The sequence below is a fragment of the Tetrao urogallus genome, assembly GCF_951394365.1.
Source record: "Tetrao urogallus genome assembly, chromosome: 12".
NCBI classification, from domain to species: domain Eukaryota; kingdom Metazoa; phylum Chordata; class Aves; order Galliformes; family Phasianidae; genus Tetrao; species Tetrao urogallus.
This window is the reverse complement of record NC_136825.1, coordinates 10,292,731-10,364,819: the sequence shown is the minus strand read 5'-3', so window position 1 is coordinate 10,364,819 and position 72,089 is coordinate 10,292,731.

Sequence of the window (72,089 nt, the reverse complement as noted above, 5' to 3'; positions counted from 1 at the left end):
GGAGAAATATTCCACACAACGAAGCAGACCTTGTGAAATAACATTTCACTTATCTGTTATGTCTTTTTGAACCTTTCTTAGGAACTACATGTCTCTAAGGCCAGCCTAGAGCAACATAAACTCTTGCTCCAACAACTTCCTAATTCTAAAGACCAGCAAACAAATAGAAATGTATGAACGAGGAAGGTTTCAACAGTCGCATGAACATTCTTTTACTACTTTTTACTTCCTTTTTCTGTAACACCCAAAAGAGATATTTAGTAATAGTCAATTTACAAGCATACACAGGAATTGAAGAGGTCTTCAAAATACTCTGGAGAAATATATCATTGCAGCTAAGCCAAAAATACAAGTCATCTTCACTTATGAGGTTTTGTGGGTTTTCTTGCTGTTTTGTTGTTGTTGTTTGTTTGTTTGTTTGGTCTGTTTGTTTGTTGTTGTTTTACATTTTCACTGGTCTTCAGTGATTCACTACTACAAAAGCATGGACAAGAACAAAGCCAATATGACGATAGAGGGAGCACAAAAATTTGAAACCATAGCTCATGAAGGAGAAAAGATCTGAGGCAACGCAGTGTGACAACAATGAACTTATTTATAAGTACCTACTTTCAAATGTCCCCAGATGCTTGCAGTACATACAGAACCAAAGTAAACAAAAAACCTGTTGGATGTACACACCTCTATCTGTACTCAATTGCTTTTCAACACCAAGTATTTCAAAAAATTGGTTATAACTTCTGCTAACAGAAAAGGAGAACCTATTTTGGTGAAATAAAGTTGACATTTAATTTACTCGTGTAAATTTAAGTTGTTCATTCACTGTTGTTATACGTTGACAGATAAGATTTCTTCAACATTCTTGTGCAAAACAATAAATACACTGTAGTTAAATTCTAGATAGGAAAACATTATGCTTTGTCTTGACAGCACCACAGTTAGGCATAAAGTTATAATGTTCGAGTAATCTCTTCTGAGACTGTCATAAGATGCAGTCTTTCAAAGCACATATGTAACTGTCATTTGATTTTTCCTGAAATCAGAAATAAATGCATATCCTCATTCTTCATGTATAGATCTGGATTTCTCTCTCCTTCAGTCTCTTTTCCCTTGCTATAAACAGATACATCTGATGAAACAGAAAGTTATTATTTCAGCCTAGGTGAAAACAGCTTCTAACCATAGATTTTTTTTTTTTTTTTCAAATAAAAGCATCAATCCAGTAAAATGGTATCAAGAAAACAAAATGTACAGCTCATAGTTTAACTACTTCTTTTGTCTTACTAGCACTGATGTTATTTTAAGTAGTGAACTGGGAGTTATTTCTCCAATAATGAAGAAACAGATGCATCCATCACATTTCATGAAAATGAAGTAAATCAAACCCACTTTCACAACCTCATATACATATACATCTTTTTATTTTGGGCAAAAAGAGGCAAAGTATCTGTGACACTTCAGCTCAAAAGATTAAGACCTCCCCATTCTACAGTCAATGCAGTTAATTTCTCCCATTTCCTATATTTTTGAACATTAACTAATATTTCTACATTTGCTAGGTTTGTCTCAAAAAAAAAAAAAAAAAAAATTGCATATTAAATAAAGAACTTGGAGAATGAGAATGCATTCAGTGATGTGGAAGCCACAAACAAAACTGCAGCTGGTTTATATATAATATAATAATGAAATGCAATATCAGGTTTCAGCCTTTCATCAAACATACTCATGACTTGTACTAAGGTCTCTTCAGTTTGGTACTCCACTCTTCCTTTGTTTTCAATGGACTGTCACAATTCTGTCACAACCCAGAATATCAGGGTTTTTTAATCACAGAAAATGAAGCACAGAAGTTCCAGTACAGACAAATCACAGAATATCAAACTGATCTGCAAAGAAGCATCCACTCTCAGCAACTACTGCACAAGTACAGATTAATTTTACAGTGCATTATTAGGATAGATACCTCAGCATGCTCATGATGGCACCTATTACTGCTTCCTCTTATGTTTTAAAAGCTATTGTGCTTACACTACATGTTGTTGAAACCTCCACATGCTTTCAAGCAAACGGAGCAAGTGGTAACTCTCAATCATCATTGTACACCAAGGTGCTCAAAACCATGGTCACTCACAATGCGGTAGGTCACAAAACACTACTGGTTGTTACATAATAGACAGAATTTCTTAGTTTAAGAGTTCTCCACTGCTTTTTTCCTCTATAACCAGTAGTCTTAAATGGTACCATTGCAAAAGGAAAGTTTTCTCAAAACAACAAACAGTGCATCTCTGTTTTCAGTACTGATGTTTAAACAGAGCTCTGACCTCAGTGAGGCACTTTAAGAAAGTCACAAGAACAGGAACACAAGATACCTCAAAGGAACCTGTTCCATCCAAAAACTTTGTGAAAAATGTCCTAAAGTACCCTAAAGGAAAGCACACTAAATAACCTAAACTTTTGTAGCAGAAGTCACGTGGGGGATTACTGTTATGGTCTGATGTTTTGAGTTATTAAAGACCCTTGGGTTTATAGTGTCATTATGCAGCAGGCACAGTTTCTACATGCGTCCAGAAACCAGTATACAGATCATGCATATGAAGAGGAAATGTGGCTGATACGTTGTCTGATAACGTGCACTGTTGAACAAGACTTTTAGAGTTAAGGACAGCCACAGCAATGCTAAGCAGGTCTATCTTCTGCCTGCAGCCTTTGAACTCCAGCACTTCTAACCGAAACCCATATCCCACTACTGTGTTGGCCCAGCATTGGCAAATGAAAGCAATAAGACTGCCTCCAGAATCTTGTGCCTCAAGACCAAATCAAAATCTTAATGATCCATACAGTCTGGAAGAGGAAGAGCACATGCAACCATTTTATGCATAGAAGTCAATGGGTTAGTTGGTTAACAGAGACAGTAGCCATGTAATTTGACCTCAAGGCTTCTATAAATACACTTCCAACATCAAGAGCATGCTGCAGTGATTTTCTCCTTTTTTTTTTTTTTTTTTTTTCTAAACTAACACCCCCTGAGAAGATATTACTTCAAGTTAGTTCAAGATTGCTTAAATATTTTTTTGCCGCCATTAAAACATTGCAGAGCAGAAGTTCTGAAAATAAAATTCCATATTTAAAATTAGTGCCAGAGAAGTCTGAAAAATAATTTTTTATGGGTTTGGATAAATTTAAAGAAATATGACAGTATTTTTAATTGTACAAAGATTCTACTTCATCATACACATTCAAGATGCTAGTGAGAGAAAGTCTGTCTCTCCCTGAAAGGAAATCTTTCCCAGTCTGCTAGAAGAACATTAGGACAACGGGGATTTTTAACTTTTAACCAATTGTTAAACCTGCTAGTTTCAAGAAACAACTAACAGGAGAGTCCTCCTTACTCAGTATTTACAGTCCAGGCCAGGAAGAAGAAACGAAAAGAAGACAGCTGAAGGGATGAGAAGATGGCAGTCCTGCATCTCTACTCAACTCCATTTTCTAATACTCAATGCCATCTGAAAAGGCTAAGTCTATACAGAAAATGTATTCTGGGTCTTCAGAGTCAGTGCTCAACAACATTTTAATTTCAGCCATCATCATTTCCAGGCCAGAATACAGGCTCAAAATATAAACCTTTTCATTTTAAAAAACATAGTGTAAATCATACATATTAACCCTTATATTGCAAAATATGACTGCTAGAATTGCACAGAAGTCATTACGCAATTCAGACATATTGCTTGGGCAATATCTTTTCCTCCTTTTAGCTTCTAAATCTTCCATTTGAAAATACAGTGATTTCAATTAAAGCAGAATATAAAGCATATAAAACATAGGCTAATGTCTGAATTTGAAACATAATGAGTGCCTTGAGGCACCATATCATAATTCAGTCTTGTTTTCTGTCTAAATGTGTACTTACAATAAAGGCAGGCTCTACTTTGTTACACAGGTAGAATTCTCATCTAGTTTCTTCTGTTCCTCCTTGACATTACCTTAAAGTTAGCATACTGCAAAACTTGTTTTGCAAAAGTTTATGCAGACTTTCAGACTTCATGCAGACATTTCAAAGTGATTTCTAGTCCTTAAAATTACAACAGCTCTGAGAAACTTGAGACAATGATCGTGTCTACATCCATGTTTTTAAGATACCTACTCTAACACAGCATTGTCTAAGCCTGGGGACTTTGGACAATACTGTAACATAGGTATTAAATAATAAAGTTCTGTCAAGTCAGTGATCTGTGAACTACAGAAGATTCACGTGATAGTGTATTATGGCTCAAACACAGCCCTTAGCAGCCATCATATAAAATCTCTGTAGTCTAAAAAAGTACTTGAATACTGATTTACACAAAAGCCATAAAATTAATAGGAATTACATATATTCAGAATTAGTAAGTATTCAAAAATTTACATTTGGGAAGTTTTTGGTTTTTCTGTTTTTTGTTTTTTTGGTTTTTCTTCTTCTTGTTTTGTTGTTGTTGCTGTTGTCGTTTTTGATTTTTTTTTTTTTTTTTTTTTTTACAGAGAGAGCAGTGAGGTGCTGGAACAGGCTGCCCAGAGAGGCTGTGGATGCCCCTCCATGGAGGTGTTCAAGGACAGGTTGGATGGGGCCCTGGGCCATCTGTTCTAGTACTTGCTCTAGCACTGTTGAAACCCTGTGTGTGGCAGAGGGACTGGAACTTGATGATCCTTGGGGTCCCTTCCAATCCAAGTCATTCTATTCTAAGAGATTTCAATGGCTTGCGTCTTCTTTGTGCTTTATGTAATTTCATTGCCAAAAATGTTCATAAATAAATATACAAGTAAAATCCTAAACGACCAAGTGTTACTGAAACATAGAAATACGTTTTGATACATTTAAAAATATATTTCAGGTTGACAGACAAGCATTAACAACTAGCTAGAAATAGTAAAAGAAATTCAAAAAGTTTCTCAAGATAAGAATTGACTTGAATTGATTTTCAATTTCATCCATTCCTAGCCAATAATTTCACCTTTTTCACCCTGGCCATAAGCACCACTCAGCACACTGACATTAATGTTCATCTCAGGGGAAAATGCAAGTTGAACTGACTTACCTGGAAAATTGGACTTGCACAGAGGGGGAACAAAAGATACAAGGAATGGAAAAAGGAAATTGTGAAGTCAAATAAAGAAAAATATTTGAGTATCTTATTAAGAAAGAAAAAAAGAAATAACAAAAACCACATGCATATTGCAAAGTACCAAAAAGTAAAACAAAACCATAATACATTAGTCCTTTATTTTACAACAGAAAGTGAAAACAAATATGCTGAACACTCTATTTGAGAAAGAGAAAGAAGTCTGAACGCTTCAGATGTTCCAACTAGAGGAGAAGGGAAACAATGTGCTCTCTAAAATGATCTGAAGCGTGCTCTAAAAAAGCAGTGGATGCTAACAGTTGTATTTCATAAGAAACAGCTTCATTATTTCATGTATTTCTCTGCATCATCATTAGGCATCCTTTATTTTTACCTCATTGCTGAAAATAATACTTCTGCTGGCATTAAAAGCTTGATTTTACAACTATTTAATGCACTCGAAGGATACTATTAAAAGACATTGGCATGCTCATGTGAGCCATACAAAGGTCAGTGATTTGGAGGCTCTTTCAGACAATTTGCCAGGATTTTGGCATTTTGTAAGCACACATAGGACAGCTCTCCAGCAAGCTGACCTTGACAGTGAATCGGATAAATAAACCTTCAATTTACCCCCTCCAGCTCGATGCTAGCCCAGCTGATCCCTCTGGAGCCTTCACCTGTCCATATCGTTCAACTGACTGCAACTTTCAACTGACGAACATCCACAGCCTTACAGGTTCTGTGACAAACACCATCTAACAGATAAGGCTTCTGAAAAGTCAAAGTCAATAGTGTTTCCATTGAAAATTTAATGCTGCTTCCATCTTTACCCATCATTCTTCCTACTGTTGCATGTATCCCAAGAGGCACTTCAAGCAAAAGCACTACTCCATAACAGGTAATGACGTGGCATTTAATGATACTGTCCAAAGTGATCCAAGCCCATGGAAAGTAATGTGCACTCATGTACCAGATAAGCACGGCTGAATGTACTAGAACAGCAGTATCTTTCACTGCACTGTCACTAGATACAATGTGACATATGCTCTGCCATTGTACCTGGCTTTTCCTTTTACTTCACCATCAGAGGAAAAGAGCATTTTCAGATACAGAGCACCAAAGTGTTAAGGGAATTCAGTAAAAGGTAGGATGGCAACATATCCGTAATTAAGTATTCACAGCCTCTTTAATACTTCAGTGCTCTTGGATTCGCTACTAAAATCTGTGAATTATACCTCATTGAAGAATGTCCTTAATCGACTCTGACATGTTTTATTGGAGGCAGAAAAAATGTTTCAGTATGATAGATAAGGTTAAAAATGTTACTACTCTGATCATTTACTCTGGTGCCTTGCAAAAAACTCCAAAGCCAAAAACCATTTACATCATTCATCTGATGCAATGGAGAAAAGAAAGCATTATCTGACAGCCCATTTTAGCTGATGGGACAAAGTGCACATTTTCAATTTTCTGACAAAGTTACATTGTTTATGTAGATAAGAAAAAAACAACTGCAACATTTCTACTGCATGCCATAAGGATCTAAAATTTGAGTTAAACAGCAAAGTACCTTGAGACCATGTGGAGCGTAGCATGACAAACAAAAATCATTTTTATGGTTTCAAACCAAATAATACATTACATGTTTTCTGTTTTAATAGCAGTGCAGTGTTTTCAGGCAGCCCCAGAACACTGCAGCGAAGCTCAGCGTGACATCTCTATGGATGTGTGAGAACAGTTCTCCCACTGCAGCATTACCTACGAAATAGTGAAATAAAAACTGCTGAAATATTTTAACTGAACATTTTAACCGAGTTTTTCCAGTATTATTTTTTATATTCTCCAGATCAACTGGCTTCTGCTTACACCCTTCACTGCAAAACAGGGGAACAGGAATTTCATACATGTTCAACTTCTATTTTTAATATTCCTAGAGAGAGATCGACAACTGTGGTGAGGTCGGCAAGGGAAGGAACTGTCTGAACTCATCTGCAGTATCTTCTCTATGCAAAGTTGTGACACCGGCAGGAAAAAATTTGTTTTATTCTATTTCTCTGCATGTACTACATTCAGGTTTCAAATAAATATCTGTTCATTATTACCTATTTGGATGGACTACATATATGAGAGACGGAGAAAGAGAAGTATGTTTTACAATTCCCTGTTTTGATTTTTTATCATAAAGGATTCCTATTCCATTCAGCTATGCCAACAAACTGAAATAATTATGACACGTAATTTATTTACTATGTTAATTCACAAAATCTCCAACTCAATGCTAATCAGGAAGCAACAGTATTTACTCTAAATATAAAGTAGCCCCATTTTACACCACTCTACCATTCACACACCTAAAAGTGAGTATACATTGCAGGAAGTGGCTGAGTTATCTCAGGCTTTATAGTAAGTTTGTACAGCACACCTAAATTACTAAGACATCTATGAACCACACTGTTATCCATTAGAAAGTGAACCAGGAACTTACAAATAATTGGCTAGAACCCTAATTCTACAACATGAATGAAGTTCTAAATTAGGACCAGATGTTGGATTTCACTATTTAAATAACAGTTTTAAGGATAGAGAAAGATTCATCTTCCAAGCCTACTTCTTCCTGCAGACAATATGAACCATCTAATGAGACCGCTGAATGCTTTATGAGCAATTCCATCCACTAGTTACTACACTCTGGCACCAAAATTGAAATATTCATTCTAAATCTTGTCATTAAGACTGTATTGCACGTCTGCCAAATTTCCAGTGCCAATTCTTATATTCCATTGTGATCAAGTGTTTCTTTAGAACCAAACTGATAACTGAAAGGCCTCCTACACATCCTGTAGGATCAACCAGCTCATTAACCTCCTGTTCCCAAAGACACTGGGAAAGAAACACTGAAAAAACAGTTTTCCGTAACATTATCTGCTCCTATCATTAGCTACTTGTTTCTCTGTTTACACGGTTAATCACAATCATAACAATGCTATGAACTGAACACTCCATCTTCCAAGGAACAGGAAAGGGGAATAAAAGAAAAGAAGAACAGAGAGCACGCAGTGTTCATCAAAATTCTGAACAAAACTTATGGCCATATACTCAATAAATAAATAAATACATACATACATATATATATATACACATGTATGTATGCACACACAATGTAAGAAATCTGCTTGTATGTCACACTAGGGACTGTCAGCCACAAAACCGTGCCTCCACAACACTATAACGTATTGCCATATACTTAACTGCAACCCAGGAAAAGGTAATCCTTCTGAAAACTCTTCATCTAAGAGTGTAAATGAAATTGAGGAATAAAAGAAAAGGATTTTCTCCCTTAACTTTACTTCAGAGAGCTGTAATTAGAAGTCTTTCTTTATTTGTTTCACAGACATTTTCAATTCTGATTTCTGACCATGGGAAGACATCAGGGACTACAATCAATCCATGCATTGTCCAAAGTAATGGACAATGGAGAACAGAAACAGAAAAAGGATCACATCTTCACCTCTTATTTGAGAGAATAACAATGTTTAACATGAAAATTAACTTTAATCCCACAGTACAAAAATAAAAAGAAAACGGGTTGAAGAATTCAAAAAGTCAAAACTCATGTTCTGGCGCTAAGTATCAAATCTTATTCAAACATTGCATAAGTTCACAATTAACTCCATAAGATTTCACTTAAATCTAGAATATTCTTGATTGATTCTTTACATATGCAATTTTTCACCACAGAAATTAATATAACATCTCTGTCCATACATCATAGCCAGAAGTTCCCTCTTATATGTCTCAGTTTTGTGAATCCTGTTTTCATTTCATTACCTTTGAAATTATTTATTACCATTGTTTTTCCAGCTTCATAATTGCTTTTGTTCTCTACACGTACAGCTCAGGAGGAGGAAAAAGAGAAAAAGGAGAGAAAGAAAATGTATTTTCCTTGTTATTAACTTTCAGACTAATTTTTTTCATATTTAAAGTAAGATGTTTTATCTCCCAGGCAGTACATACGCCTTGCTCTATGAAGTGAGAGGTACAGTTGCTGCCCTGGCTCTGTGTGTGGTTGTGGCCTTAGAAGTCAAGCATAAAAGAAACAAAACTTTTTTTTTTTTTTTTTTTTTTTTTTAGTTCTGAAGCGAAAAATCTATTTGATTTCTTTTTGTTTATTGCTACATTACTTAGGTAATTGCTTTAGTTGAGTCAGACTGACAGCAGGATTCTGGACCCTCTGACTCCATTCCTTTTGCTATATTTATTAGTCTTACATATGAAAAGAATGCCTTGGCTTGTATGATGAGTACTATTCAAGCAAAAGTTAAATCACTTGTATTTGCAATCTAAGTCAGCAACTGACAAGAAGTGTTAAGAATTCACAGATATGCTTTAAAACCATATGAAAATGACAAGCTCAACCCTATCCCCCCCCCCCCAAAAAAAAAATATTATATATATATACAATATATATATACCAGTTCATCCAAAAAATGAAGATCTGCAAAGACCTGCAAAGTATGTAAGTGGAAATGCCAGGGTAACTTAAAGGTAACATCCAAACAGAAAATGTTACATCAGCACACACAAAAATTGGCCATACTGGAACAGATCACGTGCAAACTCATATGACTTAATCCATTATGACATTCAGATTAAGCTAAATCTAGAACATTCTTTGCCTTCCAAAATGACAAAGTCTTGTTATTTCAAATAATACTATCTTCTCAGAAATTTTCAAAATTTATAATATATAATAACCTCCTGAAATCTGATACCATGTGGCTATTTCTTGTGAAAGCAGAGAGATACTGAGGTATTCATTATCTCAGCACATGCTGGCCTCTCCTCAAAACTCCCAGGCTAAGAACAGAATTTTTCATGAAAATATTAGGTTAATAAGAGAAGATCCAGAGGAAGTAATAAGCTCCCAGATTTCAATCTTTGTGAAAGGTTGAAGTGAAACTGAAGGTTTGAGTTTTCATTGAAATTCTAACCTGATGCCCCAGAATGCTCAGACTATTTGAGAAATATGTATATGCAAACCTGTAAACTTTTCATGTGTTTTCCCATTCTCTTCATCATCAAAATGCAACATATTTGTTTTAATAAGCTATTCACTATCCACCAAATCTTCTCAGGCACAAAGGAGTTGTGGTTAGACATGTACTGAAATACAGGACTTCCATTTGACATTCTCGGGTCTGTACATCCTTCTTACCCACATCTGATTTCTCAGACAAATTCTTTACTCAGAGTTTTGCCACACGTTAATTTCCTATTCAATCCTTAGTCCTGTAGCTGAGTTGTAGTTGGTACAAAGAGAGGTGCATCCTTGTAAGCCATCCTTAGAAATATTCTTAGTTATTTCCAGCCTATTAGTTTTTGTTCTACTTCTGTTACGGTTGCCTTTAGCAATGTACTCTTTTGGTGTACAATTTTTGTATTTGCTTGAGGCCACAACAGTATCAGTGTTCTATGTCATATTCCATTTTGTCTCAGTCTTCAAACTCACTTGAAAAATTGTGGTCTATCACCACCAACAATGGAGAATGTTAATCCATACATTGTGAAAAACATGGCTCATCCTGACATTTTAAGCCACTAAACCAAATGCTTAAAGTGGGAAGTTTAAGAGGAAATGCAAGCCTATGTTAAAGGTACTGTCAGACGTAACATTAAGCAGTGGCATGGTTTATTATATACTTTATATATATACTTCCCCGTTGCTCTTTGAGGGCTTCCTAGTCCAACTGCCATGAGATCACGTAGAATTGCTTCCATTGCTTCCATTTCTTCTATTTCAATTTTCACTTCTAAATTTCACGGTATCAATCTTGTTATCTCTCATAATTAAGCTGTTTTTAAATGAGCAATTTCTACTTGCACTAAGCCAAACAACATTTTTCTCGTTTGCTCAAGGATTTGAAACAAGACTCATTTCCTCAGTTCTACTAAATCTTCATGAGCTGTCTGTTTTTTTGCTTCTCATGCTGTCATTTCATACTTGGCTACCTTCTGCGTAATAAATTATATACTATATATTCTTTTGCTGTATTCATTTCGCTTTCTCTGCATTTTAGGAGACAAAGGAGATCCAACACAATTTCAGAAGAATCAACTGCTCACTGTCCACTAAGTCTGTTTTGTACCCTGATGTTACATGTAAAAAAACTACTTTGAAAGTAATGCTTCCTATTTATATCTGTTGCATTTTCCATGGCAATAAATAGGAGGCATTACTTTCAGAGCAACCTATGTCCACTGTTGATAATCCTTACATACGTGTGAAATCCCTATGAGCGATGAACAACAGTACGTTGTCACCTGTCAACTCAAAGTCAGTGTCGTGAAAAACATGCACAAAACTGTTTCTATCACCATACCAAAGGATTTCTCTGCCTTCATTGAAATATCTTCATCATGCATCACAATGTCCTTACCAGTATATTGCAAATTTCATCTTACAATGTAAAGTGAAAAAGGTAATAGTTGTGCTTTTGGATTACATTATTAGTATAATAAAACTGGGTATTTTTCAATCAAAATGCTACAATTGGAATTTGAAATGTGGTAACAAATTTAAAGACCTCAATTCGTAATTAGATGCACAATTCAAGATGCTGGATTTTAAAGACATGAAATACCATCAGAGCATGTGCAACATTTATCTGAATGACAAAACAATGAAAATACTCAAGATACTACTGGAGACTAAACAAGATGCTTCCCTCCCAGAGTGCGACCCTTTCCATCTGAAATACAAATACAAAGCATCAAAGTGTCCCATAGCCCCTTTCCAGAAAATATGTCATTAAGGAGGGGCTTTCAAAGGCTTTTCTTGCCAATCGTGAATGGTGCTCATACTTTTCAGGCTTTTATGGCTTATATTTTATACAGAATATGAAAAAAAAAAAAAAGTGTAGAAGGAGACAAAACTTTAAATTTTACATTTTAAGTGAAATATTTAAAAATCATACAGAAAGAACTGGTAAAACACAGTGCTCGTCACTTCTGCAAATTCAGTTTGATACAATCACCACTCAGAATTCATCTCATTTATAAAGCATACCTATACTGTCTAGCCTAGAGTCTCACTTCAACCCAGCCGCTTTCCTGACTAAAAAGGAAAAAACAAACACATATCAACTAATTCTGACCATCTGATCCCTAGAAAGTCCTCCAGGACAGAAAGGCCTGAACAAACATCCATTTTACAGAAAAAAAAATTAAGAATCTTTAACATTGCTGAAAATTTGGCAACTAAGGGTTATGGATGAAGATTAATTTGTAATCCTTCCTTTGACTATATGCAGCTATGAACAGTTATATCCTGCTTTTTAGAAGTGACTACCACATTGCTACCAAAGAGGCTGGGAATACTGCTTGCATATTGCAGAATTTTTCTTGGAGTTTATATCATGATTTTAACAGATGACTCAGGGGAAAAAAAAAGTACATTTTTGCAAAAATTACACTTGGTGAAATCAATAGCAATTATTACATCCAAAATATATTATGTTTATATTAAAGGCAGTTTTAATTTGAGTCACTTACTGCTAATATTCTCCTCGGTGACAGCACCCAAGTTTCTATTCAAAATTACATGGACTCTTTGAGTTACCATAGAATGCTTTTTATTTTAATGCTACAATAACACAGATAATAGTTATCTTAGCAGAAAGATAAAGAGATTACTGAATTCTAGACCTTACATGGAAACAAATTTCTTATTTTAAACTATGTCACACTTGCTCGCCAGAAAGAGTGATTATAATCTGCAAGGGAAAAAAAAAAGCAAAGCCCTCAAGAAGCAGGCCTTTCATAACTTCACCATTTTTCACAGGCAAGTATAATTATAGTTTTGCATAACCATCTAATGAGAGGAAGTCCTTTCTTGCAGTGTTAATAAAGGACCTCGCATAACATGTTAACAAAGCAATGGCGCTCAGTGTAGGTAATGTCACTGTGTAATTAGCATGCTCATAAGATGACTTAAGATTACGGTTTATCTGAATCTAATAACTGCCTATCAGCAGCTTTACCACTCTGTCTTTTTCAATACATCTTTCCTCGTGAATGGTTTGATATCCACCTTCTCAGAACAGAGTTGCAGAGGGAATAGCATGTCACTAACAGAAGTGAAATAAAAACAGAGTTCGAAAGCAATTAAATGAATAAACATTTAACTTAAAAACAGCTTTTTCTTATACCTGGGCATTTATGTTGGGATACAGTATTATAAATATCAGTATTTGCAACTAATTTCCACATTCCACCTTGCACAATACTAAAAGAAAAGAAAACAAACACAAGAAATGCCACTGGAAATTATTCTGGCTCCTTAATAAACAGTGCTTCTCTAAGCCACCAAAGGAGTTTTTTCAACAAAAATCTACCTGCACTTGGAACCCTCACATTCAATATTTACCAGTAGCCAATACTAAGTGCCTCACCCCTGTTTCTGGAGACAGGCTTGCAGAAGCAGAAAGTGATCTGATGGCACAGCTGGACCAGAGGCACTTTTCCAGCTCCCAGTTCTGCAGAGCAGGCCTCAAAGCCAGAATCAATAAATAGCCAGAAGCAGTGCAAGAAGTTGATTCAGAACAACGTAATGTTATCCATGCATCCCCATACATAGATTCCTTCCCTATTGCTTTTTTCTTCAGCACATTCAAGAAAGCAAGCAAATAAAATGACAAGGTTGGGGATGAAAGACAGTGGTTAAGTTGGGCTTGGCACATGGCTTACAACATACACAATGCCAATCTGGCAGGGTGATAAGTCAGAGTTTTAGGGATCAGGAATGTTAGCAGAACAGTGAGAACATTTATTAACACAAAGTGAGCACGACGCATTTCCCTGCTTAGAAGCATTACAAAAGAATAAGAAATAGAAGCCTTTTCCTTTCTTTAAAAAAAAAAAAAAAAAAAAAAAAAAAATCATCTCCCTGAAGTAGTAACTGTAAAACAAATTAAGACATTTCCAAGTATTTGCTAACCTACTTACAGGCATCATTGCTCCCTTGGGCCTTTGTAGCCTTACACCTTCCTTAACGGACTAGCTGAATAGGTAAATGGGTTATATCAGGCCAGGAAATCAATGTGTATACTGTGTTCTCAGCCACAGATGAGCTTGTCGAAGCCATTTTATTATAGCTCTAGGAGCTGTATTGATCTGACTGTTAACTACTCTGAGGTGGCTAGCAATCCAATGAAGATGCGTTCTGCCGTCCATCCAAATGCTTTCTCCCCTCAATAGTTCTAACAGAGTTAAGTGTTTGCAGATTGAATTAATTTAATGTTTGCTTAATCAGAACTGACTATGCTAGAGCCTAAATTCTATTAATTACTAAAGGAATCACACTTATGTCGTAACATGACGTTAGGCTGGAAAGGGCCTTATTTTACTATTATAAGAGGGAATAAGGGTTGTGGGCAGAGTGAACAGATAAGTCAGCTTTTATTTCACAAACATATGTAGTTTTTTATTTTACATTCTCCAAACAAAAAGAGTTCCAATCTTTTTTTTTTTCCTCCTTAAAGTGGCTCATGATGGTTATGGTTGATCAGTAGAATTTCCATTCACTGAATTGATAAGCAAAGAAATTTAACAATATACTTGATAATGAGGAAGAAAAAAGTTGAAATCTCACTCAAGTTTATTTCTGCTAGTACCTAAAGGCCTTCTGTTGAATAGAACCAGATGCTTCTTTTTAATTTCTATCTTATTTCTGTTTAGTCCTACGGTTTACATAGTTCATTTCTAGAATAAAGTTAGAGATGCTTTTTCACTTTATCATATGAAAAAAAGATCCCCACATTTTCCATATAGAAAAGCAATGATCTACAAGTGAAGCAAGCACTGCTTTATGTTGATGTAACTAAAATATGAAGATTTCCACCAATGTTGTTTAAGCAGTGGCTTCATTGAAAATAGAGAACAGGTAAAGTTTCCAGGCAGCTTTTCCCTGTGTTAAGCAAAACACATACAGGCAAAAGGGCAAGCATACAGTGCTTTTTGTGTGTGCATTCCAAGATCTATCACAACCTGGGTCCTACAGAGAGCAGGTCTCCAAATGCAGCTTTTTTTTTTCCCCTCCCTAAGTAGAATGGCTCTTAATTTACCATTTTTGGATGACGCACACTTAAATTATTTTTGTCTTTGTTTGCAAAACCAAGTGAATTTGCCTTTTTCTTTTTTAAACAGCCTATAGATGAAAGGAGAACGTTTTGTCTGGAAACAAAATACCGTTGATTTGATTAATATAGCCGTATGCTTACAAAGCACACACTGAGCGTTAAATAACAAACGGTAGCCAACTGCACAGATTAGCTACATACAAAACACATGTCCTGGAACAATGATTTTATTTCAAACAGAGGAACAGTCTGTGCTCTTTTCTTACACCCCAATTAACCATTTCAGTTGCACTCTAAAATATATTTCTGATATCTACCTTTACTATATGCGTAAAAAAGGTGTTTCCCTCATGTGCCTATAGATTACATGAAAATAATTGTGACAAAAATCTCTCCTGCCTACCCCTCATGGTCCTCACTATATTGTACTGTATTTATTACAAAATGAATGGCAGACTTCAAGTGTTTCAAAGCCACATTTTAATCTGAGCAGAGAAGTTACTTGCAATGGTCTTTTTCCAACAAGTTCTATCAAAAGCTAGAAATATGACATCAGGAGACACTGTTCAGTAGGTAATAAGAGTGAATCAAGCCCTCTTAGTTATGTATCAGGAGCCTACAGTGAGTCTTCAGAACTGAGTTTTAAAAAAAAAAAAAAGGGTAAGAATTAAGCAATTAATACATTTCAGCCAAAGCAACCAACCTTGGGAAAAAAAAAAAAAAAAAATTAGATTTAGATCTGTTACTTTATAGCAATGATCTTGAGCGGAAAGCATCAAAAGTCCTCTCGTGTGTTTAAATTATGATTGTCTTTGCAAAACCAAGTGAGTTTCCCTTAAAAAAAAAAACAAAAAAAAAAAACACCACCTACATAGCTACTAGTGTAGTGTATTAATCCAAAGAAAAAAACCTGCAGACAAAAAGCAAGAGCAGATCCCAGACAAATACTAGCATTCCATGACCTAACAGAACATAAAGGGACAAGGGATGCAAAAAGCAAAGTTCGACAGTCAACATCCATTTTTGAAGTTAAGGAGAGTCAAAGTATTTCCTGTAAATTCTTAAATGAATTTTTTTTTATTATTATTTTTTTTATTTTTTTTACTCCTATTGAAAGTCTTAGATATGTCACTGGAAAAAAGTTTTGCTGAAAATATTTTCCTACAGTTATTATTTTTCCCACTGTATTTTAGAAGAAATGAACCACGAATCCAGAACTGCACAGATTCTACACTTCTGGATAAGACACTCTACAAGCTAACTGCATTAACACACAGTATAAAGAGAATCAACTTTAAGTCTTATTATAGAAGGATATCCTTGGAGTTGAAGAATATTTTTCAGCATCTAATCTATATTACAATTTGCAAACTAGAAAAATTCAACACACAGTCACAGACTGTACCAAAAAGAGAATGTAAAAAAAAAAAAAGGCTGCACTATCCAAGAACTATGAAAAATAATTTCCTGAATGCGTCTCTTCCATCCTCTATAAAGGTCCATTGCATTTTTAAAACATAGCTTCTCGCCTCTGTACTGTGCCAGTTACTAAGAGCGCTGATAGGGGCAGCAGAATGGTCCTTCAAGAACCAATGCAATCCTTTTCATCTTAAAATTACCTTGCCAGATGGCATATCTGTAGAGGAGAGGTGAGCAAAGCCTGAGGATGTTGCAGGAATAATGACTGATGATTTAAAGTGCTAAAAATACTAGAATACATTTAGTGGTTACTGTAAGCCTTTTTATTGCAGTTAACTTCCAGCTCACACATTTGTTTAACGCAAACCAAAATTTTCATTTTACTTCTCAGATAAGGATATTCTTTTTGCTAAATGATCATTCTCCAGTGAAGTGTAATGCTTGAAATCTGCATTTCATGTCAGAGGTGGCTGATCTACACAGGGAGCAGTTATATCCAGTATAATGAAATATTGTTTTTGCAAGCCATACCTTTGAAGAGCACCAAGATCATCCTGGGTTAAAACACCAATAAAATGAAAAATCCTCATTACAATTGATTCAAACATGTCAAAATGCGTTTTACTTTAATCAGGCTACCCTGCCCTCCACTTTTCAAACATTTCTAAAACATAAATTATATCTTACATTACAGAAAGAAACAAAACTGGCTGCTTTAAACCATAATCATTGCAAATTGCAGCATTGACATCTCCAAATTAAAATTGCACGAGAAATCACATTTAGGTTGTTTCAACCACTATCTACAGTCATTTGACATATTATAGGATCAGAATAATTTTAAGATGAATATAATATTCTTCTCCATGTATTTCATTAGTGAGGATCATTTGGATAAAAACAGAGCTCTATTTTTGAAGTCCACTGACTTGCCAGAGATAACTGTTAAGAGTTCAGTGTTTGCAGTATAACAACCCATGAATGACAGTGCTCTCTCCTATTTCTCAAGAGTACAGCTTTGTCATCTACCACTGTGATCCCAACAAAGAAAAATCCAGATGTCTGCAAATTAAAGGAGAGCAAGATGACATTCTGCTGTTAATGCTCAGCATACATAAATCATTGTAATAAGAGAAGATTGTTATATTAACCTTTGTCATGCAATTTTCTTTTTCTCTGTAAGAAATAAGAAAAACAACAAATTAGGTAGCAAATTCATCCTATTTTAAAGCAGAATGGCATAGGGAACTTTTATTCCTTTGCCAGCCACATGATTTCCACTTATTTGGAATTTTATGTGCATCCTGTAAGAAGTTAATAAGATACACACATACTACACTTCAGTTGGTATATTGCCAGATAGAAAGACAGAAAGCATATTTCTAAAGAAATCATAATTTTAGCAAAATAGATACGGGAAAACAGGAAAACATGGAATTTAACCTTTACCCTATCAAAAATCCATCTTACAGTCATGTTCTTTCCCTGTTATCATGTGGAAAATGGAACATTAAAGTTTCCGTATCTTAAGAATGGATATGCAAGTTCTTTGACTATGCACAATGGACAAGAATACTGTCTCACAAAACAGCTATTAGAATTGAGATCTCCAGCCTCAGCAGACCCACAGCAGAGCTAATGCACCACAGAACACACCTGCTAACACTTCACTACTGCATATGTCACTGGTGTATACAGTGACTATGCACAGTGCTACAAGATCAGTGCTGAACATTTACTTTAATGACAAAGACCCACCATACTTCCAAAATAATTTATTTTGATTATTGAAGTTTAAACTTCAATTTAAAAATTGAGCACATTGTTTCAAATGTGTCTTTCAATACATCTCCTGTTTTTGCTCTACATGGAAGTAGGTCTCACCACAGGTTCTACATAATGTCTTCCCAATTTTTCACCAGATAGATAGATTGATAGATCAACACATAGATAGACATGGGGAGACAGGGAAATAGAAGACAGGAAAACCGTTTTTGTTGCAAGTTGCTTTTTTTTTTTTTTTTTTTTTTTTTTTTTTTTTTTTTTTACAAAGAACTATTCATATTTTTGACCATTTCTGCAGTAGGCAAGGAGATAATTACTTACATGCAGCACAAAGTGTAATCATTTGAAATAATTTTCCATCATTTCAGTACATCCATATTTCATGTTTCAAAACATTTTAGCCAAAAATATGAAAAAATCCACATAGTCTAATCCTCACAGCACAGTAATAAGTAAAACCAATACATTCCCAACAACCAATCATTAAGGCAAAGAATTACTCTAATTTAGTCTGTGTTCCCTTTGGTTTGCCTTAATCCCACATTTTTATTTTTATTTATTTTACCATTTCCACTGTATATCTAACTTTCCTTCCATCCCTGATGAAACCATCTCAGATGCACCCCTGTACACAGCAAACATGAATGTAAGTGAACTTACTACAATATACATTCTCACTTATTTACGTTCAATTTCAAATTACTTGCTTTGATTTCTGGCAGTAAGTGAACAATGAGCAAAAAAAAAACACTGACTCTTTTGAACTAGCCAGTAATAAGATTTAAGAAGTTTGCTCACAACATTTTCAGAAGACAATGGCAGCTGGCATTTCTTTCATTTAACTAAATTTTGTGATCAATGTAGAATACAATTCGGTCAAAATCAAGGTTATAATTACAAGACTTTGAAATTAATAAAAGGTAAGATTATTTTAAACATGCTTAATTCTCAAGAATATGACAACATTTAAAATACAGTCATGTGGAAAAATAACCAATCATTACTAGCAGATGTGCACAATCCTGCATGAGCTACAATAAGAAATAAAAATGGATTAAAACTTGGCACCTGATCAGTTGATAGCTAAAGGCATGGAAAACACACTGCCTGGAACTCTCTTCACCTAATTTTTGCCTCTCTGAGAAAGTGAGGTGTATTAATGTAATTTCAGAAAACTAGACATAGTTGTTGCTTTCGGTATGTTTGGAACAAGTTGCATATTCCCAAGAGAACAGGGCCATTAGTTACCAGGCTGCCAACACATTCCAATTTAGAAAGGATGCAAAGTATTACACGTATATTCCTATGATGCATGTGTTGAAGGAATGCTTAATACCACTGAAACAGTATTTGTTACCCTTCCCATGAAATCACCAGTTCCTAAAGTACGTCTCCAACTTCACACATGAAAACCTTCACTGAAGTCCATACTCACATGGCTAATCAAATAACAGCTCAAGCAGCAGCCTATGTCCAAAGCCTTGCGAGAATTATGATTTAACCATGACAACAGACCACTTTGATCCACTCCATTATCTTCAAATTGATCTGAATTTGAGAATTGACAAAAATCTATGAGTATTACTTCATTGAAGAGGTGGTATATATTTAAGATCCCACTAAACATAACGAAATACGGATTTTTTAAAAAACATCAGTACTGCTATGGAATACTAATATTTGTAAGTTTACCTCGATAGGCACTTTCCATATGGATGGTAATTTGGTGGACAGCTGCAGTATAACAGGAGTCAGTGACAGTGTGTAAGCATTTAATTCTGGCTTCAACTTTACATAAAGATAATGTAAACACATGAGGTATGTCTGCTAAAATGAACTAGATTTAGTCTTTACTTTCTTCTTCCTGTTCCTTTGTTACAAAGGCAATACAGTTTAGTGCATGCCTTCAAAATTCCTGATATATTTTCTTATTATATATATATTTCTTAAAAGGAAAAATTGCAGGATTTTTTCCAGTTATCTCTGAAAGACATTAACGTATATGGTTTTCTTAGAAAGCAAAGCTTGGATGAAATAAAAGGAGATATATATCAAAAATATATTCTTCTTGTGTGACCTTCCAATATTCCAAACTCTTGCTGCAGTCGGGAAAGGCAACATCAATGAAACCCACCCCTAACCTGTCCCACAGAGGTCAAAAGGGGAAACAGCAGTTGTGCATCAATTCTTCCTCAGCAGTTTGCACGATCTGTAGAAAACTTGGGGCAGTCACCGTTGTTGAGATAATTAATGTCACTTTTACTGAGTTTCACTTGCCAGGCTTGATTGGTGGTATTAAGCTTGGGTTTATTGAAGCTACTCTACATTTTATCCTCATCTTTCCATTCCCCATCCCAGTTTTACATCTGCACACCTTCACATATTTATATCCACTCAACCTCTGGAGAAGCAAGGATGCATTGACTTATAAGATCAATTTGCACACCATTAACTTTCAGCATGCAATTTGACCAGAACAAAAAGCAGATCTTAATTTTGAGCTCATAGTCATCAGCCATCTCAATGACTTGGAAGTTCCCAGCATCTCAGCAGATGTTCCTATGTTCTTGCAAACTTGAGGAGTAAAACAGACTTCAATCAAGGAATAACACTGAATCTCAGCAAAAAGTTGATTGACTAAGAACTACATTTTTCTGCTGCACTTTTTTCTATTACTGTTTAGAAGTAATTGATAAAATTCAGTTTTCACTTCACAATAAAGTTCCTTGTTAACTCAGAGAAGCCCTAAGCTGTGCACACAGTCACATAGACAAGTTTGGCACATGTCCTCAACTGTGTTTGCAAGACTGATGTTACAAAACTACAAGCAGAGAACAAAAACTCTGATGAGAAGGAAAACAACCATTACAACCCCTACCAACAAGTGTTTATAACATAACATTTCTATCATTTTTCATCACTGCAATCCATTTACAAAGAAAATCTTTCCATTCTAAAGGCATCTGACTCTGGCTGGAGATATTTTTCCTGGAATATATAAGATAGTCTACCACTATTATCTTAATCACTTTAAAACGCTATTCTTTTATCCACTTCCGTCATGTGTGTTCTTTTTTCCTTTGTAATAAATTTACAAGCAACAAAACAGAGTAGAAAAGGTGTTTTAAAACAGAGACGTGAAGGTAAGCAAAGCATAAAACTCCATTACATTCTACTATAGCTACGTTGCTTGGTGATCTCAAACTTACTGCAAAGCACAGAGCAGAGAAAGTCAATAGAATTGCAGTTGTTTCTATTAATTCAAAACAATAATTAATCCGTCTGACCCTATTTATTATTGTCCAGCTACTCAGAACCACTCCTTTTGTAAGTTTTACAATACAAATTTCTGCACAATTTCCAGTGTGATAGGTAAAGAACTACCTATTCATGCTTTATCATGCAATCACCATTAAACATAAAGAATTTTCTTTTTCTGAGCTGGATATTAATTTATTGTTATGAGATATATAACTATCAGCTTTTCGTTCAAGATATTTTAGCTTGGCTTTCAGTTTGATCCTTGAAACTCTATCTTTTAAATATCTCAAACATGTATATACTGCGTTCTGAAGAGCTTTCATAGAGAATGTTTATTAGTCACTTTGATCTAATTCATCACAAAAGAAACCATCTTAAAGTGCATAATGTTCTTTTAAGTGACACATGTTGAAGCTGTTAATGTACTTTTAACCCACACTTTCAAAGATTTGAACCCTTCCTTACATTGTCCAAAACTTAATTAAAAGAATGCTGTCAATATCAACGTCAAAGCAACTTGTCACCCTATGAATGAGAGCTTCAGTCGATTTTTCAAACCATGCCAAACTTTCGAAGGGCTCTTTCACTTTATAAATCAACTAGCAGCTTAGAATATCCTGGCAGCACCTTCAAGGAACGAATCAAAATGACAGGAAAAGAGGGGATAACAATCAAAGCTTGACTGAATACAGGTGTTTGAGTTTACAGACAAACCACAAATGCCTGGATCTTTGACAGCTGTTGATGTTATCAGTTATGTGCAGCTATTATTGGCTCCGGTTAGGGGCTGTAAGGCCTTTCCCTTAGCAACATCTCTGTGGCTGATAACATTTGGCTGAACTTTCAGATCTTAACCTCCCTTCTGACTTTTTGCAGTCAAACCCGCCTAAACTGATCAGAGGAAGAGACACGCAGTGGGAAGACAAGTAAAATATTATTGACTGGACTGTTTCATGTCTATTAGGAAGAAAGAGCAAGGGAGGAGAGAGCTTTCCAGCTTGACAGGCTTCAAGATAATCAGGGAAGGAATCAAGGCAACAGAGTAACCCTTAGAAAAGTAAGAAAGCAGTGGCTTATGAGAGGTCATTGTTCTGTACGAGGAACAAACACGGGGTGATATTTTATTAGGCTCCAATTTGAGTTCCCCCTTTTTAGTACTTAGGTTTTTAGTGCTGTGACTTAAAACCTAGACCAATTTTATGGTGTATGATTCAGTTTTATCACTACTTAGGTTTTCAGTTTTACTTGAAATACATGCAGATGAGTAAGATGTTGAGATTCTCAGCAGATCAAACTGTGCTCCTGAGTATTTTCAGAGGAGCCACATTTTTTAATTGTTCTTTAATTCCGATTCAGTGCTTCTTATCAGTGTTTTTCTGAACAGACTTTTCCCTGTTCCACTAGCATAATCCAGGCAAAATAAAGGCTCATAAATATGCTCAAGCTATTTACCAAAGTCGTTTTGCTGACAATGGCAATTTTTCTATGTCGGCAGCATGCACGAACTATCCAAAGTTCCCTACACTCCTCTGAAGTAAATGCCAGGAAGCTCCCTATACAACTGTACAGATGTCATAACCTCCGAAAAATCAAACCTCACTCCAATGACTAGATCAGGCTTACAATCTTACAATCAATAAAATTGTCAACCTATTAATTAACAGCCTACCAGAGTGTGTTCTCAGGTCTCCTCAAGTGATTAAAGAGCAGCCCCAGAAACTTTCACACTCTCTTGAGAAATCAGGTTTTGGAGCTGATGGTCCAAATGGTCCTTGTTCATCAGTTGAGCATTGTTTCCATTCCAACAGCTAATACTGTGTGGGAGAAAAACATATGTACCCTTAACAGTGTTCTCTTACTTTCCAAGTTCTGTGTGGATACAGCGCTTGACAGACTACTTTCTGCTGAGGACTTACACAGTAAGCCTTTTCTGATATGTAATTCACCCTCTTTAGAGCAAAAATCTTGATCTTGAATTGTTTAACATGTTGACTTTCTGCCAAATAACTGTAAATCCCACAGGAAAACTAGGCTGAGCACAATGCATGTTACTGTCTTACTTTATCATGTGGCAGAACTCTCATGAAATACACTGAGAATATCAATAATATTTAAACAATGGTGAGGAAAAGGCATAACTGAAGAATCACAGAATCTGAAGATCTGAAGATATTATTAAAATGAGAAACAGATACAAGAATTATGCTGCATGAATGCTGACAATTTTGAAAATCCAATCATTTTGATCAGTAGCTTGAGAAAGCAAATAGTGCTGGTAACTAGGAGTGCCAGTTCAAAATGCAAACTGAGATGTAGATTTTGTACCTATATATCACCAGCTACACAGAAGTTATCAGACATACAGTATATTTGAACACTGACATTTTACTTATTTTATGAATAAAAAACCAAGATCTAATAATCCCAGTTTACCTTTTTAAAGTAATTTAGGAACTTATATATTACTGCAGCTTGAGTTTAGTATTCTATTTTTTAAAAACGTGCTCAGCCATAAAGATGCCACCATTTCAACCATCAAGAAAAGGTCACATCGGCATTCAGGATACAGCTTAGCTATTCTTTTGCATGCTTTGACTCTGAATCTTTGCATCTGCACTTACTTGGAGGTAACTGCTAGAATCATAATCATATATTTAAATTAGTCACTAGCAGAAAATTAGAATGTTTTGGAGGAAAATTAGAGCAGAATGTTTCAAGAATTTCTTATATTTCAGGGTTTATTTTTATTTATTTTTATTTTTTACAAATACTTATAAATTCCAGAGGCATGCAGCCAGAAGACAAATATGGGATGAGTGACCAATCACACAGACCAGTTACGACATTTTGAATACTACACAGCTCCCAGCTAATCCACACATTAAAACATTCACTAATGGAACCTGAAAGTGCTAAATTAGTGCAAACAGTCGATAAGTTCATTAGCTGCTTACAGAAAATTTAAAGAAAAAAAGATTGTTCTTAAATATTTTCATATGTTTCTATATCTATTCCCTGTATGAATGACAATATACTTTATCATTCTTCAAAGAAGTAAAACATTTGTAAAGCAAGGAAACGTAAGCAATATAGTAAATTGGCCTTAATTCTATATATCTCTGCTGCACAGGCATTGAGAGAGAAGTCTTAACCCACTTTTCTGTCCTCCCCAGCTCCTGAAGTCACTAGCACCTGGATTCTCCAATTTAGACTGCATGCAATAGGCTTTTATAGGTCACCTGCCAGCAGTGCAATACCACATGTTCACAATGCTGCCTGTACAACCTCGCAGCAGCAACTTTTTCTGCCCTTGATAGATCCAGAACAGAGCAAGGATCACACAGCAGATGACTGTAATAAGATCCTTTGTGAAATGTAACATAACATGATAGTTATATAAAAGTTTATACCTAATAAAGATCAATATATTTTGAAGTACGTTTCCTTTCAGTGAGTGCTTTCAGGGCAAATACAAACGAAAAATTAAAGTTGGGGGGGGGGGGGGGGGGGGGGGGGGGGGGGGGGGGGGGGGTGTTTAAGTTTAAATTGTGATGGTAAGATGTACACACTTTTTACTTAGAAAAAATAATTAGCATCTATGTAGATAGTATGACATTTACAGAGCTTGCTTTTGAAACCTACTTGCATGTTACTGATTCCTTGAATGCTCAATTTCTTCTTTCTCAACTGAAGATTTTATGAACAATCTGAACACGAAAAATGTTTAAAGAAAACAAGGTCTTCAATGCAAAAATGAAATACTTTTTGCCTACCTTCCCCTTCATTGTCTCTTCCTCACATTGTCTAAAAATGACTGCACCCTCTGTGAAGGCACTCAATCTTACATCTGCAGCATCACTACTCACTTCACTGATGATCAGCTAGTCTATCTGTATCTCAAAAATCGTGTGATTGTTCCTTTTATTTATTTCTTTAGACTTCAGTGCAAACCTAGCCATTATGCACATATAATTAATTTTCTCAAACTAAATTACTCCAGTTAAATTAGTATTTTATAAGAGAACATTGGTTATAATTTAAACTGTAGGGGCTATGTTCTCTTAGTACTTTTATCCTTAAGCCAGCAGCATTTAGGACAGCACTTTTGGTTAGAGCTCATTTGTACAATGCAACATCGTTATGAAAGCCTTTTATCCTCAATCATTCAACCAATCCAAATGTGAAGAACCATCTTCAAGAAACAAGCACTAATAAATCTCTTTCGTTTCCTTTTAATTCTAGGCAGATAAATGTTACACATCCTGAGCTGAAGGCTCTCTGGACATGAAATCACTTAGTAATGACTCAAACAAAATTTAACCCTGTGACAGCTAACTCACAGACTTCCTTTTGTGCGCATAATATGACTTCAAAGCTCACGACCTAAAAAGTAAAACACAATGCATAATTAATGATGAGAGGAGCTTGTAAAACATAGAATGCATTTCATCTTCTTCTACCATACACTGAAACAGTCTTAATGCCAACCCAAGATATCTTCCCAGTCATAATCTGAAAAATAAGTGAAGAGCTACACAGAGAGATGCCTCCTTATATTGGGAAGAATCTTGACTACTTCAAGAAGAGCCCGTCTTTTGAAAAAGTACACTGTATTGTAGCATCAGCTATAATATCCTTAAGCAATTGAACCTCTGGCCAAGAGAACCTCAGAAGACTCTCAGAAATCCATGCAAATGTGGAATGCAAAATGCAGACACACGTGGTGTGTCCTAACCCAGAAGGCAGGAGTCACACAGCAGCAATCTGACAGTGATCCCAGAGGGATAAAATTCCCTATTTCTTTCATTTTTCAAAGAAAAAAATAGAGACTATACTAAGAAAACTAATTAGGGATCCAAAGAAACTACTCAGTTTTTATAACTGTTATTTTGCGTTTCCTCCCTAGAAGACATCTAACAGGTTAAATGACAGAGAAGAGGTGTATAGAAATCTTTTTTGTTGCTGTTTTTCTTTTATTCAATTTACTTTTTTCTAATGCTGAACAGCTGTGAGATACAACTGAAACTGCCATTCTCTCACTTTTCAAACTTAAATATTCCACCATTTTATGTAGATAACAGAAACACCTTTTTTTCCTCTGATGAAGGTGACAAGCTATTGGTGCTGCATTTGATGATGTCTGTGATAGTAGACTAATCTTTGCCATCAGTTAAAGTGATTGTCATTAAAATCTTTACAAGCAATTAGCATTACTATGCGAGTTCCCATATTCCTTCTACTTACTGCAGCAAGTAGAGAAGCCAACAGTGTAGTGAACGCTAGTGGCTTTAAAAGGAATATCAATTAAAGAAAAATGTAAACATTGTAATGGCAAAACACTGTACATACAAGCATCCTAATGAACAGGAAACCAGACCTGTAACAAAGAAAAATTGCCTAATTTATCTGGGAGGTGGGGTACACTTTCTTCTTCAGCATTTTTATTCATTGTACTTCTAGTACAGATAGTTTCTCTGCTCACTTTTTTTTTTTTTTTTTTTTTTTTTTTTTTAATATCTTGAAAATCTGCATTCAATTCTTAAAGCCATGGTCATCAAATGTATACAAAATAAAGCTAATCTTAGCACAAATGCTGTCTAGGTCTTACAGTTTTAAACTCTTGTATACTAAAAGTGTAATTTTCAAATGCATCTGCAAAGTGTTAAATGTCTCTTATTCTCAATACGGAAAAGTTAGATCAAATCTGGAGGGATGGTCCTCCATTATTGTAGATCAAAAAACTCCACTCATATCACTGAAAGGTACTGGCATATTATTTAAAGCTATCTTTGGTCAATTTCACATAGCTCAACTTTATAAAAAATACAAATTTCTTATGAGTTTCTCAAAGGAGGAGTTTCATCTTTTTTTCACCATTTTATCCCTTCCAGTAGGCATGAACTCACCCCAAGGATGCAACTTTTATTACTAATTTTAGAATTCCATATAGGATTACAGCATCACACATTATAATGAGAGAAATGCAGTATACAACTCTCCATTGATTTTACACAAAGAACCAAGCTACAAAGCTGTGTTTGAGCAATAGAAATAGAGCTCCTAGGATCTATTGCTTTATTCATATACACACACTAATATTAAAGTGCAAATTGAGAACTCCTAAATGCATTGGAGGCTTGGACTCTGGATTTTATGTATGCCAAAGTTCAGGTGACTTGACTGTAAAACTGTATTTTAAAAGGGAAATTTATATATCACTTTCTGAAAAATATTTGGATTTACAAAGGATTGTTTTCCATTAAAAAAAGCATGTTACTCACTGCTTAAAGCTACAGTCCATACCAATTCTGAAACAATATGTAATCCCACACTTCTGTCCCCCAAATTTCATTCACATTTACGTAGATCTTAACACAGTTATACAATCATCAGGCTAACATCACCCTCTGGATAGTAATGAGGTCCTCTCTAACCCTTTAGCTGCAATAAAGTATGCAAAAGTTAAATGCACAGATGAAAAAAATTTGTCTCAATTTTAGACTTCTGCAAAATGGTAATTTTATACTTAAAATGTACAAGATGGATGTTCAGAAATATAGGCTGAAAGCCTAAATTATATTTGGTCATAATTTATGTAGTACAGTCCCAAAGAGATACAAAAAAGGCAGAGCATAATTTATCTGTTGAAATCAGCGATAGCTTTACTAAAACTCCCATTTATTCTATCCCCTATAGTTTTAAGCAGCCTTTGTCCTTAGGGCGCATTCTATTTAAGCTTTTCATATTGCTGTTTGATCACGTATTGTAGCTTATAATTTCCCTATCATATAAAGCAAATTCAGTGCACAAAAATTATGATCTCCATGATAGCAAACATCATTACTAAGATACAAAATATTAATGAAATTAATCAGTTTCCACCAAACCTGAATTTATGTTCCATTCACTTAAAGTAAAACAGAAGTTGAAAAACAAAAATCTAACGTAAGTTTGATTTGACATTTGCAGTTAAAGTCTGCCATTATTTCATGTAACAACAGCTTTGCCTAAATAAATTTCTGAGAAGCAAATGAATTCAAGATGTATGCCAAGAACTGCTACATCAACCAAACAGGCGGAGGATTTATCCTTGTTGAACCTCATATGGTTCCTCTCCGCCCAGCTCTCCAGCCAGTCCAGGTCTCACTGAATGGCAGCACAGCCTTCACATGTCAGCCACTCCTCCCAGCTTCGTATCATCAGCTTGCTGAGGGTGCATGGTATCCCATTATGCAGGTCATTGATGAAGATGCTGAACAAGACTGGAGACACTGCTAGCTACAGGCATGCTAGAATCTGTACTGCTGATCACACCACTCTGAGCTCTGCCAGCCAGCCCGTTCTCAATCTACCTCACTGTCTACTTACCTATTTCACAGTTCTTAAGCATACTTACAAAGATGTTATAGAAGACAGTGTCAAAAGCCTTGCTGAAGTCAAGGTACGCAACATCCACTGCTCTCCCCTCATCTATCCAGCCAGCCATGACAACACAGAAGGTTACAGTGTTAAGTATGATCTCCCCTTGCTGAGCCCATGCTGACTGCTAATGACAACCTCCTTCTTGTCCAATTACTCAGAGATGACATTCAGAAAAAGCTATTCCATCACCTTCCAAGAATGGAGGTGAGGATGACTGGCCTATAGTTTCTCAGATCCTTCTTGCCCTTTTGAATAGTGGAGTGACAATGGCATTCCACCAGCCCGAAGGCATCTCTCTCCCATTCTCCACAAACTTTCAAAGATGATAGAGAGCAGCTGGGCAATCACTTCTGCCACCACCCTCAACACTCATACGTGCATCCCATGGACTTGTGTGCGCCAAGTTCACCTAGATGATATCTGACCAGATCCTCCTCAATCAAGAAGTCTTACTTTCCCCAGACTCTCCCACTTATCTCAGGGATTCCTAAGTGGCAGTCTTAGCAATAAAGACTGAACCAAAGAGAGTTCAGCAACTTCACTTCTCAGTGTCCTCTGTTACTAGGGCACCCACTTCATTCAGTAGAAGAGGCCCACGTTTTCTTTAGTCTTCCTTTTGCTGCTGACATACTTTAAGCTTTCCTCTTGTCCTTGACTTTTCTTGCCAGATTTAATTCCAAGTGAGTCACAGTCTTCTATTGCATCCCTGCATGTGCTGACAACATTCCTCCATTTCCCCTAAGTGGCCAAACCCCTTTTCTACATTTCGTAGAATTTCCTCTTCCATTTGAGTTTTTCCATGAGCTCCCATGTGGGTCTTCTTCCACCTTTGTCTGATTACTTAATCTTAGGGATGCACTGATCTTGAGCTCAGAAAACGTGGTGCATGAACATCAACCAACTCTCTTGGGGTCGCCTACCTCCCAATGCTCTAAGGTCTATGGGCTGCATTCAGCCCCGGAGAGTTACTAATTAGCTCCACCCCCAATTGGTCACATTAGCATGCTCCTTAATTTTCACCCGTAAGCTCTCCAATTTTTCATCATTCATCCCTGGACAGAGCTTGAAACATTCCAGCTGTCTCACACAAAGACCAATTCTGCCACCTCGCTTTGCTGCTCTGCCTTTCTTAAAAAGTACATAGACATCCATGACAGCATTTCAGTCACATGAGCAGTCTCATTGTGTGTCCATGACTGACTGAATGGGGATCATGGCTCTGTGTGTGCACAAAGATCTGTAATATTTCCTGTTTATTCCCCATTCTGCAAGCATTGGTGTACGGGCCCTTCATAGAAGAGAAGGAAGCAGAGGATGCAGGCTTCCCTAGAAGGAAGCAAGAGAATCCCCCATAGTTACATGCACCTTTGAGGTGGCTGGCCCTCTGGCTCACGTCACATGAGGCAGCTATGGAACATTTGTCACTATTGTGGTTGGCCTGGCTTATTCTGCAGCCAGTCACAATAGCATGAGCACTGCCATTTCAGACCCCACCTCCCAAGTCCTGCTGTTTAAAGTTTTCCGTTTGTTTCTCCTATTGCTGTTGGCTTGGGGAACATCAAAAAACACATGCAGCTTAATTTCAACTGAAATTATGAAATCGCTTCCATTTGCCACAGGTAAAAAAAGAATGAAAGTAAACTAAGTTATTTTAAATTTGCAGTTTAACAATATTGCAAAACACCCAGAGAAAAAATACTTTACTATGGAGGTCTTTCAGCCAAGAATTTGAAGTCAATTGTGCTGTATATGCATCAGTACCTGGTACTATCCTTGACCAAAGCTGAAAATAACCTCAATCTTTCCGTCACTCTCGATTTGCTGGGAGTTTCCAGCCATCTTGACACAAGATAAATTGGCTTCAGTTCTTCAAAGTCTTCCATGATTCCAAGCAGAAAGACAGAAATGTTTTCTGTTTATGTGACATGAACTCTTCAGTGATTATAGAACACCAGCTACTGCAAAAAACTGCAGCACACAAGTGCAAAGAAGTTATAAACAGAATGCTAAACAGGTTGTTTCTGGTCATCAAATCATCCAGTTTTCAAAGAAGGTGCATTTAATTCTTTATTTTAGTCCAGAAACTGGGAGTAAAGGCCTCCTGAGGTCCCCTCCAGCCTGAAATTTGTTATACTCCCAATATGCCAGTAGCAGGACCACTGACCCACATACTCCTGCCTATGTACCTTGATACCAAAGCATGCCTGTCACGAGTTGGCTGCACCTGACAAAGAAGCACTGAGAAGTCTTTTCCGAGAGAACACCTCTACTTTTTTCAGCCTCCTCTCCCTCATTTAAATGAGGCACATCATCATTATACATCCAGATTACAAACTTCTTCACCCAAACTTCTGTCCAAATCAAAAATGTCTTGCTTTCCTGACACTGACAGCTAACATCAAGTAGCACTGAAAGGATCCCTGAAACTACAGAATTAAAAAAAAAAAAACCAAAAACCAAAAACATAAAACAGGTTCAAATGAAAGCATCCAACCATGCAACCTGTCTTCAGTCTTGACTTCATGCAGATATTAAGGAAGAAATAAAATGGGCACGTACAAAGTCCTTCTCCCTCTGGCTTTCCTACCCAGATGCCTGTTGGCAGGGCAAGTTTGCTTTCATAGCAAGAGTTACAAGAGTTACTAACTCTTACTTCCCCACGCCCACTTTAACCTTATTTAGATCAACTCAAAGCTGCCATTCATATAGACAAGAACCACACTCAGTCTGGTAATGGATTAAGATAGCCATGTTTCCTGCATCATAAATGTTATGATGAAAATTCATTGGAAAGACATTCACTCAAAGAGCGTTTACCTGCACAACACTGTGTTCCCTTTATGAAATAGGACTAAGAAATGTAATAGGAAAGTCTTCAGATTACAGTGTCTAAAACCTAATTTCATTGACTTAAATGCCTTTTTATTTTCAGATTTAAAGCCTATTTTCTAAGCATCACATGGAATTAGCTTATCTTGCCTCAAGAAACAATACAAATAAATCAATGAGTAAGCTATGTCCACCCTTAAAACCTTCCCCTGCTTATTCATTTTAATCAAATTTCTCATATTCTTTGACTTTCTTTCCTTTGGTGCCTTGAGCTATGCATTGCATCTACTGATGACATACAAATGTTAATTTTGTTCAAATTCAAACACAACACAGAAGAGCTCATTTTAAAGACTACTTTGCAAACATCACACTTAAAATGAAAGAACTGAATTAAAAATACAAAAGAAAGGAAAAATAAAACATTCAAGTGGATCCCGTCTCTGCTTTGCCAACAGATCTTCACTCTCTTCAGGGCTAAAATACTGGCTTCTTTCCTTGAAACTCATAGACACATACGTTATCAAAACATATTAGAAAGAAAAATTTCTTTAAAAATAAACCAACTGTGAAGGATCCAGAGAACCAATGATAGCCAACTTCATTCGTAGTACCTAAGGGTAATCCCTGCAACAGCAGACAGAAAGCATCTGTGTAGCAGTTAATGACAGGTTTTGTTCTTTTGTCATTTTTAATATTTTATTCAATTGCTGTTCTAAGTTTTCTTTTAAAATACTGCTAAGTGTGAGAATAGCCATTCTTTTGTAGAAAAGAAGTAGTGTAGTTACATTATGACTTAGTCATAAAAGAAACAGGATTCCATGTTGACTTCACAATAAAAAGCTCTTTTAAGAAAAGACAACAAAAAAAACAACTTTCATTTGGATGCACGAATGCCAGTAGTTCCCAGTTACCAGTCCAAATATAATTTTGTTCATCATTTAACCAGAGACCTCCTGCTGAGTCCTGTTGCTTTTGTCAGATTTGCAACTACATATCAACTCATCATATAGCATATTAACACATTGGTAGATAAAGCAAGACTTGGCTTTTAAACAAGATGGTCCTCACCAGCTCACTGCTCAGAATCATCATATTAATGCACGAAACAAGTCCTAACATGACCATTACCATCCGGGACAAAATAAAGTTCCTTCAGAGTTCATCTTACAATATGCTGTAGTTTAACTGATGAAATAAGGTCCTGCATTTAACAGCCAAAATTAAATCTGCTGAGGATAGGACACCTCTACAGATCAACTCTAACACTTTCCATAAATGTGTTAATTGAAGAAGCCTCTTATCATCTCATCTCCAGTACACTGCCAAATAATTGCATCTATTTGCTTGAAGACAATTTACTGAACTTTCTTCTACATTCTTCAAGTTTTTCTTGAGACTTTTTCTGACAAAGCAATTCAGAGAACACACCTATCCTTTCAAAATACATGTGCAGGTCCCCCTAAGTGAGCTTCTAACTATATTAAAAGGGTATTGTCAGAGCAATGAATTCTGCTAAAGTGTGTATTACTTTCATATTTGTGCATTCTTGATGCCTCAAGGCACAAATGCTTTTCCTCTCCTTTCAAAATAGCAATGCTATTCCACCAGTGACCACAAAAGTGAATCTGTTGTAGCTTACTGTCAATCCACTTTCACAGGTAGGTAAAACAAAGATAAAAAAAACATATCTCTATTAATTCATTTCATATCCACTCCGTAATATTGTCACCAGTAAGCAAGGTATTATTAAGATGAAAAAGCTTTCTTGCAAGTCACAGAGGTACTTGTCATAACTGGAAGTGTGATCATTGTAAATTAAGAATCAGTAATCATAGCTTTCTTTTTAATGGGTTTTGACTCACATCAGTTTCAAAAGCAATCTTCATGAGTATCCAATGGTTGACTGCATTGTTGGGTATGTGAGAAAAATCGGAAGTGTGACTGCAAGGAGGGGGAAAATTACAAGAATATTTAGAACTGATCCTGAAACACCAGACTTGTTTCATACAGCTTATCATAGCCTATCTTTTAACCCTGAACATATTAAGTATCAGTTCCTTCCTCCAGAGACTCGAAGATCTAGGGTTAACAGCCTTCTGTTTTAAAAATTCATTGAGGTGCAAACAAATTGTATTGCTTCCAATGCATATGCATCGCAACAAGCCAAGGGAAAAAAAAACCTTACCCCCTACAGGATACTTGGCAATTAACTCCAGCTATGTCAGCAATTTTTTGAAAAATTTCCTAAACATGAGGAAATCTCATCTTCACCGTATGAAAGACAAAGCTACTGCAGTGACTCTTCCATGCATTACAATGTGTGTGTCTTACTTCTTAACCAAGCCGCTAATCACGCAAATTATTGCAACTAATTACATCTGAAGGTCTAATTAATTCTTTCAGTACCACATCATTTAGTACGCATTCACAACACAGCACCTGTTTTGAAAATCCTTGCAGTTAATTTGTTTATAAACAAACACTATTTGCATAAAATGTTTAATGAATGGTTTAACACTTAGTACAATACTCCAGCTTTGTCTTAGTAGATTTGAGGTCATCGAAGGCCACAATAAATTAATTTTAAACTATACAAATTAATTTAAATAGTATGTGTGAATTTCTCATTAATAAAGAAAACATATCTAACATGTTAATTAATATCTCTATAGCAGGCCAATTACTGTCTGTACAAGTGCATCTTACAGTCAAACCCAAAAGATTTTACAGGGTTCTAGTTTAGCGGAGCAAAATATTTCAAATCAGGACACACAACCAAGTCATGGTTGCATTCAAAGATTACTTTCAGAAGTCAGAGAACTTTTGCTTTTTTAAACATGACAAGACATTAGCATACTTGATCAATATTTTATATCAGGTATTTTAAAATCCATAGAAAAGAAAATTCATAGCTAGTATATCACTTCTGTATTGAACAAAGCAGTAAAGTCAACTGATTTAACTGTACTTCCTCCTTACCGCATTTTCCTTATGCTGGGTACTGCTTCTTTCTTGTCTTATAAATAAGAATAATTTATGTCATCATATGTTCCCTAATAATCAGCGTTCTGATTAGAGGATGACAGGTTTAGTTCATAGGAATCTGACCCAAATGTTAACATTCTCCACATAGAATAATGTCTTGATCTGCTTCTTACAGAAGCAAAGAACATTATTTCTTACTACCAAACATATTCTTTGTATGAACTATATTGAAATACATTTATAGTCCCAAAGTTTGTTTCTGATTTGCAAGCATTTTCACATTTGATAAGCACCTGCTGTAAATTTACATTCACTCATGAACTATTCTTAGGATAGGAAGCTAAGAATTGTAAAATATATTTATGTCCTTACCCTTGTGTTGTGTTGCCCCTTAATGCACGCTTTGATGAATTCGTATCATGGTACTTCAGAGCACTACGTACTACAGTATCTGCTTCAATCGTGCAAATATGGAACAGGGGAATTAAAACCACTGCTCATTTTCTTTTGAATGTGAAATTTACTGCAGCTGTAACCACACACACCTCAACAAAATCACTCAGAGAGACCAATAACTTGCATTTGCTTCCAAAAACAGTGAAAAGTATAGATAAGAAAATAAGATAACCTACACTTTTTTTTTTTTTTTACAAACAGAATATGCTGTTTCTGAAATAGTCATTTGCCAACAAGTTTCAAAGCTAAAACAGGAGGAGTGACACAGGGTATCACAGTGTGAAGAACCTCTACGGATGCACCACAACCAAAAAACACAAAGTTACAGCATACATCCCTAGCCTAACATTTGCCATGTTGGAATAATTCTAATTTGTTTCATTTTTTTTTTTTTATTTTTTTTTTTTCCTCCAAAATAGATTCTTTCACATTTCTCACTTTTTAAAAGTTTTTGTAATCTGCAGATTTTAAACCTGAGGTTTTAAAGATGTGACTAAGAGACAGGATTTCTTCCAGCTAAGAAATACAAAATATTCTGAATGCTAACACCAATGTCATCTCATTCAGATCAGAACTTAAAGTGATGTAAACTAGTGGTATCAAAGGAACAAGAATAACTTATAGCAAAGAGAATCTGGCCTGATTACTGTTCTGTTAAAGTGTTTCTCAATCCTATCCATTTTCTCCTCGTGTCTCAGACAGTGCAGATAGCTTCATTCAATTTAACATGAGTTACTTTTAAGAACATATCAAATATGCCAAGCGTAAGATCAGTTTTGATATGAACTCTAAGAAAAAATCTGAAGCTTTTACTTTCATATTACACACTTACCTCCCCTTACAGTACGTCAACTATGATTCACAGAAGCATTTTACGAGTCTTATCACCAAAAGAGATCATATGAATTTCCTTTAAAAATTATCCAAACTTGTTGATATTCCTGCTTCCTCCTTTCACTGCATGCAGACAAACTTGCTTTGTGTTTCAAATAGCCACCCCATAAAATAATTTTGGTGACACCTGCATAGCAATTAATTAAGTCTAAAATCTTTATAATCTGTATTACTTTATATTTCGTATAACTATATGTGCATGAGCCTGAGAAAAGGAAAAAGCCTGCAAACCACATCTTACTGTTGGCAAAATACCAAAGGGAGATAAACTTTTTGTTTTAAATGAAGAGCTGATTGGGTTTTTTTGTTTGCAAATTAAGAAATACATTTTTGTCTACACTGCTTGGTTATATTCCAGTCCATTCTTGTAAGAGTTAAAGAACCTTGAGGATTTTTTATAAACAAGACAGAGCTTTACAGTCAAAGATAAGTTGTTCAGGCAGCTGCTGAAGAAAACAAGGCCGCAGCTAAACTACAAACAGTGTTAGTGCTGTGTCTAACTTAATAAGTTATTTGAAACATCCCATGCACTGATGTCCAAACTATTCCAAACAAGTCCTCCTTTTCTCTCCTCCCTCAGCCATGGTGCCTCTGAGCTCCAGAGACGGCTCCTCTAACATTAAGAATCACCAGCATTTCCCAAATAAAGGAGATCACCATGTGAAAAATTATCTTTTAAAATGGAGTTTAATTTGCATATAAGGAAGAAGAGATTTATGACGAGCAACACAGCGCAGCACTGCATCTGCCTAGTATCAGTCGTAATTTAGATTGTTTGTGACCGATCTTAAATTCTAAAGCATGGAGAAGATGAAGTGCTCTGTTGCTGTGTTATTGTCAGGAGTCTAAGACTTACCAGAGATTTATTAGTAATCTTATCACAAACATGTCTCAAGTTTTTGCTTTTAATATGTGCCAAGCTCCTCTGAGGAATTTTCCTCACTGCAATTATATTTCTCAATGCATGCATTCTGAAGCTTAGTTGATTTCCTTCCCAAAATAAAGCGACCTATCATTACACTACAGTAGCTCCGCTACATTTTTCCTCTGCTACTTAATAATCAATGTATTCATCATTAAAATCTGAGCCCTGAAGCAATGGATTTTAGCATATTCTAATGACTAGCGACTTGCAAATTACATTGACCTTTCATGTACATTCTGTAAGCACCTTGTTCTAATGTGTACTGTATTTATAGTTTGCCAATACAAACTAGCCAAAGATTGGATAATTACTGTAATCTATTAGCTCGATTGCTTTCCCTGCTCATTTGTAGCATGTGCCATATAGACCATTTTCAAAAGCTGGCCTATCTTTCATCTCTTGCAAGCCCGGGAAGAAATACTTCATCTTCACAACATATACACTTACTAATATATGAAGAACACCCCATCTCAGCTCAAGGATGTTTCAGGAATAAAGAATCTTCTTTACTATTAGTGCCATAACGCTATTTGTGACTGACAAAAAACACAGCTCACAGAGTGTAAACTTTACTTGAAGAATGTCAGGCCAAGTTCCATTTTCTACACATTACCCTGACTTCCAAACAGCATTTAATAGGAATTGCTTGCTTCTTTTCTTAGAAAGAAAGATAAAAAGACACCTCTCTTAAAGCACGGAACTTTTTTTTTTAAGCTTACAAGTGATTGTTTCAAGGAAAGCTTTAAACACTTCTTACAAAAGCATGCTGTTGTGACTTTAGAGAGATAAGGAATACTACATGGAAGTATTAGCACAAGTCTCTTTCTGTTCTTCCCGTTGACAGTCTATTTCAAGACAGTTATGGATAGATAACATTACAGACACTGGTAATTAAAACAACACTAATTTTGTCTCAGTGGCTGCGCTTTGTTGTTTGAAATCATCTATCATGGCCTTCATGCTTCACACAATGAGAAGACATTTGTCTAGTCACATTCTGCTTGGTCAACACTTTTGCTAATATCCCAGCATACCTGGATGCTACTGCATGGTTAAAGAGGTAGTACTTTTAGTTTGTAAAAAGAAAAATAAAAAAAACTTAACAAATAACCTGCTTTGAATTTTTAGAGATAAATCCATTATTTTTTTTTTACTCTTTTTCAAAAATTATACGCATGTCCTTTCTTAAAGTGCTCAAAGGAGAGCAGAAATTATTTTTTTTTTCATATTTTAGTTGAGACATTATCAGCTTAGAAGAGAAACCTCTATCAAAAACAGGAAAAAAAGAAAGATAAATTAATACATCAACATACATACCAAAATAAAATAAATGCTTGAGATATCTGGCTATATACACCACCTAATATTTTGTATGCATTAGTTTAATTGATTTATGGACACTAAACTTTTCTTCAAAGTATGTTTTAATACTATTAAACAACTTATATTTTAGCATTAAGAATTACAGCAAACAGATGCTTTAATTCTGACAATTAAAAAAAAGCAGAAAAAAGCTCATATTTCATCAGGGAGGGTGAAAGTATCAGACATTACTTAGAGATGAAATGAAAAGCTGTAACAAAGTACAGCTGAAGACTTGAGTGAGATTTCAGAGAGGCGTTTGTGCCATACAGTAACAAGACAAACAGGCAAGATCTTTTAAACACAAAACAAGGAACTGCTGCCTTAGCAAATGGGACTGGTATTAGAGGATTACCAAATGCAGAAGCAAGTCCGAACCTCCAAACGTTTATGCAGAGCAATCAGCACACAGGAGTACTTCCTCCTCAGCAATTAGCGCAACCTGGTGTAAAGCTGCTATCACTGCCTAATTGCAGAGAATGACCTCAAAACCTTCTTCATAAATGAAAAACAGAAAACGCTAAGTTTATATAAAAACAATTTTAAAGCGTATATATGTAGTTTTAAACATGAAATGAAAACACACCATCCTTGTTATTCCTTTTCCTCTCTCTCTCACTCTCCAGGATGGTGACATAAGTAGAAATACAAACAGATGGAACTTCAACTTTACACAGAAAGGAATCCTCCTCCAACCATTTCTTGAAAATTGGCATAAACAATTGATAAAAATCATCATTTGTCTGAAATGGAGAAAAAAAAAAAAAAAACTTGCATATTTTTACATTAACTCTAAACAAAGAGAATTACTGCAGCCTAAGACACAGAATCATAGAATCATTTGGGTTCAAAGGGTCCCTTAAATGCCATCTAGTCCAACTCCCCTGCAAGGAATAGAGACACCTACAGCTCCATCAGGTGATCATAGCCTAGCCTGATCTTGGGTGTCTCCAAGGATGGGGCCATCCACCACCTCTGTGGGTGATCTCTGCCATTTCCTCACCATCCTTATTGCAAACAACAAAGAAACTGTTTAAAGTCTAAGAATTCTTGCCAGTTAAAAAGAACATTGACTGCATTAACATTAAGAAAGAAATCTCACAAACACTTGAAAGCGAAAAACAGTACACCAGAGAACACCTGCAAAATACAGATTGATTCTCATGATCTAATGAGTATCCCTCAAACTCAGCAGAACTCAAACCATCAGCACCCACAGGGAAAGATCAGGAACCCCTCGGGATTTATATTTCTAAAACTTCATTATGAAAAGATGTTACTGGCAACAAGTGGCTTCTTAACCCAGGCAGAGATCTGTCAGCTTGTGAGTAAACAGTAAAAACTGTGAGATTCTTTATTATTTGACTGAGGACAGAAAATCCTCTTCTTTCAACTTCACAAGGTCCAGTGATTTTGCTAGCTGTAACTTTGCTTTTTTTAGTACACTGGGAATTGTTCAAAGAATCAGTATTGTACTTTTATTGAATGTTACTAGGCTTTAATTGCAGTGTTTTATAGGAAGGCCTTAGCAAGCCAATGGCATAAGAAGTACCATAAAACTAAAAATGTACCACTAACTCAATAATATGAAGTTCTTCGTTTATTCTAATTTTCAGATGCATGCAATGCCACGTGAATTAGCTGTATCACCAATATTTTAAAGACAAGTTAAATGCAGCAAATAATTTAAAGCAACCTACATCAGCTATGCGATCCTCTTCAGATGCTTTTATATGTTTTGAGATTAGTATGGCAATTATCAGCGGAAAAATTGCTCAACGTACAGTAAGTACACAAAGTCCACACGAGGAAAATGCCTATATCCCAATAACAGTTCCTGCAGTGAGTGAAGAAGCACAAATCTTTTTGCTTTCCATAACTCATTTGCATGAATTTACTTTCTTGCCTTAAGAGGTTGCTGTAATGCCTGTTAAAACACACAGTACAATTTTAACTCCATACTATCACAAAAGAAATATTGTGTTAGTATAAAGTGCAAAAATATAAACGCTGTTAAATTCTTAGAACAGAAACAACAGCGCAGCACTGCTCAAAAGCACCACCCAAAGGTAGAAGAGATGTAAAGACATTTGGAGTACTGCCTTGCTAATTTCAGCAAAACCTGAACGTAAAAAATGACAGTGCTGTGCAACGTGACAGAAGCTTTTGATGGAAGTGACTGATTTCCACAGCTGCACCTTTAGGATATTGATGATAATGTTGTCTAAGCCATTCATTATGAGTTGGAACTTTACTCCGATGAACACTAGATTTATAAATTTGCTAGACGAATGTTATAGAAAACATGACAAACTACTGTTTTCAATTGAAAATTCCTTTGACCTAAATTTATAAAAATCACATAAAACTGGGGAAAATAAATTTCTAAAACCTTCTAAAATAGCTCAGGTTGTGGGGGTTTTTTTCGTTTTTTTTTTGGAACAGCATGCAGGTAAGTGAAATATATTTATTGGCCATATTCAGTTTTCAATTGTGTTCATAACTTAACTTTATTAGAATTATAAAGGCAAAGACTTTTTCATATTACCAACAACGTGTTCCTTCTTAGACAAAGAACATTTATCTTTCTGTTTATCATGCTCACAGTGTTTCTAAGGCTGAAATAAGCAACTATTTAGCATATTAAAAATGAAAAACATCAGTATATACTTTGAGTACAAGCATGAACTACTAACTGGTAATACATATAGATGGAGTAATCATTTTAAGAACATATTATCCAAGTACTTTAAATGAGAGGAATTCGACACATTCTTTTTCAAAATACTGCATTACAATAACATAAAGCAAATTAATATATTATTCCTTTAACTTTTGCAAAAGGATTTCAGATATTAGAAATGATAGCGTTGCCATATATCGTCTGGATTTAAGTAGGTTAATTTGCTGGGGGATGATTTTGCCCTTTTTACTGACATTCAGTGCTCACAAAGAAAAGTTGAGAAATTGTTAAGAAAGAGAAGCACTGAAACACCAATCCACTGCAAGCACTAGAAATCGAGCACTAGATTGAGCACTGGAAATATTAGGAAAAGATAGCACTTTGCACAGAATAGAGAACTCTCAGCTGTGGTCAGTTACAAAAATACCTTCAAGAAGAACATTTTCCTTACTAGATTCCCCAATGTCTGCCTAAGTCACTGGAACCAAAAACCTGCAGAATGGATACTTATTAATGCAGAAGAGATGCAGCATAGTTTGCTCTGCACACGTCTGCTGCAGGAGTGCAAGAAATGAGCTAATCTACAAAAAGATTCCTTCCTCAAGGAAGCAAGTCTTGTAGTAATTCTATTGTTGTAAGTATACCTACACTGTGATTTTACCACCAACTGGATAATTTCTTTTCATCTCTTAATCCTCTTCATTGAGGAAACCAGGAAAATACCTATTTACTAGGGTACATGTAACGCTGAATACCAGAACTGAGTTTTCACAAATGTATTATAACAAAATCCACAGTTCAGCCACGAGAAGATATTGAGTCATATTAAATCCAGAAGCAACTCTCTGGGCATAGTTTTGTGCTGTTCTCACTTAAGTTTTTGTGGTTGCAGTTCTTAGTAGCACTTTTTTTTTTTTTTAGACCTTAAAACAATTCTACAAAGCAAAACTACAGCGGGTTTTTAAAGAATATTTACAGTACAGTGAAGTAGAATTAGTACAGTACCTCAGACTTCACAAATGCTAAAACTTTCTTTTTTTGTTCAAGAGCTTAATGTTTTTCAGTGAAATGCATCCTGTAAGGCAGGACATCACCTGCAGGCTGAGAGGAATGCAAGGCTGCAGCTATGGCCTCAGGTAGCGTGGCTTACTGAACCCACACCAAAAGGCCCTCTGCCTTTCCACTCAGGGGAAGTTTATGCCAGATTAAAAAAAAAAAAAAAAAGAGAAAGGTTACCTCCCTACATCTTCACAAGAATTAAAGGCTCAGGAAAAGATATTCACAGTCTGAATTATAACCATTTATAACTCCTAATAAAGTATTGAAGCAAGGTTTGAAACAACTGTGCACGTGTGTGTGTATACCAATATATCCCAACTTTCTCCCAGCCCCTTTGGTTTTACATGTTGAACGCTCTTAACAAAAATTGCCACCCAGGTATCTCTTGCTTTACAATGACACACCAACAACAAAACATCCTAGGGAGAGTGAAAAGACTCAAAGTTTCCATTATTTCAAGAGCTGAAAATGGCATTTTCCTTCTTAAAAATATACACACTTCCTGTATTGTCTCTAGTAATTCTCACCAAGCAGCTCATAACTGTTCATGTGTACCCGTAATTAATGTGGATGTTTCTTCAGTATCCTCATTCTTCAAACTTGCTAAGAGCAAAAGACTGCCTTAAAGGAGATCTGAGCAATTATCACTGATCCCCAAGAACACAATGACTGGTGTCAAGTGTCAACACTGATGTATTTGAAAAAGGAAAGACTGAGATACCATATCAGACACGTCTCCTGCACTGAGACACAGGATACCTGTACATTCTCCCTGCTAAGGTCCATCACAAGGAAAATCATGAGGGATCACAGATAATCTTTTCAACTCATCTGCTCATATATTCTAGTATTATGAGCTCCTGTCTCAATTATTTCTGCCAGACATGCATGAGTGTTTCTTTCAGAGATAAAGACAAGGGTGTTACACTCAGCTTCTGCTCTTGTGTTGGTGTAGATAATGAACTCCCAGTTGTTGAATCTTCGAGTTTGTTAGAAGTTGTTAGTCAAATCCTATAGGAGTACTGAAAGCATTCCTCATGGAAGTCTGGAATCAAAGTAGGTTTTAATCAGCATCATCAAGTTGAATACATGGTTCCTGTTTGGGCGCTCTTCTAATGGAAAGCTTATGAATTACATTGAGTCAGGCAGGAAGTTAAAGAATAAGCAAAAGGAAAACGTCTCAGAAACATGGAAAGAATAAGAAGCAGAAAAATTGAAGCTCATTTTTTAAACACATTTATTGCAGTGGAACTCAGATTACTTAGTCTGATATTGAACAATTCTGTTAATAATGGCAAATATAATTTTTTCAAATGATATATTGCATATAAACAAAATGAACTGAAGTAAATGTCTCCTTGAAACTCTATGACAAATCCCACTTCTTGGGTACTTCTACCAGGGAATTTGAGTTTTGTGTAAGTGACTCTTACCACACTTCTTAGCGTGCTTGAGGTTTGGCTCAAACCTATGGTTTCCTTACGTAACTGCACATTGTGCTTGTAAGGGTGAGAAAGCTGAAAAATCACAGGTTGCTTCATTACTGACTTTGTAGTTGGCTTTACTTGTGGTTGAAATTGGTACATTCTATATAGGATGTTCATAGTCCAGTGAATTTCCTTAATGATACCTAACAAGGAAGTTCTCATAGTGCACAAAGTTCGTAACAATTCAGGAAAAGAACACATTCTGTGTAGCCAGGCTGTCTGTCCAAGGTTTGTGAGCAAAACGCACACGCCTCCAACAAACTGCCAAGATAAAACAGATTAATATGATGAGCAGATTCATTCTATGCAGACCTTGTGAGAGTTTATCCACAAGACACAGCCATACTAATTACAGGTACACAAGAACAGTTATGAGATGCTTTGTGAGAATTGCTGAATACAGGAAGTGTGCATATTTTAAAGATAACACTAGAAAGAGAACATTTTCAGCTCCTGAAATAATGCAAGCTTCTAGTCTCCAATGTCTGGCAAGGATATTGCATTGTTATTGTGTCGCTGTTAAACAAGAGATGCGTGGGCAGCAGCATCCAGTCTGATCAGATTCTTGTCATCAACATTCAACACCAAAACCAATGGGAGACTACTGAGAGAAATTTAGATCACTGCCTTCCACTGGTAAGCAAAGGAGGAACTGAGATGAAGACATAGTTGTGCCGTAACTCATATCTTCAACATATCAGCAAGGACACAGATGGAAAGGGAGACTTCCAAAGTGTCTTCTAATCACAAAATTCCACCAAGGGGAGCATCTGAAGATGCCTGAACACTGTTCTGTCTTCTAGGGTGATGCTACTCATGGAAGATACTACTGGCTAACAGGATCTATTTTCTACAAGGACTAAGGACTCTAAGGACTGAATAAGACAAAATATTAACTAACATCTTCTATCCTGATTTTTAATGGGATAAGAGTATGGAATGAAAATGTATGTTGGATTATTTTTTCCATTTTATTTATAGCTTCAAGTCCCCACTTGATAAACTTTGTATGCCATTACTACTGAGGTAGTTGGGCTTCATGCAACCAGAACCAACCTCTACACACATGCACATAGACATAGCAAAGCTTCCCTGATAAACTAAGCAGGCTAAGCTTGAACTTTGGTCACAGTTTTGGTGATAACTTTGGTCACAATGTTATTTATGTTGGCTTTCACTCCAATATTTTCAAATATATGTAAGAAAAATTATACAACTCAAAGGATGTACTTAGCAGCAGCCTATATAGAGCAGAGTTATCTCTGCCACTGTGAATAAGACTTGCTTTCCATAATGGAATACCAAAAGCTGCATAAGCCAAGTGTCTGATCTTAATAATTTGTCTGCTGGGGACAGTGGGGTTTTCTTTAGTTTGTTTGCCATGGGGACAAATCAGAGAAGTGATGCCTTCCCAAAACACCCATGTGGACCTCTTCAATGCTCCAATGACTACCAGCAGTTCTGTTAATCTTAGAATTCATTGACACAGAGGATCAACAAGAAAAGAGAAAAATATTACTTAATCATTATTTCAAAAGGGGCTTTTGGGTTTTTTTGTGAGTGGAGGAGGGAATTATTGTTGGGGTTAGAGCTGGTTTGTTGTTTTTTTTTGTGGTTTTCTTTCTGGTTTGCTTCTGGTTGTTTTCATTTCTTTGTAATTTGTTGTTTTTTTGCTGTTGTTCACATGCATTGGCAATACCCAGCTTATAAAATTTTGCAAAGTTAGATTATGTATTCATTTACACTGCTTTTTCTTCAAATTACAGTTAGAACATGTATTTGGCCAAATGGACATAATGTTTTTTGCTCTTGCATTCTGTAAACATGACAAAAAAATCAAATATGAGGCTAAGAGTTTCTTCCCTAATAGTAATTAAATCCCTTTTGCATAATTTAAGAAATGCAAAATCTAAAATCTCATAGAATAGGTAAAAATTGCAGAGGCTGTGCAAGCAAACAGATAACATCACAACAGAATAATTTTTTTGACATTACGTACTTTATGCTACCATGGTTTTACATGCTCACAATACTTCTCCCTAATTATTAACATCAGATTACTCTTTCAGGGGGTTCTTACAGGGACATTTTGGGGGCTTACTGCTACCATGTATACATTAAGAGAATCATATACAGACTCCAGTCATTTAAGATGTCCCACAGTTAACATCTTTGCTAAAATTACTAGTAATAAGTATCCCAAAATGGATAGCACATTACATATCTGCAGCTCTTGTTTTAATGGAATAAACAGTACATGTGATATAGCATCAGAAAAAAAGATGACAAGCAAGCAAAAATAAAATGCAAGATATTTCCATAGCATAGATTAAAAACCATCAAGATTTCTGTTTTTATTTAAATCTATAATGTATAATCCATTGGATCTCCTTGAACTAAAAGCTACAGATCTGCCCTTTTCTCCTCTATACTTTCAACATAATAGGTATTATTACCCATAACTTTTTATTTAAAAGAATTGTGCAGCCAGGAAAATGAATGAATTTAATTATCAATGCACTGTGAAAAAAATCATTAGAGCAAGAGCCTGGAACACTACGTATTAAAAATAAACAAAGGCTATTAAAAACAGTTTTTAAAGTGTCTTCTTCCTTCAAGTCTTAAAATGTAAATAATACAACAGAGAAACAAGAGGAACCACACGTAAACATCTGTAGTTTTTGGCAAAAAAAAAAAATGAGCCTAAGAAAATGCTAAATGACTGACTGGATCATTTAACTTTAAATCTATACTTTATATGGCAATATGGAGAGGTCATTTGATTGCTATGCATAAAAAATTTAGAATTCTAATATGATCTAAAAGTTTCACCTTCATGAGACAAAATTTTCATTATAAAATTCCATTTAATTGTATCCATACATATCTGCCACCTCCATTTTGTAATATTGTATTTCTATAGGCTGTGGAATACACACTATAGAAACGTCTATTTTACAATGGCATATAACTTTTTCCTTTAACTTTACAAATAGTCTAGTTTCCTCCAGGTCTGTATTATGAGAATGTGTAGCCTCAAATACAGACTACAAGCTGTTGCTCAAAAGAATTTCATTCTTTTTTCAGCTATGCTGAATAAGCATTTTGCAGCTATATTTCTCTAGGAAAAAGGTAAGCTCAGTGCATGCATCCACTCTCTGCATATGGACATTTAAACTGAGTCACGATTCAGACATCTAGAAGCCTTAGAAAAGATTTTTATACTTTCACCTTATGATTTCACAAACTAATGAATAATGCGAGTCATTTTTTTTTCCTCCCCAGCAGCAAGCAAAGCCTCCTAAATACTAAAAAAAAAAAACCAATTCAGAACAAGAGTTGTGGCTACTGAAGATTTATGTTAGCAAAAGAAAAAAGTACATTTAATATGCGCTGTTGTGAAATAGCAGGTCAAAATCCTAACTTCAGATGGAAGGGGGGATTTTTAACCAAAGTTTACCAATATGCTTCCTGAATGAATTTCACCTTGCTGATTAAATTTTAATTTACTAAAGTCTCGACCGAGAACAGCCTTTGAAAAATAGTTATTTACTTCATTGTTTGGTATTAAAAAAAAAAAAAAAAAAAAAAAAAAAAAAAAAAAAAAAAAGGTAGAACACTTCAGTCACTTGTCTCATATCAGAAATAAATACTATTAGGTAGCACAGCTACACGCCCATCAGAACAGTTGGTGTTAATTGGGTCAGGAAGGAATTGTCCTAGATGTACCTGAATGAAGTAGTATCAATGGATAAGGAAAAAACAGCCAGAGAATATAATATGCAAAGGTAGAAAACATGGGAATGTATCAAAGGTCAGGCACAAGTAATCTTGAAACAAGCACCATTACAAAATAGGGATATTTCTGCTGATGCCTCAATAAAATATATAGATACCATGTTAAAAAAAAAAAAAAAAAAAAAAAGCAATAAGAATATCACAGAGTTTAAGAAATGACTTGCTGTATTATGTTCATTAGCGGTTATTTTCTATGAGGTTCCTCTTTTGTGATGATGCCCTTCGTAATGAAGTCATGCACCACTCTGATTTTTACCAGACTCAGACTTTATTCTTCAAGACATTTCAGGCTGCTTAACTTTACTACTGGGAATATTCCCTATTGATTTCAAAGGGATTACTTGCAGAAGGTAACTACAAGCAGAAGTATTTACAGTACTGGAGTCGCAGACATCTTTTCCTACCTTTTTTCCCCTGGAGAAATCAGGAAGGAATCCACAGTTTGAGAGACATTATGCTATAAAGCTAAGGAGTTACAAAGAATAAAAAAATTAAGTGAACTATACTGTAACGCCAACAAGTCGTCCAAAGAATAGGACTAGAAACTAACCACAGATCTTTTGGGGAGAATAATGACACAGTAAACACATTGGAAAGATGCATATTAATAGAACTACAAATGTGAAACAGATTCACACGGATTGTTCAGCAATGAAACTACTGAAGGGTTTAAATTGACACTAGTAATGATATTCACGCCAGTCAAAACTTAGAAATCCAATTTAGTAGACTGAACAGTTTTCCTCCACGATCAAAGGAAAAATTCTGGCTCCTTCAGAGTGCAATTACAAGCCTCAGTGTTGAGGACTTGGTGGTGGGGTACTCCAGAGAGATGCCAATGAAGTCTCCCCCTCAGCTTCCTAGAGGAACCCAGGAGATGATGATGTTCCAGCCTACAGGAGAAATATCTTTCCCACAGGGCAACTTCTGCCCTGTCTCCTCCCTGCTACTGTGTAGATGCTAAACTCACATACAAACACCTCTTCAGGAGCCACAGCCATTATTATGGCACTCCACGCTCAACTTCTGCATAGATTAAACTAGTGAGGTTGCCAGGAGAAAGCTTCTTCCCTTTGTCCGTTACAGTTCACAGTCTTCCACACAGCCATAGAAAAATTAAACCTGGGAATCTAATAGATATCTTACCAAAGCATGTTCACCTCATCTACTCACTGAAGCCATTACCTACAGACCTTTATTATATTCACACTGAATCAGAGTGGGAACAAAGTGGCAACTCATTCAGTTTCAGACTTTGAAGATTTATTCTGAATGCTAGAAAGAAAGGAAAAAAAAAACAGATAGCAGAAGATAGGGGGCAAGGAGAATGGGAGCCAGACTCCCTGTGCAGTCCTCAGCATGGGGCAGCTTTCCAGGAGATGTATTCTGCCCACACTCCTCCCAGTCAACAATACATAGCAACAATGCTACAAAACCATCTTACAAGTATTTGAGATCCTCAGATGAAGGGTATTTATCAAAGGGTTTTTTTCTTCATATTAACTGTGAAAAAATTAGTAGACTAAACATGGTCCCTTTTCTTGCTCACTTGCAGCTGTGATTGAAAAAAGATGCACTTCACAGCACAGTTTTAATCAATAACGGAGCAGTGACAAAGGACTAATATCAAAGAAAATATTTTGGGGAGCATTATTTATCATTTTATACATAATGCCACAGAATCATAGTTCAATCTTCACATTTGCAAGTGAATAACCTCTATCGGAAAGTACAATTCATATGTGAGCTGAAAAGAAAATGTCTTTTAGCATTCCCACTATCAAACAGATGGCTCAATCCAAATGACCATGGGAAAGAAAGAAAAAAGACCAACACAGATCAATATCCTCACCATGATTCCTGCACTCCAGTAAATACCAACCTATCAGGAGTAACAGCGGGGGGGGGGGGGGGGGGGGGGGAAGAGCATCAAAATAGCATTTTAGGGAAAAAAAAAAAAGTGAATAGGTAAAATCAGTCAGAAAACAAGCAGCTAACAATATTTAATAAAAAGAATGTAAATGAAAGCCAAAACAGCTGTAGTCTTACATCAGTATCTGTGGTTACCTTGTTAGTAGCAAAATGAACCACCATACACTTCAGTGTATCACACCCATATGCCATAGTGAGAAATGTATTAAAAACAATATTTCCACATAAACCTCACTCTGCACTACTTTTCTAGTTTAAAAAGAAAGATCTGCTTTTCCAGTGGTCACAGCATAATCTTTTAGGAACAATATGGTGATATCAAATAGAAAAGAATTTACAGATACTAACCAGATCAGTGCAAGCTCAACACCGGGAAGAACGCAACAGGCCATCAGGTTGCAGAAATTCATTAGCAAGCTTTCTGATTCAGGCACACTCACTGCTGGCTGCAGCTTCAAACCCATTGCCCCATGCTACATGGCTCCCTCAGCAGGTGGCATCAAGGAACAGATCCACTGATATGAGAAGATTCACTGCTCTTAGGCAAAACCCATTAGCTTGTGTCTTTCTTCAAGGATAAATAAACTAATCACAAAGCTACTGGTTTGTCCTGACCTAAACCTTAACTCAAGCAAAAGAAAAACCAACTTTCCAAAGACAAGGCTGTAGGTGAGGTTGTGCCCATAGGCAACACCTGAAAGAAGGTTACTCCTGCAATAGAGCTCTTCAGGTACTGCAGCTCATCTGGGTACACTCACTCACTCTTCCTCTACTCAGTCCACTTTGTAAAAAAAAAAAAAAAAAAAAAAAAAAAAAAAAGTGTGAACACAAAACCAGAGACAGTATCTACCTCTAATAAATAGCAGAAGAGAACCAGAAGTATATTTATCCCTGCACCATAAATGCATCTACCATTAACTTAGAGAATTCAGATTACTTTGCACAGATGAAATCCTATGTCTCAGTAAAAGCCAAGATCCCCTTCCTCCCTCAGCCTTTGCTCCTGTAAGCTGAAGCCATGAGGGTCAACAACCAAGTTCCTACTAGAGCTACTAACAAGAACCAGAAACCCAGGGTGTGGACATACTGCATCCGCTGTGCTGTTTGAACATAGTCTAAGGTCTCATCCTAAAAAACAGATTAAGAAAGTCAGCCCTGCCGCAGAATTCTTACTCAACTTCACCTGACTCTAGTGCTATAAATCAATGGACTTTGAAATACATCCTTTATGAACAATTTCTTTTTACCTACATAAAGTCAGAAAATTCACATAACAGTTTCAAGAAACCAGTTATTTAGCACAGTCTATCTGAACCACCGATTTATATCTTTCAGTCTGATCTAAAAATGGTCAGTATAGTAATAATGACCAGTTCATGGCATCTATTTAGATGCCATTTTTAGCTTTGAGTTGCTTGTGGATGAATTGGTGAGCTGACTGATAATATTTGATTTTTCAATTTGCAAAAATTGAAGGACACTTAGAGTGTGAATTATATTGCATTATGAAGAAAATAATAATAATTTAAAAAGCAGGTCAAGTGTTCACTAGTCTTAATTTCAGTCATTTAAACAAAGTTATCCTCTGAACAATATTTATTTTCCTATTAAAAAGTAGACTTCCCTGCATGTATTTCCATATCTCACACATACTCTACTATTCTTTAAAAAAAGAATACAAGATCCTCTATTAACAAAGCTAAGAAATAGAATTCCATCATGGATGCCAAATGCGAGAATACATACTCATCAGCCCAATGACTGTTTCAATCACAGCTGAACACTTCACTACTTTCTAGGAGGGCACTTTTCACCATTACAGTCTTGGTAGCATATCTGGTTGTTTAGAACAAGGACAGTTTCTAAGACATGGAAAAAACACAGCAGAAAGTATTATTAAACAAATACTTTGAAAAGCTCGTAGCATAAAACATCCTGCAAATCCCACACATACCCATACAAGCAACTGAAAATGCCTTGGCTCTTGGCCCTTTAAGTCTTTTCTAACCCCTCGCTTTATAAGCCCCTAAATTTTGCCTTTTATTTTAGGGCATCAGATAAATACACCTGGTATTCGCATAAAAAACTGGTCCAAAGAGCAAAATGTAACTCATTAATACATCAAAGGTAAATCTGAGCACTATCCAAAAGCAACTGATAAACTTCTATTTACCAATGTGTAAGTGAAATGTGGTGCAAATTAGGGTCTGAATTAGGTCTGAACTGGAGTTAATCAAAGCTTACATGAACATTTCATGACTGCAGTTAACTTGAAATGCAAAGCCATTAGGGGTCTCAAAAGCTGACCTAAGTAAACTGACTTTACAGTCTGAAAAGAATTAAAGGTGAACTATATTTGTAAGAAAAAAATCTCACGCTCCTAATTTTGTGCCAGCAGTTCATACAGTATGCATAATATTTAAACATGCTCTAATTCTTATGTGTCAAAACAATCATGTTCATTAATATTTCCATTGCGCCTGGACTACTTTCAATGTATAATTTTATAAGAACCATCCCCTTGCTACTTGGTACATCAAGGAAACCAAAAGACATGAGAATCAAAAACTACAAGCACTATATGCAAATTACATATTGATACAAGCAGTGCTTAACTAAACCTGTTCAGAGACCTGAAGTAGACAAAAAAACACTCCAAAAACTAACAGCCTCGTGAAGTACTGCTTATCTTGGACATCATTTTCTACCAGGGAGAGAATCCATTTGCCCTCAGGGAGTTAAGCCTTATTTCCCCTCAGAAATATAATCCTCACCCCACCATAGCAGGACAAAAATGCAGTTGCTATTACTTCGGTAGAGAAGAAAAAAACTGGAAGCATTTTGGTGACTTTAAGTAAAGCTCTCTGCATTCTCTCTGCTTTGTTAAAATGAGATTGTTCAAATAGAAAAGTCAACAGAACATCTGAGAAAGGAAAAAAAAAAAATAAAGGCAGAGCATTTTGAGGAATATTAGACAGGTCTTTACTACGGAATTCCTCAGGCTCGCTTATAGTTTTCATAAGCTCACTGATAATGCTTCAGACTGGCTGCACTCGTCTGAGAAATCTTAAGTATCATTCATCTTTCTATCCTCATTGGCAGTAAACATTAAAATTAGGGAATGATGGTAAATTGGAGAAAAGTTTGTTTAATTTCAGCTAGACTTGTAAGCTGGCATTAGAACAAACCCATCAGCACAGTATACAAATGAAAAGATCAAAGGCCCAAAGACGCTTTAGTTAGTTGGGCTGTATGTCCTGCACACCCTGAGTGAAGAAGACAGTGAAGAAGGATGTGCAATTCCTCAGTTCTGGATAACAGCATGGGAACAACACTGCAATAGACTGCAAGCTGGAGAGCCACAGAGCAGCTGATTTGGGAATTTTTAGGGAGAACTTCTTAAGTAAATGTGAACCTCTACTGCAGACACTACCACAGCCTGGAAAAACTCCACCAAATACTGAATTATTTAGGACTTCTTTTCCCTTTATCTTTATCCCTGAGCTTTTAGATGTTGGCCGTCAAGATCTGCAGCATAAAGCACCAGCTATTCTGCCTTCTGCCCTTCACATTTAAATAGCTGAGCCAAAAACCTCTAACATAGAGATAGACAAAACTGCTGATGAATGGTTTATCACTGCACCCCATAACACACACTTCTCAGTCCCAGCCTGACTGCCAGTTGCCCAATAAAACTGAGTCAGGGTGGCACACGTTGAACCGATTCTCTGCACCTCTGCTGCTTTCTTTGGTCAAAAGCACTGGCTGCCTGCATGTAGGGCGCAGATTTCTGAGGCAGCTTAAGATGCTTTCTGTTTCTAGGAACTTTTATACTTGCTCCTTCTCTCTGGGGGTTTTCAATTGTTCTTTGTTTAATCTACAATGAAAATCATCTAAATTGAGAGCTTCTTTTTTTTTCCTACAGATAAAAAGAAAACACAACAGAGGCATGACCTTCACTTGCGGGGTTTGCTACACACATTCCAGGCAGCTCTGATCATATTTCACAACCCTGGAAGTGATTGTGATGTCCAGAACACTGAATTATGTCATTAATTAAGGAATCGGGCAGGAGGTAGCTGATTATAAGAGAGAGAGAATCTGTACTTACACAAAACTATTTTCATAATCAGTGATGATAGAAAGGGAAATAAAGAAAAATTACCTTGTGCTTAATACAAGTGTTCTGGTATATTGTTTTTAGATATTGCTATGTATATAGAAGATGCTATTTAGCTTCAGCGGTCAGCCAAAAGCAAAACAGGTTTTAATAACCTTGTTTTCCATGAAAAAAAAAAAAAAGAGAGAGGGAGGGCATGAAAATATTTTCCTTTGGACAGTAAACTTTCATAGCTTTAATTTCTCTCGAAGTACATGAGGAAAAAGTAGGATAAGAGCCATAATCCAGTTAAATGTTCTTTTTTAATGTTGATTTTACCTGAAATTCAATGTGCAGCACATGCAAGAGCAAGAATACCATTTACTGGAGTATCAGAGATTAGTTCATTAATGGGTTCGAGCAACTGGCCATGCATCAGCATAACATTAGAGGCTAACTGATTTCCCTCTGTAAGCCACTTATACAACTGAGCATTTGCAAATCATCTGAAGATGCATGTCAGAGAGAGAGATGACAGTGTTAAAGAAATACATTTTTCATTTATTCTATTAGTAATACACACTACTGAATATGTTAAAGTGCGGACAATAAAAGAGATACATTTTTAAAGCAGTTTGGCAAGCCAGAACACACATTATTTAGAATGGGAATTTTGTTTTTGTTGTTGTTGTGCCCCCCTCCCCATAAGACACTATTTCAACATTTCACAGAACATCGGATTTGGTGACATTTGGTTTTGCCAAATTCTCTGCAGATTCCTACAGGGATTTTCAAATAGACATCTGACTTTTTTCTTAGCCACATAAAAAAAACCCACTCTCATGGATATTAAGCAAAACAGTCACAGGTGGGTATGTGCTTAAATACCTGACTGAATCAGAGCTGTACAATGAGGAAATTACAGAGGTTATGCAAACCAGACACTGCTGTGCCTTCTTAACCCGAAGGGCAGATGGGTCAGTGCATATTATGCACATATGCCAGGTAGGATTTGTAAGTGGCCACTGGGTAAACCTCACAAGCCCTCAAAATGTCCATGATTTTAAAAACAGAAGAGTGGTTTGGCTACAGACAGCTTCCCATCTCAGTCAGTACTTTTGCTTAAATTAGAGGCAAGAGAAATACATGAGATTGCAGCAATCTTTCATTCCTAAATGAATGAAAATATTGTATGCCAGCCCATCCTTCAGAAGACTATGTTGCAAAGTGATCTGAAAACAATACTGAGCAGCACTTTATCACATAAGAAGCCTGTGAGAGCAACCTTCAGAAAGTAAAAGAAAGCAGCTTCAAAACCATCAGGAAGCAAGAGTAAACATTTCAGATACTTGATTATTCCAGTAGCAAGAACCAAGCCAATAAAACTGGTACATTAACTAAGACAACAACCTGAGACTACACTAAATCCCATTATGAGAACACAGAACAGCTCTGAATGTTAGATTTTAAATCAGTTCCAGCTGTACTTAGATCAAAAATAAAATAATTAACTGATTTGCTTGCAAGGTATAGCCAATAGCACTGTTTTCAAGGACTTCACACAAATGTACACATTGCTACAGCATGCCCAAATAACCCATGAAGGATTCATGGGAAGTCAAAATTTATACTTCGAGGAAACTTCTGCTAGGAAAAGCTAGTAATTTGCATTTTAAAAATGAAAGTCCAAATTATCTTTTGCAGGCATTTCAAATTCTAAGCCCATTCTGAGAAGAAAAAAACATTGCATTACTAGATTATTAATATTAATATTGAACTATTTTTCCACTGGATTTCAACATATATTTTTGAGGGTCTTTTGTTTTAGTCCACCTCAGAAACTTCTATTTCACTGTCTCTTTGCTTGAAAGATGTGGAGCTCTGGAGAGGGAGACTGAAGCAAAGGTCTTTGATATCTTTGTGCTATCACCTGCAGTGTGCAGCAGCAGGGAGCGAGCGCACACAGCAGCACCAAGCCAGCTTCTAGTCTGAGAATCCACTGCCAAAACTCCACAACAAGAGAGAGGCAGTGATTTGGCTGAGAGAGTAGTTCAAGTACCACTGCGGCAAGGCAGACCTGAGGTGGGAAAGCTCCCAGCTGACAGGCTTCCCGTGCAAGCAAATCTCATTCACTCCATATACCAACTTCCTTCTGTCTGTATTTACATTTACATTTTTAAAGTTACTTTCTAACCATATTGCTGTGAGACAAAACTGCACTGAATCATAAAGCATCTTCCCAGCTTTGTTTTCATTCAAGCTTGTTTTCTCTTTTCATTCCAAGACCATTTTGCCTCAGGAAATTTTCTTCTTCTATCTACACTCTCAAGTAACTAAGCCTATTTTTGTAAGGCTAAAAAAGTAATATTCATCCATTTTTAAATACTGACTTATTGACTATGGATTTTGGCTGTTTTCTTTTCTTCTATCACCCCACTACCACAAATACAACCTGAGCAGCTGCAGATGAATTAAAAAATAATTAAATTGGTTTAGAGAGAAAGAATAACGTAGGGTAGTAAAGTGAACTTTGTATTTCTCCCTTCAGCATCACTAGTTACCAATATACAGCTGCTCTCTCACGTAAAAAAAAAAAAAAAGTTAAAAAGTAATTGATGAGAGTTAAAAGCACACCCCAAAGAAATCCAGTACTGAACACATATTTAAAGCATTTTTCCGTATACATCCATAATAAAGCATTTGATCATGTTTGCTAGTTTAGAAATAAATATGCACATTAGCCAAAAACAACTAATTGCGATTGCTGAATTCTACATAGCAGTATACACAAGCATTCTTTCACCAGACAAACGCAGTTTCCTCTTCACGTTATAGCAAGCTATTCAAAGATTTCACTGGGAATCACAATACACTTCTTTTGGCACTTATTTCTTAAGGAGATTACACTAATCAAGCTTAAATTAACACTCCTCCTGCATATACGTGCAGAATTAGTGTGCATGTACACATATGCAGGCTGGTGAAAGTAATACTGATTCCAGGAATAACGTGCTTGTGGAATGCTCTTACCATTAAGAACAGTGGTATCAAGAACTCTGCAAACATGCCAGCAGATAGAAGTTACCACATTACAGCGGGCTGTTTCAGGCACAAATAAAGTATGCTATTATCTCATATACTACGGAACGCACAGAGCTACAAACAGAAGTGTTTCAATTCAATACAATATGAAATAGTTCAAAATAAAATGAAAAGTGTCTGAAAACAAACCAACAAAATTACACAGAGGAGTTGTTAATTATGATTATTTATGATCATTCAGAACTGGCATCATTCTAATAGTTTCCTTTCCAAATTTCTCTAAGATACATCACTCCACAGCAACTCAAGGATCTACAGGAACAACTTCACAGCAGTTCATGACTCCAAGAGGTGCCTAGCCTAAATCTGATTCAATCATTGTTATAACCGAGGGTGCAGTGTTTAATTTATTCAAAAATTTAAAGTAGGCAGTCGGTGATGGATGTCTCTCAAGGAGCATCACCAGGTTAGCAATCAAAATATTTGCCACCACTGACCAGCTCTCCACTGCAAGCAATCGGCTCTCTGCCATTCTTAGAAGCAACAATCGCCAAACAAAGTCATGAGTGTAATCCATTCAGTCCATCGCTACCTGCTACACTGAATATTTCATCAGAAATGACAAGACTTTTTTTTCCTCCCTCCCTCCCAACCCTGCTTTTTATATTTGCTCACTTGACAAGTTGTCACTGCCACATCACTGCCACGCTGGCTGTCCTTGAAACCTGACCTCTGCAGCTTTCTGCGCCCAGTGGTCATGCCGTCCCTGTCTCACTCCAACCATTTCTGACAGGAGACATGCTGATCTCAACAGCGAGTCCTGGCACCTGAGACACACTGGGATTACACAGGTAAATCAGGGTATTCCATGTTGTCTCCTAGCTAACAACAGAGGGAAAAACATGACAACTTGAACAACAGATCTTACATTCGCATATTCAAAAGATTCATCATGCTTTTACAAGCAGATGGGCAAGATTGTCTCTCCTTGCTCTGAAAGGGCACACATAATACAACTAAAAAAAAAAAAAGGAAAAAGAATACTTTTAATTTCAGAAGAATTAAAGGGTCAGTTGTTGAGAAACATGTTAGATAAAAAAATTGGTTAAAAATAAGGTAAAAAAGAACTTGTAATTGAAATTGCTTTAGACTTGTAAACATCTCTTATTAGATGGGTCTAGGTTTATTTATCTCACGTGAATCATGTGTGCCTAATAACAGGTACAATTTGATTCCACAACACAGCACAAACTACTTGAAAGTAGGTATATTTCTAAAGAAAGGAAAGGCTTCCCTTTAAGATGGCATGTTTTTAACTTCTTTTGAAATGTCTGTGTAGAGAAGAACGTGAAGTATTTTGACTGAAATAAATGCTTTCATGGAAAACAGTGAACCCTGGAGATTATGCCGATTCTTGAAGAACTTCATACTGTTTTAAGCAGGTGACAGTAATGTCATCGCCTGAGCTTTTTGCCTTCCACACTTGCACAACAAAAAAAGAAGTTTTACATTGGACAGAAAAGCTTAGAGCTACCCATGCAGACAGCACCTTAGCAGAGGCTACAATTAATGTACATCCAAGATCAGGTCCACCACTATTACCTTAAGGCCAATATGCCTTTTGCTGTGAAAAAGCCACAGCCAATGCCATACCTGAAATGATCAGCAGTTTGCATTTTATTTATACATGTATATATCCCTCGCAAGTATTTTAAACATCTACAACCACTATCAGTGTCACAGCCAAACTGGATCAGGCAATTTGGATATTCCCTGCACATTGGCACTGCTATTTATTCCAGAAGATATCATAAAGGTCCTATGAAACAATAGGAGTATGTTTTAGGAGGAAAAAGATGAACATGATAGCATTTAAGTACTTTTTTTTTTTTCCCCTGTGAATGTACTGTATACCATTTCCCAGTTATCTTCTACCATTTCTAAATATTTATGGGAAGATCCTGGATACCTTTGAATCATTTATTCCTAAAATAATTTGAGCTCTAAATGCGACGCTGTTGGTGATGCTCAAGGGCTAATAGTGCCTACTAGAGACATCTGAGCTTCAAGATTATTTTTTAAATGTTTAACTCCAGAACAAATGTACTAATAAATGCACAGTTTGTCACAGATCTGTTATATTAATTATGACAGATCAAAATCACAGCCTTATGCTTGAACAAGAACATTAATGCACATGGGCTAGATAACATTATTTCCCTATGTCCCACAATAACCCCACTGCGTATTGATAAATATAGCAGCCATTCAAATTAAAATATCTAACATTACATCCTTTGGGATCTGTACACACTCAAGAGGGAATACACCCTTTCAGGCAGTGCTCACAGAACAAAAACAGGAAAAGAAAAAAATTTGTCCTTTTTTTTGATCTGTGTGCGCTTCAGACAACTGAAAGTGAAATGCATGCGTTTTCACTCGTCACAGATCTTCTACCTGCACATAGGTACTTGCTTTGGGTAGGCACTTCTCTATGGTCATCATCAAACCAACTTTAAAAACAGACAAATCTTTCCTGATTAGATGTAGAAAATTGTCTTTTTTTTTTTCCTTCAGAAAACTAATACAACCCCAAGCAGGAAAATTCATCACAGCAATGACAAGTCCATAGGCTCAGGTCTGAAGAAACATCCAGATATTTCAAGTCAAATCAGAATATGCAAGCACACAGCAGCTCCACAATCCCAAATCTATGTTCAGGGATATGATAGCCAACAGAAGTCCCAAGCAAGTTTGTCCATGCAGAGACTGTAAGTTTCAGCCTTTCATCTTTCATGAAAGAAAATGTTCGTTTTATGACAATTCACATTTGCTGTCCTGCTTAACTGCAGAGGACAACAGCTTTTGAGGTGGTTCGCAAGCTCAAGAGAAATTCAACTGTTAGCCTTTGAGATTATGAATCCAGAGAGAACAGTAGAACTGGTGTTCACTTGTTTTTAACTTGAAGCAAAACTCTAATAAAAGAGGGGATTCCTTTGTTAGCATCCCCTCTCTTACACAGAGTTAATACAGCTCTGTAGGCACAGTTCTATTTGCATGTTTTACGTTGCTCTCATAGAGGACACCTTTAGGAAAGAAGCAATTAATTTCCTGAGCTAGAAAGAGTTCATAGCAGGCGATGACATGCTAGAAGGTCCCCAGCCATGCCTTTGCTCAGAGATGCTTTTTGCAACCTGCTCAAATGGAGAACTAGAAGAAAAACATGAAAACTTGTATTCGTTCTAAGTATAATTATCTGCCCGATAATCAACATAGCTTTAATGATCTTGCTTTAGCTTTATCTACTGTCAGTGAATCCGTAGCGATTTCAGAGTTAACAGAATTCCCAGAATTGAATCCTTTCTGCGAGTACTTCAAGATAAAGGAGAGTAATCAGTGCAGTACAACTGGCAACACTTAAGACAGTTGTGCCTGACAACATATGTAAGCAAGTAGCAGAAATGATGGCACTTGTCATAAATTACTTTGAAAGACATTTGTCACTTCTGTTCTGAAAGCCCATCTATCAGTGTGCTCCCTGAGCAAACGCAGTTGAATGCTGTCTGCAGAGTGCTTGGGGAAGCACTGCTGTCCCAGGCACAGAGGTTGCCTCCAATGCAACATTCTTATTGCACTAATGCAATAGCTAACCGAGGCTTTCAGGTGGGCTTCTTTGCAGCCCACGCTTTTCCAAAAGCACATCCTTTCCCTACAGATTTAAGAAAATGTTCTTTTGAAGTTCTTGTGCTTGCAGGTCCTGAAAGTAGAATCTGCCACCACTCAGGTCATATGCTGACTCTGTTATATGGATAAAGATATAAATTCTAAGCTTCTCTGTCCAGCACAGAGAGCATACTCGTCACCGCTTAGTTCTGCAAATTACAGGAGGAAAATAGGTATAAATACACAAGTAAATAAATAAATCACAAGCAACCTATCACGTTAACCTATCTATTTTTAACTGATTAAGCAATCACAAAGCCAGCTATACCACCAACCCAGGTCATTAGCCAAGAAAGAAGTATCAATCATTAGAGAAGAGCTAAAAGGAACATCATTAGGCTTTGTGGTTTCAGATCCTTTTACACTTCAGGAATATGTAACATTAAATTTAAAGGAAAGGGGAATCTGGCTATTTCCAAGCAGAAATTTCAAAATATAGGAAGAATATTCACCAGAGAACTCTTAGCAAATGTGTTTCAGGAGCTGATAAGATTCTCAAAGCAAAATTCCTGAATATCTCAGGAACTTGGCTTGCAGCACACTCTGCTCTGTGTTGCTCTTTGTTTCCATAACAAACTTACATTTCTTAAGCTTTAATTAATGTTTGACATATTGAGCACTGATCCCAGATCATAACCTTTCCATACCTTTACAAATGTTCATGTCTTTTGCAGCAGATCATAAAGTTCAAGGGCATAAGTTGATGTACTGTGATTCAGCCATATGATTCATATGAATTCTGCTTTGCTTAACACAGTCAGGAAACCCTCCCTTCCCCAAGAGAAAAAGAGTTCAATTCATAAAATACTAATAGCTTCATTATGCATGCTCAGAGGCTGAGCTATGCTGGGGAGTGGAGAATGGCAGAGCTGGATCTGAACAGTTACATGTTTATAAGTCCAGCTTCAAGAATACTGCAACAGCAGAACACAACCTGTGTTCAGAAAATGTGTGCAACTTGTCAGGTTTTCACATTTCAACTGAAAACATAACATAGATGCGCTACAACACAGTCACTAACATTAATGCTTGAAGTCTTAAAAAACAAAGAGAGATTAATGGCTTTGAACTGATTCATTCATCTTAACTTCAAAACCTACTGCTCTGGAGGTCCCAACAACAGCAGACTCTGTAGGCAAATCTTAATAGCCTCGTTCAAGCTGAACTATCTGAGCTCATGACCTTTATTTGGTGTGCTGTGCTGGCTTAGCTATAGAAAGGCCAGCTACAAAACCTACATCACCTCACATGAAGAAATAAGTTAAAATCATTTAGGTAGCTCTGCCATTTTCTACCTCACCCTCTGGTTTCTATTTCCTCACTATCTAGCAACAAGTTTCTGTCAGAAAACACATTGGTTTATAGAGTTCCACATCTCAAATTTTCTGCATACAGTGATTTTGCATTTCTCTACCAAAAAAATACCTAGTTAATGAAGCCTAAGAGCTAATCAGTTTACCAAGAGTTGCTGTAGGTCAAACTGAATCACATTACAGTCCACAAATGCCTATTTGCAAAGTGGGTGGAAGTGCTTCCAAGAAAGGAAAATTGTTGGACCTCCAACTTCTCTCAGCAATCTCAAGCATATTGATGAGAGAAAGTAGAAAGAAATTGCTTGCCACCACAAAGTAGAGGCGCAGTTCAGACTCACACGTAAGGTCACATCTCAGCGTTATCAACGTGTACTTCAACTGATCTACACCCTCATAGTCCAAGTTTATTCCACCTGTTTAGCAAGCAAGGTATCAGCCCAGAAGGAAGAAATTTCATTTTAGGTTATTGTTATCTCTATAAAATTTTTACAATGCACTAAATGCAAAGAATGTAACAAAAATGCATGCAACAATTTACTCTTTTTTTTATCCACAAATGAATTATTTTTTATAGAAGCACCACCATGACAGGACGTTAATAATACTAAATTTAATTTGTCTATTTTAAATCATTGCCACCTTTTATCGGAACCTATTAAAAATCCATGCCAATCTATGCAAACAGCTGCACTAAAGCATATATGCATGATGCAACTCAGAATATTCAAATTCTAAGCTAAATATGTGTAGCTCTATCTTTATGCTTATTTTCACCATTCTACACCAAATGTAAAATTATCCAGAGAATGCATCTGCACTGACTTTAATCTATTTCATTTTATGTTGATCAGTAGCTAAGAATACTCCACTAAAGAGATTTATCACATTAATTAGCTCTGAAATTACTCATAGTAATTAAGTATATTGTTCTCAAACTCTTTAGAGATTATTGGAATACTTTTGCTGCTTCTTAAAGGAAACAAATATTATGGGAAAGCCCTCTCCAGAAGAAAACTTTATTTACTAATGATCTTTTATTTCTTCTAGGCTTTCCTACCCTTCCCTTTGTCCTGACTTAGACAGACTTGATGCTATCTTCCAGAACCATAATGCAAATAAGAAAAATTTCCAAAACCTACATGCATTTTTGAACTGTGACTTACAGCATGTCATGCTACCACGGTGATCTTTGAACAACTCTTGTTTACGCGTGTAGCAATCCCAAACGTCATACAACGCACTTCTGTACCTCCCATTGCCATGTCACAAGTGCTGCAAGTACATAGGATTTCTACAAAGCTTTGCCAAATATTGTGGAGGAACTCAAGAGCGTGTGGTCCCAAAGGATAAAACATACAAAAGAAGAAAGATATTTGCATGGCTTATCATCAAATACAAGTGGGAGGCCTGACTGAACAAAAAAAAACCTTTTAGAAAGTGTAAAACCCAGCAGTGCTAGATATTGCTATGGTGTCTGCTCCCCCACCTCTCCTTGCTGCCTTTTTTTCTCCTTTTGTGAACAGTGCTGGCTTGACATCCCATTGGGCTGGTGCGTCATGTCCCTTTTTGTCAGCCTGTCACGTCACACAGTGTAATGTGGCATTTCTGTGTAACGGACTGAGACACGTCATGCCAATGACATGTCAAGCTTGTGAATTTCAAGAAGACACAGTTCAATGAAAAACATGGTTTTCTAACTGCCCTGGAGGTTTCAAATCTTAAGAAAAATAAAAAAAGACTTTCTTCTCCAGTGATTTTGCCACTGAAAAGCACATGTTTTTTGGTGTTACCCATGTGTAGATGCAGGTAGCAGCTATCTGAATATTTGGACATCTTTATTAACCGAATCTTAAATTGCTGATTCCGTTGGATAATTAGGAACTGTACAGAGGACGTCGGTATTCACTAATCTGTTTATTTTCAGTAAAATACATACACAGTGATAAAACTATTGCCATTTAATGCTTAGATAAGTCTAAATATGCAATTGCCATGACTCATCCCTAACACTTCTTATGTGTGTGTATGCTCTAAATGACTACAATGGCACGTTATACCTCTGCTTGGAGACCATACAATATATAGGGCACTGAGAGCATTAGCCCTGCCTAACCTCTACACAAAACAAAGCCAGAATCTGTCTGCAACATTAAACACCTTATATTTTTTTTCCCCTAAAGCGTGCATTTTCCTAGAAGAAAACAACAGCTACTGTTATAATTTAAAAAAAAAAAAAAAAAAAAAAATTGTCAAGAAGTTCCTTAGGATAGCCAATTAGTTACAGATTAACAATAGCTCTCAGGCAAAACCAGTTTTATTCCAGAATGCACAACTGTTCTTAGCAAAAATTATCTAGAAATTGGATTTGTTATACAACTTCCACAGCTTTACAAGTCTTTCAGAGTTTAGCATAAATAACCTAAGTGAAAAGCATGACACAAAGATGCCTGCCTTTGGAACAGCTATTTTTAATAAGGTTATTTTTTAAAAAAATAATTAACAAGGCTAGTTGAAAATGCAGTAAAACATAAAAGCACAGTTCTTTTCAATATAAAATTTTTTTTCAATATAAAGCATCTTTATACAATAAAGAACTCTTTTGTTAATAAGAAAAACATTTTAGAGGTTTGTTATTTTATTTGTATCACAACATCTACCCAAACTTTGCACACTACAGGGCTAGTAACAGTGACCTAGGAGCACACACTCCATGCTCAGTGACATTTGCTTAATACTCATTAGAACAAATCAGTCACAGCTGATTGGCACCTGGCCTGGGCTTCACTTCCCATCTGTAGCTGACCCATTTCAGAGAACTCTTAGCAGAACAGAAGTCTTCCCTCCTCTCACCTGCCTACTTATGAGCAGCAGGAGTCATGGGAGTTTCCTTGCTGGCACTCCCATTTCTCTTCCATTGGGAAGATGGAAGTAACTAGCAAGTTACTAGCCTCAGGTAGCACCCAGTTCACTCTCCTTCCCTCCCACAAGCTTTCAATGATCAATTACTGTATTTACTATTATATTCTCAATTTCACAAATGCAATTTAAGACCTACCAAGTACCTTATCGTCCTTTAAAAGCTTTCTTTACAATAATATGTCACACCACTGCGGTTGCAGCTTCTTTATGGCATACCTGCTTTGACTTTCTTCCCTTCCAGGCAAAGAACAGGCTTCTCTGCGTCCCAAAGCCCCATTTCCCAAATGACTACACTCCCAAAGAGAGCACAACCTCTACTCAAGCATCTTGGAATTCCCTGAGACATGTACTTGGTTTTACAAGCCTCAGCCCAATTCAATTCATGTACTGTGGTTAATAAAATCTGCAGCCTTTCTTCTGTCCTAGGACTACTTGGTAACAGCCTTTTATCCTTTCGTATTGAGATGGATGAAGTTATTTTAGCATGGAAGACATGCAAACACAAATCTAAAACAGAAAATCCTCAATCTTGTCCCTACCACTGATAAACCATTAACCTTCTCTCCTCTCCTCCCCCAAATGCCAATTTGTATATAAAAACAACCTCCAGGACTTAGACCTTGGGTGGCAGTTTTAAGTCTAAAATCAATTTTTGAGTTATAAACCCTTTGAAAATAGGGGTTTATAATGGAACCACTGACAGACCCGTAGCTATAGTGGCGCTAGCGGGCACCACTATAATATACGAATAAAACTAAATTACATCACTTGTCATCATTAAGAAAAATTTTCATCTCAGTTCTTCATTTGAAAAGCACTATAGTTAATGAATGATTACTGAGCCATGACACCTAAATGACTAAAATATAGGAATTATACTGAGGTCAACTCAAGTATTTTTTAAACCATGAAATTAAGAGATCTATTCGCTTTGGTATAGGATACCAGTCCTGGCTATTATGCTCCCTTGCAACACTGACTTTGAGCATAAGGGAATGGTATGTATTTCTATATTGGAGATTAAGGTCCCATGCAAATTTAAGAGGTGAACACAAGATTGCCCAAGAGTGATGAAGCATAGGATTCTTTCGTACGTTCACAGATGCTTCCTTCAAACATCTGTTTTCTTTCTACTCTTCTACATGTAACTAAATATGAAAACAAATAACATTTTATGGTAATAGAAGGCAGAAGTCTTGTTCTTCGAAAAACAAGATATTATTCAACATAAGGTTCAATAACTTAAATATAGTAACCCACATTTAAGTATACGAGATCCTTTTAGCTAAGACACTTGAAAAGATTTTAAGGAGAACTGGACGTACTGTACTGTTATACAGTGCTCTGACAATGCCCTAAATATACTCTTTACATTTCGCATGATCTTGAATTAAGAAAGGCCTTACTTTCTACAATTTTAGACTCCTCAAATGGAAATACAAAGAGCCAACTGTAAAAAAAAAAAAAAAAATTACCAAAAAGTGCAGAAATTGCTTGCATGTACATTGTTCCCTTAATTTGAAGCCATTTTGTACTTCCTTTTAACTACGAAAATTGAGATACCCTCATGAGAGGCAGAATGAGTTCAACTGTTCAGACAACACAAATAAATTAAAAAGTGCATGGTAAAGATACATAACAATAAAAAAAAGTCAAATTTTATCACTGACATCCAAAGATTCCAAGTCTGTGATCCCTCCCCAGTGCTCCAAGTTTGCTCATGTTCTCACAGCACCAAGTCTGAGTGCTACTGATCATGAGATTTGTCTAACACTTGAAAACATGCCAAAACTAGGAAGAAAGTATGCAGGGTCTATGATTAGAACAAGCATCTGAGATTTGAGCCTTATGGATATATAAAGTAGTATCATGCTACTTACTTAGAGTGCCCTTATTTACCTTCCTGCATTTCACTGAGATTACATCAGGTTAGTAAAGATGACTAAGTAACTTCAGGATCTCAAAAGATCACTGCAAAACATTATTAACGATTTTAACCTCAAATGTCAAATACGCACATTTTCCAAAGTACGTAATTTCCAAATGCTACTTTAAGACTATGCTCTTCCAATGTGCAAAACTGTTACTATGTTTTGGAGACAAAAGTAAACGAAGTGAAGGTTACCAAATTGAAAACTAAACATGTAGGCTGCACGTTGTCATCTACCTGGTTTGCTTGTATTGGCCACATGGCTCATGACAGTAATAGACGCTGATAGAGTCTGACCCATTCTAAATAGATGGCATTTTGGATGAAAAAAAGGACATAAAAGCTCTCTCTGCAGTCCGTGGAGATAGAAAAGGAGAGAGAGGGGCTTCTGACAGCTCAAGCAGAGGAGGAAAATTAGAAAGGAAAGCCAGCATCACTACCATATGTGCTCATAGCTCGTCAGGACAGCTGGCAAGAAACATTGCTCTTCTCTTCTTTACTTCCAGGGCTGTGATACATTTCTTTATATGGCTATCAATAATACTGAATGATTAATGCTAATGATTTATGTTAATTTCATTATAAGCTTTATTTGTTGCCCAGTGTTGAATTAAGCCTGTCAAATCATCCTTTTCTACATTGCTAATAATTCTTAAAATGGAAAGCTAAACATAACATCTGATCATTAATATGTTAATGCACCTGTTTCATATATAAATGAGGTAAACAAGAAAACGACTATTTGAAGATGATTCTGAGAGGAGTAGTTCAGGGATCTCGTACATACTTATTCTCAGTTACTTAAACACTGCCAGGAAATAAAGAAAAAAAGATTGCCTTCTGATAGCAGATTGCTTACCATCATTCCTTAAACAGGAAATAATATCTACTGTTAGTATCAATATCATTGGTAGGTGACCAAACTCCCTGCTGAGGCACCCATTTTCCATCATCCTACATAAAGCTAGCTCTGAGCGCTCAAAACAAGTGGGAAGTTGACAAGATGCACAGGATAGCATTTAAGTATATTAACCAGAAAGACTACCTCCAGCTCATACTCTTTCATGTTCCCTCCCATTTGTATGGGAGTCAGTCCCCAACTCCTCCTTATTGTGAGATCAGGTTTCTTGTTATCACCATCTTGGGTTAAAAGAAAGAAAAATAAAATTATGTTTCAGGAATTCTAACCCTATTCCCTGGCAACCTTAAAATCTATTTCTGTTAAACACAGCTCATATTAACCTGGCCAAAAATCCAGCCACAGATGCCATACTGAGTAGCTACCAGATGATAAGTCAGAAATGGACCATTCTGTGCCCAGTAAGGTCCCTGTATTGACCAACCAGTTGTTGTAGATAAGATAAAAGCCTCGCAAACTCCAAAGGAGACAGCAATAGACATAAAGCCTAGGAAACTCTTGGCACAGAAGGACCTGTCACACCTGGCAAGAGGCAGAGGAAGGTTTACACAATCTTCACCACACATTCTGAAACCCTAGGAGATCTGAATCTTTACACTACCCTTTTTCTCTACACGTGAAAGTCAGCTAAGTCACAAAATAGGGAGAGAAATGTCATTTTCCTGTTTGCTTATAAGGATCTAGAATCTATTTTGAAGTTTGTCAGGTGCCATTTTTCACTGCATTTTTCTTGTCATTTCTGTTATAGCTACTACCTTTCACCTGTTTGAGGCCTCCATGTACAAGGACTGCAAATCACTTTTGGGATTATGAATTTTAGTCTCTTAATCCAGAAATGAGGAATTGGCTTCTTACTTCATTTTGCTTATAAATTTACTTATGATTCACTACTAGTGCTAAGTGGCAAAATGCCTTTTTTTTTTTTTTTTTTTAATGCGCATACAAACTGCAGGACTTCAGAACAGTTTAAGCTTACAATAGAAGCAAAAGGCATTTGAGAGAAAACCAAGTAAAAGTGCACATTTTGTGGAAGTATCTCAGAACTTTACCTGAGTGTTACAAACTGAAATCTGAGCTTATGTAAACTTTCAGACGCTGACCCAAAGTGTCATTAACTTTGAGTCTCCTCTGGATATTCTTGTCATTGTATTCTATTCCTTTTTTTTTTTTTTTTTTTTTTTTTTTTTGGAAGATAAGTTGTGGGGGAAGATAGAAGTGAATCGTTGAATCACAGAATAGAATCAATGATTCTGTGATTCCGTAGAAGTGACTTTCCTCAGGGTTCTGTATGATTCTGTACAGAGACACTAAGATAAAAGAATAGAACTAGGATTCCAACTTTATAAGACCTGAATCCTGTAAACAACAAAGCCATCAAATACAAATTATATATTCATAGAATATAATTACAAACTTAAGAAAAATATATACGAACCACATACTGAAAACATGAAGTTCCTGTTTTTCTCTTGGTATCTATTATTTGCAGCTTTAGAACTACAATACACAGGTTTTGTGCAAAAAAAAAAAAAAAAAAAAAAAAAAGAAAGAAAGGAAATAGAATATTTGCTGCTCCTGCTTTTTACGATAGAACTATAGTTCTACCAGTTGGTCTGGGCTATACAGCTAACAAATGTCAAAACATATGGCCCAAACCATTTATCAAATAATCTACTCTCTGAATAGATAGGCACTATCAGCAATCTGGTATTGATCTTTACAGGCTACTGCTATTGTTCATCTGAGCATCCAGAATGCCAGCGAGAATTAATGAAAGAAACAAAACAATGCATACCAAGCACAGTGCACACATTTTACCCCTTTATTTTTAAAGTTGGTTATAATTTATGTAGTTATCAGAAATCTGTTGCTAGAAACAAAGCACTCAGACAGGATAGAAGACATGATGGAAAAAAATCACTTCCCAAACATTAACTTCTGCACAGTTCCAGTATATTTACTTCTAGATCTCAACTGCAAGTAAGTTACACTAATCTAGCATGATAAATTCCTTGCAGTGTGTTATGCTGGCATTCACAATAGCTGAGACTGAGATGGCACTTTCATTAAAAGCTCCATTTCAGGGCATGTTTAATGTCTTGGACATTTCAAATTGCATCTGGCTGAATCTTGGCATACAGCTTGTCAGTCCAGATGCACAGTTTTGTGGGTTTTTGTGGTTTGTTTTTGTTTTGTTTTTACAGAAAATTGTATAAATTGGTTGTAACATTCACAAGTTTCACTATGACTAAAAATATTAAATGTTAGTATTTGGGAATTTTTTATTTATTTATTTATTTTTCTTAAAGTAAAATGCACACATTTAGTTGTTCCTTTTTCAAATTTGCCTGCACGCTTCTCCTTCCAAAAGCTCTGGAAAGGTCCACAAATCCACCACGCTATTCTCCTTCAGATTAGTCCTTAAAATTCTCTCTTGAGGATATACTATTTGACATACAGTATTTTGATTTGAATGACTACAATTTGAGAACGTCTACCCACAATGCAAAATCTTAAATATATGCATTACCACCATTTTCTCTTCATTGGCTCCTCTGCAAGCAACACTGAAGGATACAAAATATGGGAAAGCAAAGTAGCTATGAATTCAGCCATAGCTAACAATTATATCTATTGGATCTCCTTCTTAGGCAATACAGCAAAATACAACCACTCAGAACACCTACAATATACAAGAAAATCTAGTCTTCTTTTTGCAGGACTCAGAAATCAAAATCCACCTCCCAAACCCAATTCATCTTTTATCTCCAAAACCGGCAATTCTGACACTCCTCACTTCCCCATCTCTCTCATTCCAAAACTATTTCTTCAATACATCTTGTAGTAATTTTACCACAAGAGAAACGTGAGAGAAATGTATAAAGGAGACACAGAAGCGGGCAGAGCAAACAATCCTGTACTCAAAATCATTGCTCCAGCCACTACTTCTAGAAAAGAGCACCATCCAGTCTGTTTCCTACAATCTTGCTCAAACAATTATGATCCTAACAGCACTTTTATATTAAAGAATTCACTGCACTGTTGTTGTATACAAGCATTCCAAGAATCCTTCACATTACTATCGTAGAAGATTCCTCACCATCAGCTTCTAAGTTCAACCACCTCAATTCCACAATACAGACATAAGCTCAGAAAACAGCTAGATGTACAGAGGTACTCTTATGTATAGAGGATAATATCAAGTATAAAGGAATACAACAAAATCTGGTATTGCTATTGACATGGGTCTGAATATTGCATGTTTCTGTGATGTTTCCCATTAACTACACGAGGACACGTAGTTGCAGGTTTCACCCAACTTTTGTTTTAAGATCTTTCTAATTTCCAGTGATTAGCATTAAATTTAAGTATGTCAGCATTTCCATTATAAGCCATATTCACAAGGGTTTATTAAGTTATTGGAAAAAAATTATTCTGAGGTAAAATTCAATACTTAGGGGTAAATTTTCAAAGCGCAGCATGCAGTTTTAGCTCCTGATCTCTGAGCAAAGTCAATAAGGAGCTGCAGAGCAGTACCCCTAGTCAATGCTTTGAAATTTTACTTCAAAGTCTCACCCCAGGAAGAAATTCTGTCACACACACACACACAATCAATTTGACCTCTTTAAATCTGAAGAAGTAATGTACTGTAACTACTTTCCATAAAGATTTTCGCTGTTACCTAAATCTGCCTAGCCAATCATAAGCAACAGTTTTTGGGAAAGGGAAGCAGGATTAGAGAGGATATACTGTATTTGTAAAGGTAAAAGATTTATTTGTTGATTTAAGCAAAAACAAAACTAGCATGCAGTTGTGTTTCTGGCCTGGTCTACATACAAAAAAAAAAAAAAATTTGTATTTCTTCATGCGTCAACATGACCACAGTAAATTGCATTTATTAAATGCAACATCAATAATCGATAAAGATGACCCTTTCTATTATCAAGAACCAGGCAAATGATTCAAAACCAGTAAAGTGGTAGACATTTTATACTGAATGATTTGAGGGGAAATACATTGAACATGAAGATGACTAGTGCTGTGGCATTGAAGGAAAAACATAATTATTCATTGATGTAAAGCAGCAGAGCTGGAAAGAACACAAATACAACAGTAGATCCATTAACTGCATGACAAGAAGCAGCATTCACATCCACTTGCTAAACTGTTTTTGATTCTTTAGTACCAACACACAGAACAATCCTCACATTACGTTGCCACAGAAAACTTAACATGTATTTTTTTCATAATGTAGCTTTCTTCCATTATCATGATAGAGCCATCACAGTTTTTGCAAACACTGTGTGGCCTCAAACACCTGGGTACAACCATTAAATTGTTTTTTTTTTTTTTTTGTTTGTTTTTGTTTTTTTTTAAACAAGAGGACATTTTAAGCCTCCCAAGAGATTTGTGTTGCCTGGCAAACTCCCAGAAGGAGCCATCTATTACTGCAAAGCCTTGCTTACATATGAGGGAGGAGGAAATGATCTCAGCTAACAAAGAGGACATATTTGGAACGATGACCAGAGAATGGCTGCTTCAAGGCCATAAAAGTTAACACAGTATACTGACATAGCATTGGGTGGAATTTAGGAGCTGATGAGGCTTA